Source organism: Nomascus leucogenys, chromosome 24 (genome assembly GCF_006542625.1).
Source record: "Nomascus leucogenys isolate Asia chromosome 24, Asia_NLE_v1, whole genome shotgun sequence".
Lineage (NCBI taxonomy): Eukaryota > Metazoa > Chordata > Mammalia > Primates > Hylobatidae > Nomascus > Nomascus leucogenys.
Window position 1 is genome coordinate 13,743,463 of NC_044404.1, and position 71,659 is coordinate 13,815,121.

Below are 71,659 nucleotides of genomic sequence, written 5' to 3' on the forward strand. Positions count from 1 at the left end.
ATTACAGGTGTGAGCCACTGCACCCGGCCAACAAAAGTACCTTCTTAATGACTTCGAAGACTAGGTTTAAATGGTAAATTATTAAATTCTTGGAAATCTGCTGCAGAATATGGCAATGTGGGGACAGCTGAGCTGATTGAAGCCTGCTCCCTTTCTCTTCCCACTCCCAGCTCCATCCTGCACCTTAGAGGTCTATGCACACCTGTGTGGACATCCCACCCTCACATCCAACCTCTATTCACCTCTATTCATCCTGTGTGGCCACTCAGCCTGCTCTAAAGCAGGGATGCTGGGAAGATGCCCACATCCAAGCTTGGAATCGTTTTTGCCAGAAATCGGGGGCCCCAAGTACCCAAAAAATGTTCTAGAAGGGGACATGTTCTGGGTGGCCACGGATTCCTTGCTCCCTGGGGAAGAGTATAGCTGGAGGAGGACTGGAGCAGGGCCCCCTAAAGCACTGGACCCAAGATAATGCCCCTCTTGCCCAGGTCCAAGGGCTGTACTAGTGGTACCTGCTGTCATCACAGCATTCATTACTGATGAATTCGATTGTGATGCTGGAATCCTCTAGTCATAAGGTCTTGAGAGCAAGAGAGTAAGACGTTTTGGTGGTTTTGACTCTTCACTGGGGGGGATCTGAGATGTTGGATTTGAGGCTTGGAATAAACTCATCTTGGGTGCATATGGCAACTGCAGGCTGCTTTTCCAGAAGCTCGGCATGCAGCCTCAAGAAATGTGTCCCTCCACGCTGTTCTTGCCAGGCCTGCACCTGCTGACCTAAGAAGGGAATGCAGGTGGCTAAGAGAGGCAGTGCACGCAGGGGTCAGAGCACCTGTGGCCAACTCCTGCTCCATCACTGACGGGCTGTGTCCCCCCGGCAAGTTACTCCCAGACCCAAACCAGCTCTCTCAATGGCAAAATGGAAGTGATGGAATCGTAAAGACTAGGTAATAATGGTACCTGCCTCATATAGTTTGAGTGGCTTACATGAGGAAATCCGCATAAGGGCTTGGTCCAGCATCTCATACAGAGAATGCCTCTAATACACATGAACTATGAGCAGAACCAAGAGCACAGGCTTTGGAGTCCAATAGCCACAAGTCTTTTTGGGCTCAGTTGCTTCCTGTAATCTACCTACTCTCTCTGAGCCTCAGCTTCCTCATCTACAAGACTGGGACGATAGTGGCTCTTATGTGGAGTTGTAAGGATGCCTACATGGACCTCAGGTTTGTGGGGTAGCTAGTGTGGCAAACCATTTGTTTGTTCTTTCAACCAATACCTATGCTGGCTGTGCCACTGCTACGTGCCGGGTATGGTTTTTTGTTTGTTTGTTTTTGTTTTGTTTTTGAGACAGAGTCTCGCTCTGTCGCCTGGGCTGGAGTGCAGTGGCATGATCTCGGCTCACTGCAACCTCCACCTCCTGGGTTCAAGCAATTCTCATGCCTCAGCCTCCTAAGTAGCTGGGATTACAGGCATGCGCCACCACACCCAGCTAAGTTTTGTATTTTTAGTAGAGACGGGGTTTCACCATGTTGGCCAGGATGGTCTCAATCTCCTGACCTCATGATCCGCCCGCCTTAGCCTCCCAAAGTGCTGGGATTACAGGCATGAGCCACTGCACCCGGCCGTGCTGGGCATGGTTCTAAATGCTGGGCACATGAGCTGCCCAACTCTCTGCCCTTGGGGAGCTCAAGTTCTAGTCCAGGAAGGTAAACAATAAACACGTAAACAAACACATAGATCAGATCATGGTATGAGCTGTGCAGAAAATAATATAGGGTGGTGTGATAAGGCTGACACTGAGGAAGTAATGCTTGAGTGAAGACCCAAATGACGCCTTTGGAGATGTGGGAGACCCTAAACTGGTATGTAGCATTGTCACTGTTAATAATGGCAATAACTTGAGACCCAGTCAATGGCAAGTCAGAGAGCTCTAAATCATTGCCTATTGTTTGTGCAATGTCATGTCTCAAAAGGCATTTCCCCAGTTAAGCTGTGGCTCCTGGTCAGTTTATTTTCTTGGGACTGACTGCAGATCCTCCCCACCCCCAGGTCCCCCATGATCTCAATGTTTTATAAAAATTTTATATCCAGGCAGTAAGGGACCATTTTAACTGGACATCTTTTAAAGCTCCTGTTCTTCCCAAGAATCACGTTCACTCCAAAACTCTTTGGTACAGCCAGCAGAAATGACTGCCCCTCCCCTGCTCACTAATTTATTCCGTGAATGAACCCTGGCCCCGGCGCCATGCAGGGCTTGTGCTTTTTTTTTTTTTTTTTTTTTGAGACAGAGTCTTGCTCTGTCGCTCAGGCTGGAGTGGTGCAGTGGCAGGATCTTGGCTCACTGCAAGCTCCACCTCCCAGATTCATGCTATGCTCCTGCCTCAGCCTCCCAAGTAGCTGGGACTACAGGCGCCGACCACCATACCCCGCTAATTTTTTTGTATTTTTAGTAGAGACGGGGTTTCACAGTGTTAGCCAGGATGGTCTCGATCTCTTGACCTCGTGATCTGCCCGCCTTGGCATCCCAAAGTGCTGGGATTACAGACGTGAGCCACTGTGCCCAGCCTCGCTCATGCCTTCTAAGGAAACTACTGAACCTGCTGACCAGCATGAATCACCTGAGGCAGACAGAAGGAATAAAGGAGACTCATAAAATGGGAATTCATCCACTAGAACCTATTAGAACAAGGGTCTAGTGCTATTTCCCCAGCTTAGGGTACCATGTCCCCAGGACTCTTGGAGGTACACATTATGACTTTGGTGGGGGCCAAAACCCAGTTGGGTTCATGCCTTTGAGTCTCAGGTAGTGGTGCTCCTGGGGTGGAGAGCAGGCCATGGCAGCAATTCCAACCCCACGTAGGTCTCAGCTGAATCTGTGGCCAGGCTGGGGAGGTGCTGACTTTAGATTGTGTGTTTTGCATCTCAAACTCCCAGGGGGAGCGGTATGTGCACCAAGGGTCAGAGGCCATAGATGGGGCTCTCACAGGAGCTGAGGTTGCCACAGAGTCCTGGAAGATGCCACTCCCTACTCCACTGGCCCAGGGTCTCTGTGAGAAGGTAGCCTTCCTGAGCCAGCGGTCTCCTCCACTGGAGACTGCAATGATGGGGAGCAGAAGGGTGACCCAGAGTCTCCTCTAGGCTGAAGGGGAGAAAAGGGTGGAGAAAGAGAGTGGGAGAGTAGGAAAGAAGGGACGAGGTTAGGAGGTGGGAGAAGGGGGAAGCAGGATTCAGCCCAAAAGCCACCCAATCAAAGGCCTTCTGCAATGTGATGATTAATTTTGTGTCAACCTGACTGGGCCATGGGGTGCCCAGATATTTGGTTAAACTATTTCCAGGTGTGTCTGTGTGTTTTTGGATGGGATTAACATTGGAACAGGTGGACTGAGTAAAGCAGATGGCCCTCCCCAATGTGTCAGGCCTCATCTAATCCAATAAGGGCCTGAATACAACAAAAAGGTGGAGGAAGGAAGAATCCACTGCTTTTCTGCCTGACTGCTGAGCTGAGTCTTCTCCTGCCCTTGGCCTGGGACTACACCATCAGCTCTCCTGGCTCCAGCTCACCAACTGCAGATCATGGGACATCTCAGCCTCCATCATCTCCTGAGCCAATTCCTTACAATAAATCTCTTTTTCTGTCTGTCTGCTTTTGGTTCAGTTTCTCTGGAGAACCTTAACACACCCCACTACCTCTGCTGGAGTGTCTTCTCCCAGTGACTCTCTGTCAAAGGACCTCATTTATTTCCTTCATGATACTTATCTCTACCTGCAATGGTAGTTTTGTTTCCCTGTTTGTTTTATGTTCTACCCATAAGAATATAACGCACAAGAGAGCAGGGAACCTGTGTTTCCTATCCAATGCATAACCACAGTGCCTGGACCAGTACCTGGCACTCAAGCACTCGATAGCTATTTATGAGGGCAAAGATGGAAGGGAGCAATGGAGGAAAGAACCAGGAATATATGATAGGAAACAATGGAGAAACGATTCTCAAAAATATCTCGAGAGTTGGTGTGAGGCCCTCATCCAAGTCTCAGCCCCCAGCCTCATCCAATGCTGCTAGCACAAGCTATCTTGTATTAACCCACTGGGGTGTTAAGACTTGTTTGTTTCATATTGTCTCTGAACCAAAGTGCTGCATTCCACATCCTGGAAAATACTTTTTTTGGTGCCTGTCATAGCCTGTGCACCAAAGCAATGTCACATACACCCTAAGGGCCACTGATGGAAGTTTTTCAGAGCCCAAGTCCCAGTGTTTTGTTTGTTTGTTTGTTTAAGCATTTGGTTGATCCAGTGCAACATGTTGATTGGAATCCTGGCCTCCGGGCAAGTTTACCAAAAGTTCTGGAGATCTAGAACTGTGCTGACATAGAGAGTAGCTGGGAAGGGACTCAGGAAGTGGGTGATGGAGGAGAACAACCTGTCTGTCCTTCAGAAGGAAAAATGATGCTGAGCAGAGAGACCATCACAACTGTACAAAGCAACAAATCCTTCCTCTACAAGTTGCTACCGCTTAGGATAAAGATCAGGGTTTGAGTTATGTCAAGTCAAAGTTTTCCCAACCAGCTTACCAAAATTAACAACAGATACCCTCTGACCAGTTCTTAGCTTCTTCATGGGTCCATTTCGACCACTATAACAGAATACCAGAGATTGAGTGGCTTACAAACAACAGATATTTATTTATTTCTCCCAGTTCTGGAGGCTGGAAGTCTGAGATCTGGGTGCCAGCATGGTTGGGTTCTGGTGAGGGCCTGCTTCTCGGTTCATGGGCGGCTGATTTCTTGCGGCATCCTCAAGTGTTGGAGGGGTGAAGGAGCTCTCTGGGGCCACCTTTCATGAGGGCACTAATCCCATCATTTGGGCCCCATCCTCATGACATGATCTAAACCTAATCACCTCCCAAAAGCCCCACCTTCAAATACAATCACATTGGAGATTAGGTTTCAACATATAAAATCTGGGGGAACATAAACATTTGAGTTTATTGCACACGAGTTTATTAGTTCTCAGTATAACACCCCAAGGTTGCTGAGGCCTATTATATAAGGATCAAGGTTCTCATTCTTGTGGTGAATGATCTGAATTTGAATATCCACTGTTTGAGCTGCTATTTCTTGGGAGGAAGGCAGATGTTCCATGATCTCCCAGTACAGGTCAGAAAAAGAATGGCATAAAATCATCTTTGCCATTGAAAGCTGCCAGTCTTCATATCTCCTGGGGGAGGCTTTTAGTCATCAGCTATGAAGCCTGACTTGGTCATCTTCTCCCCCAATACACACCTCAATCTGAGAGGCAGGTTATGCTCCAGGAATAATTCCCTCCATCCTTCCTGGGCTTCTGTGCTCTGCTGATTCTAAACTCTGAGACTGGTGGTCCCAGCAGGTGTACCCCGGGGCCAAGACATGGAACAGGCTCTGTTCGGTTCACGGACGGTGGCCAATGCTTTTCCATTTTCAGCATTTCCCTCTCTTCTTGGAGAAAGCTTCGGGTTCAGTGCTGGAGAGTAAGGAGCGGGAGGGAGGAGGTGGCTCAGTCATCCTCGTCCTCGTCTTCATCCTCCGCATCTTTGTTGGGTGCACACCTCTGGAAGCACTGCACCACGGTGGCCAGAAAGAAGCTAGAGATGATGGCCGCAATGGACACGGCCACGCCGGAGAAAATGATGATGAAGAGGTCTGTGAGTGACAGGCTGAACCTACACTCGCTGAAGCTGGCCTCCGACAGCTCACGCAGGGATACCCTCCTGCTCTCCATGGGCAGGGAGCACTGGATTTCATCGAGGCCTGAGAAAAGGCAGGCAGAGGAGAGAGAGATTTAGACTGCAGCTCAAGGTTGCCTAAAAGTTGACAAGGCAGGTGCTTACAAAGCCAGTAATGTGCAAGCATCCTCCCAAAAATAAAAGGGGGTAAAAGACTTATTTAAATGGAATTTAAACTGAAAAAAAAAAAAAAAAAAAAGCCTTAGAGTGATCACCATGGGAAAAAATTGGAATGTGCTGGTCTTCACTGACCTATTTTCAGGTTTTTCTTTTTTTTTTTTTGAGATTGAGTCTTGCTCTGTTGCCCGGGCTGGAGTGCAGTGGCGAGATCTTGGCTCACTGCAAGCTCCGCCTCCTGGGTTCATGCCATTCTGCCTCAGACTCCTGAGTAGCTGGGACTACAGGCAACTGCTACCACGCCCAGCTAATTTTTTGTATTTTTAGTAGAGATGGGGTTTCACCGTGTTGGCCAGGTGGTCTCGATTTCCTGATCTCATGATCCGCCCACCTCGGCCTCCCAAAGTGCTGGGATTACAGGTGTGAGCCACCGTGCCTGGCCTTTTTTTGTTTTTTCCTGTTTTTTGTTTTTGAGATGGAGTCTCTGTTGCCCAGGCCGGAGTGCAATGGCATGATCTCGGCTCACCTCAACCTCCACCTCCTGGGTTCAAGTGATTCTCCTGCCTCGGCCTCCCGAGTAGCTGGGATTACAGGCGTGCGCCACCACACCTGACTAATTTTAGTATTTTTAGTAGAGATGGGGTTTCACCACGTTGTCCAGGCTGGTCTTGAACTCCTGGACAGGTGATCCGCCCACCTTGGCCTCCGAAAGTGCTAGGATTACAGGCATGAGCCACCGTGCCCAGCCAGGCTTAGTACTCTTTTGATTTCGAATTACTCAGAGCGGGGATAGAAGGGCACCATTATCTGTTTCGGGTTTAGGAACTCTGTAGACCCTAATCCAGACCCAGCTAGTAGCAGGAGTGGAGGTTGGGGCAGATGCAGTGGGATGGGTCAGTGCCAACTAGTGGACGGACCCTCCACTTGGTAGTGCCATTTTCCAAGTTAGATACTATCTTCCTCTTCACTGTCCTCTGAGTGGAAGTGAAAGGAGGGTTAGCATTGTATTGTAGGAACCCCACAACCCCAAAAGGATTTTCCCTTGACAGGGGTGGAGAACATAAGGGTGTATCTGAAGGTGGCCTTCAAATAGTGCTTGGTACTTGGAAGCTTGGAGGAAGCTTCCATGTGCTTAGGAATCACCTAAAGACAGTTAAAATGCAGGTTCCAAGGCACCACCCATGGGGAATCTGATTCAGTAGGTCTGGGGTGGGGCCCTAAACTCTGCATGTTTAATAAGTACTTTTAATAACCAGGTGATTCTGATGCTGTGGATCCTGAGGCCCACTTCAAGAAGCATTATTTTCTAGTTGTCAGAGGAGGTTGGGAAGGGGTTTGAGAACCTCTAGGACACTCACTTCCACTAGGACCAGAGGAGCCCTTTTTTTAAAAATTTATGTATTTATTTATTTATTTTTATTTATTTATTTATTTATTTTTATTTTTTTTTTTGAGACGGAGTCTCGCTCTGTCGCCCAGGCTGGAGTGCAGTGGCACAATCACAGCTTACTACAACCTCCACCTCCTGGGTTCAAGTGATTCCTGTGCCTCAGCTTCCCGAGTAGCTGGGATCACAGGTGTGCACCACCATACCTAGCTAATTTTTATATTGTTAGTAGAGATGAAATTTCACCATGTTGGCCTGGCTAGTCTCAAACTCCTGGCCTCAAGTGATCTGCCCACCTCGGCCTCCTAAAGTGCTGGAATTACAGGTGTGAGCCGCCACGCCTGGCCTTAGAGGAGCCCTTTAAAACTGTGTTTTATATGTTAGGATTGTCTTCCCAATTTTACTTGAAGAGTGTTTGACTAATTTATGAAGACATTTCAAACCCTCCAGCCTAGAAAAAGACCACAAGTGAGTGTGTGCTGGGCGAGAGCTTTACAATTAATAACACATACATGCTACATGGGCCTTACCACAGGCCGGATACTGTTCTAAGCATTTGGCTATATTGATTCATTTAATCCTTACAACCACTCCATGGGGGTGGGTTCCATTATCATCCCCATTTTACAGATGGGGGAACAGGCTCAGAGTGGTCATGTAACTTGCCCAAAGCTGTACAGCTAGTATGTGGCTGAGCCTGGATTACAAGTCAAGCAAACTGTCTCCAGAGACTTGGCCTGTAGCCACTGTGTCTCCAAAAGGAAGAGGAAAGCGGAAGAAAGCCAAGAAGAGAAGCGCCAGGGATGCAGGTGATGCAGACACAGGAAACTGATGCTTTCTTCCCGTGGCTGCCATCACATGACAGTGACACAAGTTGCCAGTCAGCTGGTGGTATCCTAGCATAATGGGCTTATAACATTTTAGAGACACCTCCCGAGGATGGTTCCCTTATCACTAAACTACTGCTTTCGGGGAATCCCACCTGCCATCAAGTGCAGTAGAAGGCAGCTTTGAGAATTACAGACAGGTGGATTCTGTACCCTCCATCTGCTTATATGAATCAAAAGGGAGACTTGCCTGAGACGTGAGAAACTGGGCACCATGAGAGGTGGCTCTCCATATGCTCATTTATTCATTTAATAAGAACATATTGGTCGGGCGTGGAGGCTCACACCTGTAATCTCAGCACTTTAGGAGGCCGAGGTGGATGGATCACTTAAGGTCTGGAGTTCGGGACCAGCATGGCCAACATGGTGAAACCCTGTTTCTACTAAAAATACAAAATACAAAATTAGCCAGGCATGGTGGTGTGCTCCTGTAATTCCAGCTACTCGGGAGGCTGAGGCACAAGAATCACTTGAACCCAGGAGGCGAAGGCTGCAGTAAGCCGAGATAGCCCCACTGCACTCTAGCCTGGGCGACAGAGCGAGACTCCATCTCAAAAAAAAAAAGAATGTATTGAAGATGGGATTTCACCATGTTGCCCAGGCTTGAACTTGTACTTCTCTTGGGCCAACAACCGGGTTGGTGATATACAAGGCAACTAAGTCCTCTACCCTCAGAGAGTGTAAATTCTAGTGCAAGAAGATAGACATTCATTTATGCCACAGATATTTTTGAGTATTTGCCATATACGAGGCCCTGGGGATACAGCAGGAAACAAAACAAAGCCTTTGCCTTCATTCAGCTTACATTTTAGACAATAAATGAATAGTTCAAGACATATGTAAAATGTTTAGGATGAAACGTCAGGGTAGAATGATAAAGAAAGTCTGGGACAAAGAATTGTCTTTAGAAGGGGTGGTCAGGAGGTATTATTTCAGCTAAGGTCAAAAGGATGAGATGAAACTAGCCATGAGAAGAACATTCTAGGCAGAGACAAGAAGCTGGGAAAGAGGCCGGGTGTGGTGGCTCATGTCTATAATCCCAACACTTTGGGAGGCCAAGATGAGAGACTCACTTGAGCTCGGGAGTTCGAGACCAGCCTGAGCAACATAGCAAGACCCTGTCTCTACAGAAAATTTAAAAATTAGCCAGGTCTGGTGGTACACACCCGTAGTTCAAGCTACTCAGGAAGCTGAGGCAGGAGGATCATTTGAGCCTGGTAGACTGAGGCTATGATCACGCCACTGCACTCTAGCCCAGACAACAGTGAGACCCTGTGTCAAAAAAAAAAAGAAATGTTGGGAAAGAGCTCAGCATTCGGGGACCACAATGTAGCCAGGGGTAGCTGAGTGAACATAGGAGAATTTAGCATCAGCTTAGGTGAGAAACATACCATGTGTTGAGATAAAGCCCCTGATGGTTAAGGTCTCTGAATAAATATTATGAACGGAGCCCCCCCATCCCCATTACCAGCCCTCCTTGGACATGAACCAAAGAAATAGCTTATGTTGTACAGAGCTGCTAAAGCTGTTTGTTACCAAGCATAATCATCCTGACTGATACACAATACAAGCTATGTACAAATTCAAATGATGACCATGATTTTACAAACCTCAGTTATAAGAGAATGAATGGTATTAGAATGCATAAAGAGTTCAGATCTTTTGTTTCTGATCTGGAAGAGGAGAGAAAAATAAATAGAGTAGTAACTAACAGTCATGTTGCACTTACTCCGTGCAGATCTTGTTCTAATTGCTACACACGTTTTTACTCACAACAATCTTATGAGGTAAGTGCTGTTGTTATGCCCATTTCATGGATGAGAAAACTGAGAGCATTTGCATAGCTTGCCTTTGGCAATGCAGCTTCACAGTGATGAAGCCAGGATTTGAACCCAGCCACTTGGCTGTGGAAGCTTACTCTTATCCTTTGATTAACAAGGTGCCCTTTTCTCAGTGAGAAGAGCCAGAGAGAGAGAGAGAGATGCAAGGACGCCATTTTGACATGAAGCTCAACTGCCTTCAGCCTCCGCTTGCCTCTGGCTTTGTTCAACTCTCAGGAAAACCTTCACCTGCTCTCTTTTTTAGTGCTTCCAGGTTTCCCATTTCCAGCATTATGTGAAAGTTGAAATGATTTCTTCACACCTCGCTAATTAGCAGGCTTCTGTCCTGGAAAAAGCAGCCCTGCTAATTACACAGCAACCCTGCAACCACCATGGGGGGTTTTGTGTGCCTTTATTTCTCCATCTAAGAAACAGAAGATGGAGGAATAGTGTCTGAGCATCCTCCTTCCTTCTGTCCTGCCCCATCTTTTATGTAGTCTACAGCCAACCCATGGATGCTTCTGTCCCATGGGAACCATTGCCTAGCAACCAGACTCTGCGTTCCCTCCTCTCCCGGAATCAGTGTCTGCTTTATATACCCAAGGAATTAGCTGGACCAGAGCTCTGCAGACCTCCCCAGTTTATACTTGATTACTGTTTTTGACTCTTTCTTTTTCTTAAAGAGGCCAAACTTCTCCTGAGAATTTTAAATGCATTTGAATAAAACAGGAGAGCTTTATCTTTTAAAAAATAAAAATAAAAACAGGAGCACTTTAAAACAAAGTTATACTGGGCTTTTTTTTTTTTTTGCAGACACTGATGTCTTCAATGAAAAAATGGAAAAACATCAATCAACCTGCCTCCTAACAGCCCACCCCAGCCAAAAATGATATGAAAATAAATAAGATGGACACCAACAGACTGTGTGAAGCACAGACGGTTTCTAAAGCCAGCAGATTATTTGCAGCCTCCAAACTAGTGACAGATCATTATTTAGCTGGAGAAATTTTCTAGAAATCCTCATCTTCAGGAAGCGGTATCAGCTGGAAAACCACCACAACCCAACAACATAAGTCCACGGCGCCTGCCGTTTAAATCCAACCTTTGCAAGCCACCACTTCCCAAGTCAGTTCTGATTTCCACAATGTTCTTTGTGCCTTGAGACTCATCTTGGCATTTTTACAAAGTGACAATTTTAGAAAATGTCATCTCACATTTCTCTGTGGCTAGAAGAAATGGGCTTGTTTGAAAAACGGTGCACACAAGCCCACCAGGGGCAGGGACTTCGGAATGGCAGTGCTTAGTGGGGCTTTCATGATAAGATCCACTGACTTGATGAGCTTTCATAGCTCACAAAGGGCAGAGAAATAAGAAGAGTTGGACAAAGTCTGCCAGGCAGGCAGGGCCCAGCACAAGGCTGAGGGTATTGCTACAAAAGCTGTCTACAAAGGCTGTGAAGCCAACAGCACAACTCTGGACTTGGCAAAGGCAGACTCCAGGGTCCCCTCTTCTCTCCTAGGGGACCTTTGTTTAGACCAGGGTTTCTCAACTTGGCCGTTACTGACATTTGGGATAGGATCATTTTTTGACATAGGAGCTGTCCTGTGTCCTATAGGATGTTTAGCAGCATCCCTGGCCTCCACCTACCAGATGCCAGTAACACCCCCCACCCAGTGTGACAATCAAAACTGTCTCCAGTCCGGGCGCGGTGGCTCATGCCTGTAATCCCAGCACTTTGGGAGGCCGAGGCGGGTGGATTACCTGAGGTCAGGAGCTCGAGACCAGCCTGGCCAACATGGCGAAACCCCGTCTGCACTAAAAATACAAAAATTAGCTGGGCATGGTGGCGCATGCCTGTAATGCCAGCTACTTGGGAGGCTGAGGCAGGAGAATTGCTTGAACCCAGGAGGTAGAGGCTGCAGTGAGCTGAGATCAGGCCATTGCACTCCAGCCTGGGTAATAAGAGCGAAACTCCATCTAAAAAAAAAAAACTGTCTCCAGACATTGCTACGTGTCCCCTGGGTGGGGAGGACAAAGTCACCTCAATTGAGGATCACTGCTTTAGACTGAAATGCTCTACTAAGTATATAGCTATTATGTAGACTTTTAAATTTTTTTGTAAAGACAGGGTCTTGCTATGTTGCCCAGTGATATGGTTTGGCTGTGTCCTTACCCAAATGTCACCTTGAATTGTAATAATCCCTAACTGTTAAGGTGGAGATAATTGAATCACAGGGTTGGTAGGTTTCCCCCATACTGTTCTCCTGGTTGTGAATAAGTCTCAGTACCATGATGTTTTCATAAATGGGAGTTCCCCTCTACATGTGCTCTTGCCTGCCACTGTGTAATATGTGAGTTTGCTCCTCCTTCACCTTCCACCATGATTGTGAGGCCTCCCCAGCCATGTGGAACTGTGAGTCCATTAAACCTCTTTCCTTTATAAATTACCCAGTCTCAAGTATGTCTTTATTAGCAGCATGAGAACAGACTAATACACCCAGGCTGGTCTCCAACTGCTGTCCTCAAGCAATCCTCCCACCTCAGCATCACCAAGCTCTGAGATTAAAGGTGTGAGCTACCAGGCCCAGCCATTAGGTGGCTATTATGGACTAAACATTTAGATCCGTAAAATGCATATGTGGAGGCCCCAGCCCCCAGTGTGACGGTATTTGGAGGTGAGGCCTCTGGGAGGCAGTTAGGGTTAGATGAGATTAGGTAATTACGGTGTGGCCGTCCTGATGGGATTAGTGTTCTTCCTCCCCACCGCCCCCCCACAAGATGGAGTCCACTCTGGAGTGCAGTGGTGCAATCTCGACTCACCACAACTTCTGCTTCCCGGATTCAAGCGATTCTCCTGCCTCAGCCTCCCAAGTAGCTGGGATTACAGGCATGCACCACCATGCCCAGCTAATTTTTGTATTTTTAGTAGAGACGGGGTTTCACCATGTTGGCCAGACTGGTCTCAAACTCCTGACCTCAAGTGATCCACCCACCTTGGCCTCCCAAAGTGCTGGAACTACAGATGTGAGACATGGCATCTGCCCAGGGATTAGTGTTCTTATGTTTTTGTTTTTGTTTTTTTTTCAGACGGAGTCTCGCTCTGTCACCCAGGCTGGAGTGCAGTGGCATGATCTTGGCTCACTGCAAGCTCTGCCTCCCAGGTTCACGCCATTCTCCTTCCTCAGCCTCCAGAGTAGCTGAGACTACAGGCACCCGCCACCATGCCCGGCTAATTTTTTTTGCATTTTTTTAGTAGAGACAAGGTTTCACTGTGTTAGCCAGGATGGTCTCGATCTCCTGACCTTGTGATCTGCCCGCCTCAGCCTCCCAAAGTGCTGGGATTACAGGCATGAGCCACCGCGCCCCGCCAATGTGTTCTTATAAGAGACACCAGAGAGCTCTCCCAATGTGTCTCTGTCTCTCACTTTCTTTCTCTCTCTCTGCCATGTGAGGAGCCAGAAAGAAGGCAACTGTCTGCAAGCCAGGAAGAGAGCCCTCTCCAGAACCCAGCCCTGCTGGCACCCTGATCTCAGACTTCCACCCTCCAAAACTGTGAGGAAATAAATGCGTGCTTGTTAAACCACCAATCTATGGTGTTTTCTTATGGCAGCCTGAGAAGACTAAGATAGTATAACCTTCTAAGACGGGCCTATTTTTAGTCAATAAATAGACATTTCATTATTAAATGGCTTCCTTTAATTCATGCATTAAGCAAAACAGGTGAGGCTTTATGCTACATGCCATGCAGGATAGAAAAGGAAGGAAGGGAGGATGGAAGGAAGGCAGGGAGAGAGGAAGGAAGAGAGAGAAACAGAGAGGGGTGGCCCTGGCCTCATGGAGCTTAGGTCTTACAAGAGAGGCATTGGGACACAGGCACAAAAGAGGACACTTAAAGTACAAAGTGCAAAGCCTGGCCAGGCACGGTGGCTCACACCTGTAACCCCAGCACTTTGGGAGGCCGAGGCGGGTGGATCGCCTGAACACGGGAGTTCGAGACCACCCCGGGCAACATGGTGAAACCCTGTCTCTACTAAAAATAACAAAAAAACTAACCAGGTGTGGTGGTGCACGCCTCTAGTCCCAGCTACTTGGGAGGCTGAGACAGGAAAATCGGTTGAGCCCCAGAGGCAAAGGCTGCAGGGAGCCGAGATCACGCCACTGCACTCCAGCTTGTGCTGCCAAATAAGACTCTATCTTGAAAAAAAAAAAAAGAAAAAAGAAAAAAACAGTGCAAAGCCCCACAAGACAGGTCAAGGGCAAGCTCACAGAGGGGGCTTTGGGGGCTGGATCAGCAGGACAGTGGAAGATGGGCTGGCATGCGGCACATGGAGGTGACGATGGGATCCCTGCAATGTTCCTACTTGACCTTGGAATGTTCTCCTCTTCCCGACCCACCCCTTCAGCTGTCTAAGTTAAGAATAGCGAAGGAAAGCCAATACTTCACAGCACCTGGTGTGTGCCTGGCACACTTGAACCTTCACAAAACGTACTAGCCTTGTTTATTCCTCAGGCCAACCTGATCGGAAGGCCACTATAAGTACCCCCATCTTACAGCTGACCAAACTGAGGCACAGAGAGGGCAAGTGACTTGCCCAGGGCCAAGTAGCAGGGAAATGCCAGAGCTGGGCCTGACCCCAGCTGGTCTGGCTCTGGAGCTTGGCCACTGCATCGTGCCTCCCACTCTCCCAGGCATGAGACCTAGGACTGCACCAGCCTGGCCCAGCCCCTCCTAACAAGCTCCCTCGAGGCACAGTGTCTTTTTTTTTTTTATTTTAATTTTATTAATTTATTTATTTAATTTTGAGACAGAGTCTTGCTCTGTAGCCCAGGCTGGAGTGCAGTTGTGTGATCTCGGCTCACTGGAACCTCTGCTGCCCAGGCTCAAGCAATTCTCCTGCCTCAGCCTCCCGAGTAACTGGGATTACAGGCATGCACCACCACGCCCAGCTAATTTTTGTATGTTTAGTAGAGATGGGGTTTCACCTTGGCCAGGCTGGTCTCAAACTCCTGACCTCAGGTGATCCACCTGCCTCGGCCTCCCAAAGTGCTGGGATTACAGGCGTGAGCCACCACACCCAGCCCAGGCACAGTGTCTTCTAAAGAGATGGCCTGGAACTCTCCAGCCACCCTTCTGGTCCCACCATGAGCTGGAAAGGCTGGGAAGGTGAAGCCACCAGGCATCCAGGGAGCACAGCTTCTGGACACCCTTGTCAGAAGGGCTCCCTGGATGCCCTGAAATACAGAATGGAGAGATGCTGCCCACATTAGGGTTAGGACAGACCCCAGGCTGGACCACTCCACCACATGGTCCCTGTGTGACCCTGGGCCAGGCCCAGCCACCCTGAGTGCCACCTCGAGATGACACTGTGAACATGAAACAAGGGAATATCTGAAAAGCTCTCACCACAGTACCTGGCCATGCACATGCTCGAGAACCCTGTGGTTAGCATTGTTCAGATTTTTGAAGTTTCAGACTGAGCCTGTGTCTGACTCCAGATATATGAGGAGGGTGCCCATATTAGGGTGCTCCAGAGAAACAGAACCAACAGAGAGGAGAGGAGTGGGGAGGGGAGGAGCAGGGAGGGGAGGGAAGGGGAGGGGAAGGGAAGGGAGAGGGAGCGAGCACGCGTGTGTGTGTAGAGAGATTTATTATAAGTACCTCTAGTCATTCCTCTGCTCAACACCCCTCAGTGGCTCCCCATCTCTCTTAAAATGAAATCCACAGTCCGTATCACCCCTGCTAAACCCCTCCACTCCACCTTGCTTGCTGTTCCTCAAACATCCCCGCGCAGGCCACTGTCAGGGCCTCTGCACCTGCCTGCTCTGCCTGGCTCGCTCCTTCCCTTTCGTCAGGTGACTAGACAGTCACCTTCTCAAAGAGGCCTCCCTGCCTCCATTCAAAGCAGCCACGCTCCCCACCCCATCATCCTCCATCTCCCCCTTCCCTCTTTATTTTTCTCTGCACAGGTATTTATTTTCTGCCCCCCTGCTCCTCCCCCACCCCCATGTCGGCTATGTGAGGTCCATCGTTTTGTTTTGTTACCTGCTGTATTCCTAGTACTAGAACCTGTAAACAATATTTTTGAATCAACATATGAATAAAGACAGGATCAGGGAACGTGGCTTAGACGTGTGGCCACAAAGGGGTTCTGAAACCAGCTCCCCCATCAGACAGATGGATCCCCAGTGGCTGATGGTGCTGGACTGGCACAGGCCCCTGCCTTCTAGGACAAAAGTTCTTTCCCCCAGATTCACCAGCAGGTAACATGCAACTCTCTGGAGTAGAGAGAAGCTGTGTATATTTTCATGCTTTCCTCTCTTGAGAGGTGGAAATTCTCATTGATCTTTGGAAACAGAGTGGAGATGCATCAGCCAACCTCTCTTGCAGCCTCACCATATGCCAGATATTCTTCTAAGCACTCTGCATTGCCTGCTCTCCTTTAATCTACAAAACAAACTCTGCAGCTGGTACTGGGATGATCCTGGTTCGCAGATAAGCAAACTGAACAGTTATGTTACCTGCTTGAGGTTATCCAGCTAAGAATGGAAGAGCCAGGATCTAGAATCAGGTGGTCTCACCCTAGTGCCTATGCAGTTAGACAATACCCTTCCCTGTTGCCTTAAGAATGCTTGCACAGGCCAGGCACGGTGGCTCACGCCTGTAATCCCAGCACTTTGGGAGGCTGAGGCAGGGGGATCACCTGAGGTCAGGAGTTCAAGACCACACTGACCAACATGGAGAAACCCCGTCTCTACCAAAAATACAAAATTAGGCGTGATGGCGCCTGCCTGTAATCCCACCTACTCAGGAGGCTGAGGCAGGAGAATCGCTTGAACCCAGGAGGTGGAGGTTGTGATGAGCCAAGATCGCGCCATTGTACTCCAGCCTGGGCAACAAGAGCGAAACCCCATCTTAAAAAAAAAGAAAAAAATACGGCTGGGCACAGTGGCTCACACCTGTAATCCCAGCACTTTGGGAGGCCGAGGCGGGTAGATCATGAGGTCAGGAGATCGAGACCATCCTGGCTAACACGGTGAAACCCTGTCTCTATTAAAATACAAAAAATTAGCCGGGCGTGATGGTGGGCAACTGTAGTCCCATCTACTCAGGAGGCTGAGGAAGGAGAATGGCGTGAACTCAGGAGGCGGAGTTTGCAGTGAGCCAAGATTGTGCCGCTGTACTCCAGCCTGGGCGAGAGCGAGACTCCATCTCAAAAAAAAAAAAAAAAATGAAGAAGAAGAAGAATGCTCGCACAAGTTATTGCCAGGACACTAAGACCCAGAGGGTCCTACAATTATGCCAAAGCTGCACAATGTCTTGTCAATCTGGTTTGGGGCTCATGCTACCCCCATTGGTGGCCTGAGCCTGGAGTACTCAGGGCAAAGAGCACTAAAAGGTCATTCTAGGGGGGTTGCATGCTGTGTTTGTTTTTTGGGCTGCTGTTACAAATCACCACAAACCGAGGGGCTTAAAACAAATTTATTCTCTCATAGTTTTGGAGGCCAGAATTCTGAAATTAAGGTGTCAGCCAGGCTGGGCTCCCTCCGAAGGTTCTGGGGAGAATCCTTCCTGGCCTCCTCCAGCTTCTGATGGTTCTTTTTTTTTTTTTTTTTTTTTGAGACGGAGTCTCACTCTGTCACCCAGCTGGCTGGAGTGCAGTGGTGTGGTCTTGGCTCACTGCAAGCTCTGCCTCCCGGGTTCAAATGATTCTCCTTCCTCAGCCTCCCGAATAGCTGGGATTACAGGCGCCCACCACCACGCCTGGCTAATTTTTGTATTTTTAGTACAGATGGGGTTTCGCCATGTTGGCCAGGCTGGTCTCGAACTCTTCTGGTGGTTCTTCACATCCTTTGGCTTATGGCTGCCTCCCTCCAGCCTCTCCCCCTGTCTCCATACGGCCTCTGCTCTGTGTCTCCATCTTGCAAGTCTCCCTCTGCCTTTCCCTTACAAGGACCTCTGCCATTGGATTTAGGACAGTCCTACCCTCAGTCCAGGATGATCTCATCTCCAGATCCTTCATTTAATTACATTTGCAAAGACCCTTTTTCCAAATAAGGTCACATTCATAGGCGCCAAGGCTTAGGACTTGGACACGCCTTTTCGGGGGATGCAATTCAACCCACTATAGGAATCACATATTTCATAGCCACCTGTTGCCCTCTGGCTTCTCCCCCTTCATCTCTCCTGAGGCAATTCCCCAGCTTCCTTTTGGGGGCAATCATCTCTCACCCATCAAGTATGTCTTGGTACATCTTTTTTTTTTTTTTTTTTTTTTGAGACAGGGTCTCACCCTATCACCCAGCTGGCTGGAGTGCAGTGGCACGGTCTTGGCTCACTGCAACCTCCACCTCCCGGGTTCAACTGATCTTCTCACCTCGGCCTCTCAAGTAACTGGGGCTACAGGTGTGCACCACCAGGCCCAGCTAATTTTTTTTATTTTTAGTAGAGACAAGATTTCACCATGTTGCCCAGGCTGGTCTCGAACTCCCAGACTCAAGCGATCCACCTGCCTCAACCTCCTAAAGTGCTGGGATTACAGGCGTGAGCCACTGCACCTAGCCTAACTTTCTTAAAATGTGTGGCCCTCTCCTAGCATAGAGGTCGGTACCCAACCCACACTGAGCCAGAGTCTGTCTGTCCCAGGACTGAGTCTTGGGTGGGCTGACAAAATACACAACTGGAACCCATTCAGTCCAGCCAGCAGCCCCACCCTGCAGAAACTGTCCATTGGTTCTGCGTTCTCCACCTGCAGAGCTGCCCCATTCTCTTCTAAGCCTGCTTCTCCAGGCTTCTCTTCAATTCTGTGAACTATCTGACATCCCTGCAACATATTCCTGCCCTGCCTGCGTTAGTCAGAGTTGGCTTCCGTTGTTTACGCTCAAGATACCCAACAGATGGATTCTAGGACAATGGAATTCAAGAATGAATTGGGCTCCTGTCCTAACTGTCAGCCTTTGTCCCATAGCCACAAATCATTTAACTGGGTCCTGTTGTTCTATAAAACCACATGCTTGGTGGCACAAGGGCTTTGGGAGGCAGTAGGAGTCATGCAGCTCACCTCCCCACAATAGGCAGGCTCAACTGGTGAGAAGTTGACTTCCCACCTTTCGTCTTGTGATGGGTCTACCTCCAACCCACTGAAACCAAAGTGGGCTCCATCTCATTCTGGCCTAGGAAGAACAGGGCCCACAGCGCCCTCCCCTTATAACCACAACTTCCTTGTCTTCCAGGGCACATTCAGAAGAGACAGGCATCTCCCTTGTGCAGGGCGGCTTGGTGGCCTGCCCATCACCACCTGTCTGGGCTCCCTCCCCTTGAGTGATGACTTCTCCCTAGCAGCTGACACCTGAGCTGGAGAAGGTGAAGAGCTGCCATTCTCCAGAAATAGACAGTGACACAGCGGATGTTAGATTGAGATTAATCTCTTGCACCGGACCGGCCCCTTGCCAACAAACAGGCCTGCAGCCAGAGGATCCCTCAGGGCCTTTCCCCTGATCTGGCCTCCTGGGAACTGCGTAACTCAGATTAACAACAGGCTCTGGTAAGTGCTTTTTGTCATGAAAAATATTTTTTTGTTTTCTTATCTCCACTCATTAGGCAAAGCTCACATATATACTGAGACAATAAAAATAATCAAAGAGAAGGGAGAATTAAAAAAAAAACAGTTAACACTTGGCTTATACCTTTCTAGATTGTGTGTGTGTGTGTGTGTGTGTGTGTACATAAATCTACCAAGCAGAAATATACTCCATCACTCTGTTGGATAACCATACTGGGAACATCTTTCCATTCAACAAATATAAGATATCATTTTTAATGGCTGCAAGGCATTTTATTGTGTAGATGAGCCATGATTTACTTACCCAACCCCAGGATCTTTCCAGTTTTCTCTCCTAGAACTAATGCTGCTATGAACAGCCTTGCACACATTTTTTTTTTTTTTTTTTCTGAGATGGAGTCCTGCTCTGTCACCCAGGCTGGAGTACAGTGGTGGTGGGATCTCAGCTCACTGCAACCTCTGCCTCCCGGGTTCAAGCAATTCTCCTGCCTCAGCCTCCTGAGCAGCTAGAATTACAGGCACTTCCCACCATGCCTGGCTAATTTTTGTATTTTTAGTAGAGACGGGGTTTCACCATGTTGGCCAGACTGGTCTTGAACTTCTGACCTCGTGATCCGCCCACCTCGGCCTCCCAAAGTGCTGGGATTACAGGCGTGAGCCACCGCGCCTGGCCAAACACATTTTTAATTATTCCCCTAAGATACATTCCCACAAGTTGAAGGTTGTGGGTGAGTCCTTGAACTTGCGCCAACACTGGATTTTGTCACTCTTTCATCTTTATCAATCTGATAAGCCATGAAAGGGTATATTGTTGATTTAGTTTGCATTTATCTGATTATTAGGAGAGCTGAACGTTGTATTACGTGCTCACTGGAAACTTGGATGTGTCCTTCTGTGAACTGCCTGCCCAGGAGCTATGACATGAGCTTTGCAAGTCTTCCCAAGGTGAAAGGCCGTCATGCGAAGGGGGGATTGGAGAGAAGTATGATGGATCCAGCCCACCCAACCCCATCCATTTCCACAACCTTCAACTTGTGGGAATGTGTCTTAGAGAAATCATGAAGAATGTGGGCAAGGCTGTTCACAGCAGCATTGCTTCTAGGAGAGAAAACTGGAAACCTTCCGGGGCTGAGTAAGTAAATCGTGGCTCATCTACACAATAAAATACCCTGCAGCCATTACTGCAGATACAACTTCCAGGGAAGGCAGATTCTTCCTTCCATGGCCTAGAGGAAGGACAAACATAGAAGGTTCTCCAGGGACCACTGGACATTGGTCCCTCTGCTCCTGGCAAGAGCTTAGTACTCCCCATCACTCTCTTCTGCCTTCCCCTCCCTGGCTAAGAGAGCCCAGCCTATGCTGGTAGAACACCTTCCCCTGCCCTCCTTGCCAGCCTCCAGGAACTCCAATCCCAAAGGCCCAGGAAATAACAGCAGCTTTTTGGCCTTTCACACCCACAGCCAGCCTTGGTTTCACAGCATCATAAAAGATCTGAAGTCACCTTTGATATCTCTCACTTCCTCTCCCTCCCCGCCCCTCTCCTTTATTTTACAGATGAGAGGCCCAGAGAACTTGGGCAATTTGTCTAAGGTCACTTGGAATCTGGACTGGAACCCAGGTCTCCTGACTCCCTGTGTAGTGCTCCTCCCAGGCACCAGGTCCTTAATTCACCCTGAGCATCTGGGGAAGCTGCACGTGCTACAGTCGCTGCTGCAGCCACTTCAAGCCGCAGAGAAATGTTATTCATAAGGAGGCAGCCCGAGAGGGGACTGCAGGGCTTGCTTCTCTCCCGGGGACAGAGGTGCCAGGAACACCAGCTCTAATTTCTGATAGTGCTGACCTGTGGACTCCACCACCACTTTCATTAAATATCGACAGTTGCATAGGGGGAAAATTCCCAATTAAACTCCTGTCTCGTCTCCACCACAGACACTTCGTCTGATTGAGTAATAAGCTGATTTTGCTAAGAGGAAGCTGCACCTGCAGCTTCGGGTCAAGGGCTCACCCTGGCTTGTCCTGGCTCCACAGAGTGTGCCCTGTAGAAGGGGCAGTGCAGTAACGGGGACCCTGCACCAGGGGTGTGACCTGTGTCCGAATCCCACGCACTAGCCTGAGTGCCACCCCTCATCTTAAAACACTGACATAAGTCGCACACATAAGCAAGGAAAACCGACTGACTGTTCACGTGATTTTTGTAATCTGTCCTTCCCTGGTAAGAAATGAGCAGATCTGTCGTCCAGGCTGGAGTGCAGTGGCGTGACTTTGGCTCACTGTAACCACCGCCTCTCAGGTTCAAGCAATTCTCCTGCCTCAGCCTCCCGAGTAGCTGGAATTACAGGCAAATACAAAAAATGCCTGGCTAATTTTTGTATTTTTAGTAGAGATGGGGTTTCACCATGTTGGCCAGGCCGGTCTTGAACTGCTGACCTCAAGTGATCCGCCTGCCTCAGCCTCCCACAGTGCTGAGATTACAGGCGTGAGCCGCTGTGCCCAGCCTTATAGAAAATTATACTCTTGGGAAAAAAGCATGAGTTTCCACTATCCCCACTGATGTCACCATCACCCCTGTCATCTCAATCATCACTGCCACTGCTGCTCCCACCACCCCCCCCATGTCCACCTCCACCCCCACTCGCTCCATCATCCAAAATAAACACTTCCTATGAGTTGAGCCCCAGGCCGAGTACTAGGGATACTAGCCTGTGTCTGGTGACTATGGATGATTTGGTTAGAGAGAACCTTCTGGTTAGGCAGTGTGAGGAAATCCAGGAATGGTCCGTGAGTCTGGTACCTCCCATAGCCTGTCATGGTGCTCAGAGCTACACACAGCCTCTGGATGGTCAGGCACCCACTGTGGCTCCCTCCCAGGCCTGCCCTTCTAAAGCACCCACTGTCCCGAATTCATCTATAATGGTGTGCTCACCGGCGCGCTGGAAGAAGAGACATGCTGTGTCTCAGGATACTCAGGGGTGTGTGTGTCCCCTCCCATGACACTGTCAAGCAGGCATCCTATTGGGAAGTAATATTTCTAGAAACTCCTGCTATTTATCAGGAACTATGATGAGTACTTCCCGGTTACCATTTAACGTAACCCTCTTGCCCAACAACCCTTCAGGGCAATGGTTTTCCGCTGGGGGTAATCTTGCCCATCACGGATATTTGTCGATGTCTGGAGACATTTTTGGTTGTCACACTGGGTAGAGCGCCAGTAGCATCTGGAAGGTGGAAGACAAAGATGCCGTGGAACGTTCCACACTGCACAAGACAGCACCCACAACACAGAAGTAGCCAGCCTCACTCACGCAGCAGCCGTGCTGAGCATCAGATGCCCTGGCTTGGGGTATTTTTAAAATCCAGTTCAAAATTTTTTATTTTTTATTTTTTAGACAGGGTCTTACTCTGTCACCCAGGCTGGAGTGCAGTGGCATGATCTCAGCTCACTGCAGCCTCAACCTCTTGGGCTCAGGCGATCCTCCCACCTCAGCCTCCCAAGTGACAGGGATGACAGTCATGTGTGACCCCACTCCTGGCTAATTTTTTGTATTTATTTGTAGAGATAGGGTTTAGCCATGTTGCCCAGGCTGGCCAAAAATATTTTTAATTATGGTAAAATTTATAACACAACAATGTGAAGGTAGCTTCATGCTAGAGAAACAAACTGTCCACTTGAAAATGGCTAAGATGATATATTTAAATCTTAGCCATTTTCTTTTTCTCTTTTTTTTTTTGAGATGGAGTCTCCCTCTGTCGCTTAGGCTGGAGTGCCGTGGCGACATCTTGGCTCACTGCAACCTCTGCCTCCCAGGTTCAAGTGATTCTCCTGCCTCAGCCTCCAGAGTAGCTGGGATTACAGGCATGTGCCACCACACCCAGCTAATTTTTGTATTTTTAGCAGAGACAGGTTTTCATCATGCTGGCCAGGCTGGTCTCGAATTCCTGACCTCAGGAGGCCTGCCTCGGCCTCCTAAAGTGCTGGGATTACAGGCGCGAGCCCCAGCGCCCAGCCAAATCTTAGCCATTTTCAGATGGAAAGTTTCTCTAGCATTGTTACAGTCACATTGTTGTGCAACCATCACCACCATCCACCTCCAGAACTCCTTCCATCTTCCCAAACTGAAACTCTGTCCGCATTAAATACTAAGTCCCCATTCCCCCTCCTCCCAGGCACAGGCAAATATTATTCTTTCTCTTCTATGAGTTTAACTACTCTAGGTACTGCATACAAGTGAAATCATACAGTATTTGTCCTTTGTGATTAATTTCACTTAGAACAATGTCCTCAAGATTCATCCGTCTTGTAGTCCACGTCAGAATTCCCTTGCTTTTTAAGGCTGCATAATAATCCATTTCATGGATAGACAACATGTTGCTGTTACATTTATTTGGAGGAAAAATATAATGCAAAAAATAGAGAAAATTTTCATTCTTAAAAAAAGGACTTTTGGCCAGGTGCGGTGGCTCACACTTGTAATCCCAGCACTTCCGGAGGCCAAAGTGGGTGGATCACCTAAGGTCAGGAGCTCGAGACCAGCCTGGCCAACATGGCAAAACCCCCATGTCTACTAAAAATATAAAAATTAGCCGGGCGTGGTGGCGGGTGCCTGTAATCCCAGCTGCTCAGGAGGCTGAGGTACAAGAATCACTTGAATCTGGGAGGTGGAGGTTGCAGTGAGCCGAGATCGCACCAGTGCACTTCTAGCCTGGGAAACAGAGTGAGACTCCATCTCAAAAAAGAAGGAAAAAAAAGGACTTTTTAAAAACATACCATTACCCAGCCCTGAAACTCTATGAATTCTTCTCTTACTCATCCAGGACCTGTTTAACTGGCACCTCTGTAGACCCAGCAGATCTCAAAGTGCAGACAAACCAATATAATGTAGCGTTCACAATTCTATTATAAAAGATGTGATGCATCTCTGCTCTGCCACTCCCCTGTCTCCCCTGACCCAGGCCTAACCTCTGATCACATGAGGCCTGTCTCTCTTGGGAGTTCCCTGGGGGCCACGCTATCCCTGGGATGGGGACTCCCCCTCTGTCTCTGTGCTGTGTGCGACAGTTATGCCAGGGATATCTTCCTGTGAGTGCAGGCATCTCACCCTCAGCTCACAAAGTGCTCTCTATGCTTCAAATAGCTTCAAACAATTTACCAATAAAAGCAATTCTGATTTTCCTGGCAAGTCAGAAATCAAGTTGCTTTTTTTTGTATTTATAATTTTTCCAGCAGCAGGGGCCAGGAAAGACCCAGGTTCCCAGCACCAGATATCTGCACCTGGTGGTCTTCAGTGGGGCTCAGTGCTGCAGCAACTGCTGTCGCCAGGGCCAGAGTTGTGGTACGGGGAAGTGACCTTGGGGTGGGGCCTTTGGGGTGGGCAAGGGGAGGTTTCACGAGAAATGAGCCTACACAGGTGGAGAAGACCTCGCCATTATCTGACCTTCTACTGTCACAGTTGGGGACACAGAAGTGAGGTTACTTTCCTGGAGGAGATCCAGACTGACCCCCTAAGTCATCCACATGCTAATCCTCAGAATCTGTGAATATGCTGCCTTGTAAGGCAGAAGGGGCTTTGCCGATGTGATTAGATTAAGGTTCTTGGGATGGGGGAATTATCCTGGATTTGCAGGCAGTCCTGATATAATCACAAGGGTCCTTATAAAAGGGAGGCAGGCGGGTCAGAGTGGGAGAAAGAGATACGCGGATGTTGAGAGGTCATGGGGAGGTGCCTGAGAGCTGGGGAGTGCCAGCAGCCTCTAACCTGGAAAAGCAAAAGGACACAGATGTCGTGATTTTAGCCTATAAGACACATTTTGGGCTGGGCTTGGTGGCTCACACCTGTAATCCCGGCACTTTGGGAAGCTGAGGTGGGTGGACCACAAGGTCAGGAGTTCGAGACCAGCCTGCCCAATATGGTGAAACCCCATCTCTACTAAAAATACCAAAATTAGCTGGGCATGCTGGCGCGCACCTGTAATCCCAGCTACTTAGGAAGCTGAGGTAGCAGAATCACTTGAACCCAGGAGACGGAAGTTGCGGTGAGCCAAGATCGCACCACTGCACTCCAGCCTGGGCAACAGAGGGAGACTCTATCTCAAGAAAGAAAGAAGAAGCATTTTGGACATCTGACCTCCAGAACTGGAAGGTAACAGATTTGTGTCATTTTAAGCCCCTACAACATGGTAGTTTGTTCCAGCAGTGATAAGAAACTCACACATACCCCTAGGTTACACAGTGAGTCAGCGGCACAGCCGAGCCCGGGAGCCAGGTGTCCGCACCCTCAGTTCCACCCGCATTCAGCAGTTCCTCATTGAGACACATCTGTAGCTCAGTGTGAGCCTCAGGAACTGAGTCCTTTGAGTGTTAACACTGATTGACTGCAGTGACACTAACAGTGGCGTTGATGTGCTCTGTGTGCCAGGCACTTTGCTAGACTTTTTTTTTTTTTTTTTTTTTCATTTCTTCCTTGCTATATAATGTGCTAGGCTTTTTGCAGGGATTCTCTCTCTGGCCCTCATGATAGACTTGTGAATATTTTTGTCCATGTTTTATACATAAGAAAACTGAAGCACATAGCAGTGAAGCAGTTTGCCCAGGCTCACACAGCTGGTAAATAAAGGCACTGAATTTAAACCTTGGTGGATCGAAATCAAAAGCCTGTGTTCTTAGCCACTGTGATGTATCTATCCCCCTCTAAGGAGTGTCATGCAATATGAGGGGAGCAGTGCTGAACCAGGAACTGGGGGTCTTGGCTCTTGCCTCGGCTTCTCACCAGTTCGCTGTGTGGCTTTCTGCAAGTCACTTGGTCTCTCTGAGCTGTGGTTTCCTACCTGAAAATGAAGAAAGGCAGGTTACATGACCCTACAGTTTAAGCGATTTGTCTTCCGGAATGTTGGCTCCAGGAGGGCAGAGCCATGGTCAGCCTCGCTATGTACTAGGCAGCTGGACTTGAATTTGCTTTCAGCAGGTGTTTGGTCTGCTCTGGTTTCTGCTAATATGTTCAGGTCACCTTTGGTTTAGCTCCTACGAGGCCAGGTTCTGAAGTGGGGAAGCTAAGTTTGGCTCTCAGCCTAAAGCAGGAGCCATGGACACAAGCGGGTGGGGATAGAAGTTTCTGATATGAGATTTGAGACCACAGAAGGGTCAGGGACAAAGATCCTGGAGCCAGTCTCTCTGGAGCACAGAGCAGAAGCATGACAAATATTCACGAAGGAAAGAATGAGGATGAGCTGGTGACACACACAGTGGGACAACCCCAGCGTGTCTGGGAGCCCAGGCTGCACGGGCCCACAGGAAGAGCTGTAAAAGGTCAGTGTTCTGGCTCAAGGGGAGCTGAACATAAACTAGATGTACATGATACGTATTTAGAAGCCAATTCTGGTTGCTGGTGGGTGATCCAGTTTCTGACAAGGATCCAGTGTGAGCAGAATGAGACCTGAGAACGTGCAAGAGGCTGGGAGCTTTGCATGTCCTCTGCTGCAGGCTTAAGGGCTCTGTCTATTTAGGTTCAGAAAGGAACGTGGTGGGGAGGGGGAGGGAGGAAGAGGAGTGACTGCTCTGGGTATCAAAGCAGGTGCAGTCACTGATTTATAAGCACCTTGGACCCTTTTTCAAGACCTACTCCTTCGGCCAGCAGAACCAGGATAGGAACCCCAGAAAGAATCACAGGACTCAAGCACCCTGGGCAGAAATCCCACCCAATACCTGATGCTCCTTGCAGCACCACTAAGAAGTGGTCATTTGGACTCTGCTTGAACGCCCCTAGTGATGGCAACCTCATTACCTCCCAGAGGCAGCCCATTTTCAGAGCCCTAATGCGGTTAGACAGTTCTCATTATGGTACATCGAATTCTGTTTCCTTGTAGTTCCCAATCATGGGCCCATCTTCGGAGGTCAGAACAAGTCTCCTGTGTTCAGTGACAGTCCCTCAGGTGCCTGCAGGCAGGCATTGTGTTCTTCCAAGTCTCTACTTTTGAGAGTTGTACATCAATTTTCTTATAACAGCACAGTCTTACTCTCCGAACACAAAGAGTGTCTGGCATTTTCTAATGAACAGGAAACCCAGGTAACGGCTTACAAATTTTGATTAGAAGGGATCTGGGGGCCTCAACCTTCCTCCTCTCTGAACACCCCCATCCAAGCATCGCCATGTCTGAGATTCTATACAAATTCATGCCTCAATGATCAGCAGTGCTGATCAGATATATATATATTATGGAGAGAGAGATAGAGTCTCGTTCTGTCACCCAGGCTGGGGTGCAGCGGCAACATCCTAACTCACTGTAGCCTCAAACAATCCTGGCCTCAAGTGATCCTCTTGCCTCAGCTTCCCAAGTAGCTGAGACTACAGGTGTGTGCCACCAAACCTAGCTATTTGTTTTTTATTTTTATTTTTTGTAGAGACGGGGTTTCACTATGTTTCCAAGGCTGGTCTTGAACTCCTGGGCTCAAGCAATCTTCCCACCTCAGCCTCCCAAGTGCTGGGATTACAGGCATGAGCCTGTAATCAGCCCCCTTGCTCAGCCCCCTTCTGTCTTTACTGCATTTATCTCTGGTTAAGCCTCAAGTTGCTAACAATCCAACAAGAACCAGTTTACCATACTGGCTTCTCTCAGCAAGGGGACAGTTCTGGAGGCCTCGTCCTCTCCATTTCTACTCCCTTTGCCTTGGCCCAGCATCTACGCACCGAGTCATTCATCCCTTCAACACATATGTATGGAGCACCTATTACCTGCAAGTGCAGTCCTAGCACTGTGGCTATAACACTGAACAGAACAGACAAGGCCCTGCTCTTGTGGCTACAACTGAGTGAAACAAACAGACAATGGGTAAATGAGTAAAATGTATGATATGACCCATAGGGACTGGTGCAAGAGGAAGAAGAGGAGCAGGGGGACAGGGAAGGAGAGCCACAGGTGGTGGGGTACAGGGTTCAATGGGGCTGAGGCCCAGGGAGAAGGTGGCACTTGAGAAAGGGTCTGAGAGCAGGGAGGGGCCAAGTCATGCTGACACCCAGAGGGAGGTCATCCTGGCAGAAGAAGTAGCAGGTGCAAAGGCCCTGAGGTAAGAAGGTACCTGATGAGCTCAAGGAATGACAAGGAATCTGGGATGCCCAGGCCAGCGTGAATGAAGGGAGAAGAGCAAGAAATTCGGTCAGAAAGGAACTAGGAGGAGGACAGATCACAGGCGGCCTTGTGAGCCTCTGGAAGGACTTTTACTTCTGCTCTTCATGATACAGGAGCCCCTTGAGAGCTCTGAGCTGAGGAAGAACATGACTTGATACCTGACAAGCAGGGAGGGGTCACTGCTCCAGAAAAAGCTCTCATAGGAGAAGAAGGTAGGAGTCAAATTTGTTTTTAACAAGTGTTTAATCCACCCTGGTTTCCACTAATATGGTCAAGTCACCTTTGATTTACCTCCCTCCAAGTCAAGGTTCTGACTCAGAAAGACTCACTAAGTTTGGTTCTCAGCCTGAAGCAAGTGTGGGAGCTTGTGGCTAAGAGACTCTAGTTTCTGATGTGAGCTTCGAGGGGCCACAAAATGGTCAGCAACAAAGATCCTGGAGTCACACCTCAGCTCTGCCACTTCTTGGCTGGTGACCAACTTACATGAACCTGTTTGCACCTCGGCTTCCTCTCTGGGGGAATCAGTCCACATAAACTGGAGCGATTCTGAAGACTTCATATGGAAAAAAAAGGAAAGATAGCTCATGATTAATTTTTCCATTGATTACACGTTGAAATGACATTTTAGGCCAAGCACGGTGGCTCATGCCTGTAATCCCAGCACTTTAGAAGGCTGAGGCGGGCGGATCACCTGAGACCAGCCTGACCAACACCAAGAAACCCTGTCTCTACCAAAACTACAAAATTAGCTGGGTGTGGTGGTATACGCCTGTAATCCCAGCTACTCAGCAGACTGAGGCAGGAGAATTGCTTGAACCCTGGAGACGGAGGTTGCTGTAAGCCAAGATTGCACCATTGCACTCCAGCCTGGGCAACAAGAGTGAAAAACTACATTACAAAAAAAAAAAAAGAAGACATTTTGGATATGCTGGATTAAATAAAATGTCCAAGTTCATTTCATCTGCTCATTTTTCTGTTTTAAATATGGCTGCTGGAACATCTGAAATTATCTCTGCAGCTTGCATTCTATTTCTATCAGGCTGCGCAGCCCAAGAGTTTTCAGCTCAGCGCCTGGAATCAAGCAGATAATTGACAAAATGAAGCCAGGGGAGGAGCCTGCTCTGGGGCAGGAAGCAGAGCGGACCCCCAACCAAAAAAAAAAAACAAGAGCCCAGTTTGTGTTTTAGTGCTTATTTCCCCACATGAAAACCAAGGAAAGCAATGTATTTGGATATTATAAAATCTGAGGGCTGAGAGGCCAGGCGCAGTGGCTTACACTAGTAATCTCAGCACTTTGGGAGGCTGAGGCAGGCGGATCACAAGATCAGGAGTTCAAGACCAGCGTGACCAACATGGTGAAACCATGTCTCTACTAAAAATACAAAAATTAGCCAGGCGTGGTGGCGCACGCCTATAGTCTCAGCTACTTGGGAGGCTGAGACAGGAGAATCCCTTGAACCTGGGAGGCGGAGGTTGCAGTGAGCCAAAGTTGTGCCACTGCACTCCAGCCTGGGTGACAAAGTAAGACTCTGTCTCAAAAAACAAACAAACAAAACTTGAGGGCTGGACCCAATCTAGAGGCTGTAACCCACTCCCTGCCTCTGGCAAGTGAGCTGTTAGCATTATCCCCTGCAGGTGTTTCCTGGGGTGGCTGCAACACAATACCACCAACTGGGTGGCTTATACAACAGAAATGCTTGTCTCTGAATTCTGCAGGCTGAACATCTGAGATCAAGGCATCGGCAGCGCTGGTTCCCTCCAGGGGCTGTAGGAAGAATCTGTTCCAGGCCTCCCCACTGGCTCCGGTGGTTTGCTGGGAATCTCTGGCTTTCCTTAGTTTGTAGGTATAGCACTTCTACCTCTGCCTTCATCTTTACATGGCCTTCTCCCGGTGTGCGTGTCTGTCTCTATGTCTGTCCAAATTCCCCCTTTCTATAAGGACACCAGTCATACTGAGTCCAGGCTAACATCTACAACGATGATCCCATTGCATTTTGTTTCTTTGTTTGTTTTTGTTTTTTTGAGACAGAGTCTTACTCTGTCGCCCAGGCTGGAGTGCAGTGGCGTGATCTCGGCTCACTATGCAACTTCCGCCTCCCAGGTTCAAGCAATTCTCCTGCCTCCATCTCCCGAGTAGCTGGGATTACAGGTGCCTGCCACCACACCCAGCTAATTTTTGTACTTTTAGTAGAGACGGGGTTTCACCACGTTGGCCAGGCTGGACTCAAACACCTGACCTCAAGTGATCCACCCACCCCGGCCTCCCAAAGTGTTGGGATTATAGACATGAGCCACTGTGCCTGGCTGCATGATCCTATTTCTAAACAAGGTCACATTCTGAAGTATTTAGAGTTAAGACTTCCATGTATGAACTTGGGGGTGACTGGGAGACACAGTTCAACCCATAGCATCCTTTTCCATTGCTCCTTGCTCAATTCCTTGCAGGAATTTGCTTCCTTTGTCAGGATCCCGGCATGGCCCACTCAAACAGAGTTATTTGAAGTGAGTCTAACAAAGGGGGCTGGTTACAAAGGTGTGTACTGGATTTAGAAAGTCAACAGGGATAGTGCGGTACGCCAGGGCTCAGGCCAGTGGTAGGGGTGGTCTCACGGCCCCAGTCTGAAAAGATAAGGGGAGCAGGCAGTTACATGAGGCAGAGAGGCATCAGGACTGGAGCTGTGTGCAGCCTTCCAGACCACAGCGTGACTCACAGGAGGTTGCTCGCAGTAGGTATGCACGCTTTCCATATGTGTATTGTGAAAGGAAAATAAATCTCACCCAAATCACTAAGCCAAAGGGAAAAGTCAAGCTGGGAACTGTATAGGGCGAACCTGCCTCCCATTCTATTCCTAAATAAGATAGCTACAAAGATTGGCAGGGCACGGTGGCTCATGCCCGTAATCCCAGCACTTTGGGAGGCCGAGACAGGCGGATCACCTGAGGGCAGGAGTTGGAGATCAGCCTGGCCAGCATGGAGAAACCCCATCTCTACTAAAACTACAAAAATTAGCTGGGCACGGTAGCACGCACCTATAATCCCGGCTACTTGGGAGGCTGAGGCAGGAGAATCACTTGAACCCAGGAGGCAGAGATTGCAGTGAGCCAAGATCATGCCACTACACTCCAGCCTGGGCGACAGAGTGAGACTCTGTCTCGGGGGAAAAAAAAAAAAAAAAAGCTACAAGATTTAAAAAGAAAAGAAAAAATCTACATACCTCCTCCCTCACAATTTGCCCACAAGGAAATTCTCTGTGGACAAAGGGCAGACAGAACTCAAAGTCATCTCTCTGCTCATATGAGACAAATGCCCATCTGATTGCTTCCTTTGCCCTACTGTTTCACTAAGCCAGACTGTGGCATAAGTGACTATTCCTGTAAATTGTACATTCAGCAAAAGGCTAATCAGAAACTTAAAAGAATGAAACTGTTTGTCTCTTATTTACCTATGACCTGGAGGCCCCCTCCCCAATTCAAGTTGTCTCACCTTTCCGGACCGAACCAAGGTACATCTAACATATATTGACTGATGTCTCATGTCTTCCTAAAATGTATAAAACCAAGCTGTGCCCCGACCACCTTAGGCCCATGTCGTCAGGACCTCCTGAGGCTGTGTCATACACGCATCCTGAACCTTGCTAAAATATGCTTTCTAAATTGATCGAGACCTGTCTCAGATACCTTTTGGTTTACAGTGTTATACTAAAATAAAAGGTTATAAAGTGAATGCCAGAAAGCATATGAAAGAGAAATTTTAAATGATACGACATTCTGGAAAAGGCAAAGCTAGAGGCAGCGAAAAGATCAGTGGTCACCAGGGGTTGAGGAGGGAGGGGAGAGGAATGAGTGAGTGGGGCACGGAGATTTTCAGGGGCAGTAAAACTATTCTGCATGATTCTATGATTGTGAAGGATTACATGACATAATCCCTTTGTCAAAACCCATGGAATACACAACACAGAGTGAACCCTCATGTAAACTTGCTGTGGGCCTTAGTGAATAATCACGGTGACATTGGTTCATCATATTGGTTTATGTAATATATGGTACAGATGTGGCATACTAATATAGATATATATACGCATATGTATTAGTACATACTAAATAGTATGTGGCATACTAATATATATGAATATATACAGCATATAGAGTATATATACTATATATGTACTTATGGCACAGATGTGACATACTAATGCAAGATGTTAAAATGGGGGAAACTGTGCAGGCTGGGGGGTAAAGGGAAATCTTTACTGTCTGCTTAATTTTCCATAAACCTCAAATTGCTCTTAACAAAGTCTATTAATTATTTTATTTAAGTATTTATTTTGAGACGGAATCTCACTCTGTTGCCCAGGCTGGGGTGCAGTAGAGCAATCTCAGCTCACTCCAACTTCCAACTTCTGGGTTCAAGCAATTCTCCTGCCTCAGCCTCCCCAGCAGCTGGGATTACAGGTGCACGCCACCATGCCTAACTAATTTTTGTGGAGTTTTTTGGGTTTTTTTGTTTGTTTTTTTGAGATGGAGTCTCACTCTGTTGCCCAGGCTGGAGTGCAGTGGCGCGATCTTGACTCACTGCAACTTCCACCTCCCAGGTTCAAGCAATTCTCCTGCCTCAGCCTCCCTAGCAGCTGGGATTACAGGTGTGCGCCACCATGCCCAGCTCATTTTTGGTTTTGTTTGTTCGTTTGTTTGTTTTTTGAGACAGAGTCTCACTCTGTCGCCCAGGCTGGAGTGCAGTGGCGTGATCTGCACCACTCCTGGGTTCACACCATCCTCCTGCCTCAGCCTCCCGAGCAGTTGGGACTACAGGCACTTGCCACCACAACTGGCTAATTTTTTTGGGGGGGGGGGAGACGGAGTCTTCCTCTGTCACCCAGGCTGGAATGCAGTGGCACGATCCTGGCTCACTGCAAGCCCCACCTCCCGGGTTCATGCCATTCTGCTACCTCAGCCTCCCCAGCAGCTGGGACTACAGGTGCACGCTGCCACGCCTGGCTAATTTTTTTTTTTTTTTTTTTTTTTTTTTTTGTATTTTTAGTAGAGACGGGGTTTCACCATGTTAGCCAGGCTGGTCTCAGTCTCCTGACCTCAGGTAATCTGCCCGCCTCGGCCTCCCAAAGGGCTGGGATTACAGGTGTGAGCCACAGCACCCGGCCAAAGTCTATTAATTATTTAATAAAATAAAATAAATAAAATAAAACCACCTTTTCACCCAGAGAAAATCACTATTGGCACTAGGCTGTCAATCCTTCTGGTCACTTTTCTAGGGAACTCGCTTCTTTCCCCTGACCTCGGGGCCCCCATACCTGCCCTCGCTTGCTTCCCAAGCCTTGCTGCTCCCAGGCACTGGCTGGGAGGGTTCCTCACCCCCTCACCACCTCCTCCCTCTGACTCCTGCACACACAAATGAACGCTGGAGCCGGGGTTTCCCATCAGCAAGCAGTTCTTGTGGCCTGGACCGTCACCCTCTCTCCTTGTCTGGCTGCCCTGTTGCTATTCTGTGGTTTGCCATGTGACTTGGAAGGGGAGATGAGGAATGGTCTATAAACCGCTGTCATTTTACTGGGCTAACACCAGCCCTCCTCATTTGCAAACACTCCATTCTCTTCTAAAGATCTTTCACATCTGTGTTTTCTTGATCCTCTCGACAAACCTCAGGATGACAGGCAAGGGAACAAAAACACAGGGAAGTTAGGTGACCTGTCAAGTCAAGGAGGTCCTGACCTTCGGCTCTAAGCAACTTGCCCCCCTCGAGGCGACCACCTTCAACTTTCACTTCTGATGTAGACGATCATTTCTGATGTAGATGATCTAAAGGCACACCTCATCTCATTGGGGTCTTATGAAAAACCAATGCTATTCTTTCCAATAACTCAAGGAGGGAGTTTTTTTTTTTTTTCAAATGAAGACAGGAACATACTCTTGCACCTCCTGATTTGAAAGGGAGCTCCTGGGGTGGTGGGACATTTGCCACAGGGACCCACCCAGGGGACCTTTGCTGGGAGCTTCAGACTCTTTCATCCTGTGCCCTGGAGGAGGCTGACACAAGAGGTCCCAGCATCAGCTTACATCAGAATGAAAAGGGGCCCTCTTGGTCACCTAGAGCAGGGATCTACCACTGGCGGCCAGTGGGAGGAACATGTTTTGGAGTTCAGCCAGCACTCTAAATTGTTTATTTATTAATTATATTTTTATTTATTTGTTTATTTATTTATTTATTTGTTTTGAGACAGTCTCGCTCTGTCACCCAGGCTGGAGTGCAGTGTGGCGCGATCTCGGCTCACTGCAAGCTCCGCCTCCCGGGTTCACGCCATTCTCCTGCCTCAGCCTCCTGAGTAGCTGGGACTACAGGTGCCCACCACCACGCCCAGCTATTTTTTTTTTTTTTTTTTTGTATTTTTAGTAGAGACGGGGTTTCACCATGTTAGCCAGGCTGGTCTCGATCTCCTGACCTCAGGTGATCTGCCCACCTCGGCCTCCCAAAGTGCTGGGATTACAGGCATGAGCCACTGCACCCTGCCCACTCTAAATTGTTTATATACCTATATTCTCTGCTGACTCCAACTGGCTGCTTCTGCTAACCTCACCCAGCTGACCCCGGGGGCATCTGGGGTCTCACTCCTTCACTCCTCATCTGGGAAAATCCACTCTCTGAGAGATGAGAAGGCTGAAGCCGAGAGAAGCATGTGACTCGGAGGACCCACGGGGAGCTAATGTTGGAGCCAGGATTGGGACCACGATCCTTGGCTGTTCAGTTTCTGTTGGCCTTTGAGAAGCTGCCCCTTTATCTTCAATGGCCCATAGCTCCCTCAAGGTCCTGACTCCCTGACCTTGACATTTACCACATATCCAGCTGGGAGGATGGAGAAGATGGGATGCCAGAGGACTCTTGATTGGCAGCCTCCGACACGCAAGAGCCAGCCAAGAGCCACTGGGAGGATGCACTTTCACAGATACTGCTGTCTGCATGGGTTGTCACACATTTGGGATTTGACAGGCAATTCCTTAGTTCATTGGGTTTTGTAAGCCTGTATATGTATGTGGTCTGTTTGGCCACATTTCTGTGCTTTAAACAAAGACAAAATAATAACAGCTTCTATACGTGGTGATGGAGGAAATTGCTCAAAAGCTTCTTTATATGACTCTCACTTGAGGTCAAAGGAGAGATGCTATCACCTACATTTGACCAGGGGACACTGAGGACCAGGAACATCAGGGGACTTATCTGCCATCGGACAGCTCATTGGAAGCACAGACAGTCATGGACGCTGGGGGTGGCCTGCCCAGCCCTGCCCCAGACCCATGGTAACCACGGTACAGATAGGAAAACAGAGAAAGCCCATCAATACACGGAGAGAAAAACAAGAAATCAGAATGAGGCTGGGCACAGTGGCTCATGCCTGTAATCCCAGCACTCTGGGAGGCTAAGGTGGGTGGTTAACTTGAGGCCAGGAGTTCGAGACCAGCCTGGCCAATGTGGCAAAACCCTGTCTCTACTAAAAATACAAAAAAATAGCTGGGTGTGGTAGTGTACACAGCTGTAATCCCAGCTACTCAGGAGGCTGAGGCATGAGAATAGCTTGAACCCGAGAGGCAGAGGTTACAGTGAGCTGAGATTGCGCCACTGCACTCCAGCCTCGGTGACATAGTGAGACTGTGTTGAAGGGAGGAGGGGAGGGGAGGGGGAAAGAAAGAGAGAGAGAAAGAAAGAAAGAGAAAAGAAGAAAGGAGAAACAAAGAAGAAAGAAAAAGAAAGAAAGAAAGAAAGAGAAAGAAAGAAAGAAAAGAAAAAGAAGAAAAGAGAAAGAAAAGAGAAACAAAGAAAAAACAGTATGAGAAGCAGAGACAAGCATATGAGCGAGGAAAAGGGGTGCTGTTTCCTGTGCCCCAGTTCTGCTCCCACAACTTGCTGGGGCTTGACTGTTCAGGACAAAGCATTCCTGGCCACACCTGCATCCTTAAGAGTAACCCTCCTATTTGCTTACTCCAGATGACATTGGTTTCTGTTTCTGTGAACTGATAAGCAAAGCTGTCCAATTCAGCTGGAGTTAAACTGAGACCTGTGGCCTCAGCATCCTGAACTCTGTCCATCAGCCACTCCCGCTGTGCTTAGCAGAGGAGGGAAGAACATTCCAGCCGCCTCTCCAGGGCCCTCTCCTCTCCCAGCACCACTCCCACAGATGGGGGCAGAGTAGCCGCTCCCTCCCTCCTGCATAGCAGGAGCTGCGGCTCAGGGGGCTACTGGGGATTTGACCAAGATCAAAACAACCCAACCTAGGAAAGAAACCCTGAGAACGTGCATTCTGGGCCCTGCCTTGGCTGAAGGCAATCCGGATATGCTTTGCTGACCCGAAGTCACCAAGGGGTATTTGCTGAAAACGAAAACAAAGGCCAGTGATTTGGGCCCATCCCTGGATGACCCTTAGGAGTGTGCATTCCTTGGCTCACTCACTCCCACAGCCCCACTGACACCCTCCTGGTCTCCTACGCAGGATGCGGCTGACAGCAGCAGGCATGCTGGCCTCTTGCAGCCTGCATTTCTAGTGGGACAAAATGTGTGAATTTGATAATGTCAACCTCAGTGAGTGTTATGACGTAACTACAACAAGAAGATGTGACCAAGAGTGATGAAGTAGGGGTGGGATGGTCAGGGAAGGCCTCTCGGAGGAGGTGATGCTTGATGGAAGACCTGGTGATGAGGAAGATCAGGGTGGGGGGAGGTGTCCTTCCAGGCAGAGAGAGCAGCAAGTTCAGGGGCTCCGGCTGGATACTGGCACTTGGGCGTGTTCCGGGGACACAAAAAGGCTGGTGTGGCACAGGTGGGGAAGGGGCAGGGAGGGAGGAGAAACGATAGGGAGGAGCCCGTCTGGGCTGTGGGAGGGAGCTCGGTTGATTCAAAATGCAACGGAAGCCACTGGAAGGTTTCCAAATACGCCCTGTGTTGTATGAGCCTCTGGGGATTCAAGGAAGAACAAGCCACACGTTGCATCCTCAAAAAGGGTCAGACATGTGACCTGTAATGTCAGGCAGTGGTCACAGGATAAGCACAGCATCCCAGGAGATCACACAGGATGGGCTCCCAATCCAGCCTCAGGAGCTCAGAGAAGAGGTGGAGCATGGAAGATTAAGTGGGAACCAGAAGGGTAAAGAAGTCAAGGCAGGGAATGGGGAGGAAGAAAGAACCCCAGGACAGGTAACAGCACAGGCACAGACCTGCGGCATCACAGCCCATGATGTTTCCCAGGACCGAAAGGGATGCACTTGGCTGTGATCTCACTGTGGCCATGCTCGGGATACGAGTTGACTCAGAACCACCAATGCTCCTGACCCAGGGACTCAGCACAACTCCCAGCACATGGAGGTCCTGATGCATTTCTTTTTCTTTTTTTTTTTTTTTTTTTTTTTTTTTGAGACAGAGTCTCGCTCAGTCGCCCAGGCTGGAGTGCAGTGGCATGATCTCAGCTCACTGCAACCTCCGCCTCCCAGGTTCAAGTGATTCTCCTGCCTCAGCCTCCCAAGTAGCTGGGATTACAGGTGCGTGCCACCGTGCCCAGCTAGTTTTTAGTATTTTTAGTAGAGATGGGGTTTCACCATCTTGGCCAGGCTGGTCTTGAACCCCTGACTTCAGGCGATTCGCCTGCCTGGGCCTCCCAAAGTGCTGGGATTACAGGCCTGAGCCACCACGCCTGGCCCTGATGCATTTTTACAGCCCACACCAGCCCGAAGGTTGATAAGGCTGGCCAAGCACCTCATCCCTGCAAACCATGTTCCAGACCACAAGATGCTAGGACAGCAGGAACTGTGCAGCCACTTGGCTTAAAGGGCTTAACCCTTTGGGTAACTGAGCCGGCTGGAACTTGCCTGCCGTACCTACTGGTGATATGGTCCTCTCCAAACCAAATCCCCTCCTGGGTTCCCCTGGGGCTATCTGTCCACTGTCTTATGTTGTTCAGCAAAAAGGTTTCCCTTTGAGTTCACTGGTAGAGTAACTGGATGAGTTGAACATTTTCAGAAAGATCTGGTTTTGGGGGCCAGAGTAGGATGACCCAGTGGGGGCTCTCCAGGGAGCAACCAAGGCAGACCCCTCGGTGAGGTTACCTTAGGTCAAGCTTGCAGTTGGCTTGGCACCAGAAAGCCAGACCACAGTGCCCATAAGAGCTGGCACCTGGCTCCTGGACACTGGTAATGGTGAGAAAGGTGACACCCCAGTGACTCAATTCCAAGAGACAAGTTAAGCGTGCAGTGGACTGTGGCACACAGGACATGCACCGACTCATCAACGGCAGGACAGAGGTCACTTGCATGAAAACTGAGACTTCAGTAAGCCTCTGCCCAGGAACACAGCTCTCTCCGGTATAAACACACACAAAATGTTCACTCGCCCGGTGAGCAAATAACGCAAATTAAAGCAATAAGCAGATGTTGTTGTCTTGTCCATCAAATTGAAATACCTTTTTTTAAAAATGAGAATAGAAAACATCGGGGGCCAGGCGTGGTAGCTCACGCCTGTAATCCCAGCACTTTGCCAGGCCGAGGTGAGTGGATCACCTGAGGTCAGGAGTTTGAGACAAGCCTGGCCAACATGGTGAAACCCCATCCCTACCAAAAATACAAAAATTAGCTGGGTGTGGTGGCGGGCGCCTGTAATCCCAGCTACTTGGGAGGCTGAGGCAGGAGAATCACTTGAACCAGGGAGGTGGAGGTTGCAGTGAGTCGAGATCACACCACTGCACTCCAGCCTGGGTGACAGAGCGAAACTCCATCTCAAAACAAAGAAACAAAATAATGGGAAAGGTGTGGCTACACCTGTACTCTCTGCTAATGGTGCCACACAGCTGGCACCATTAATGCATTCAGGGGTTAAAAAAAAAAGCATAGACTTGGCTGGGCTCGGTGGCTCACGCCTGTAATACCAGCACTTTGGGAGGCCAAGGCGGGCAGATCACTTGAAGTCAGGAGTTCGAGATCAGCTTTGTCAATGTGGTAAAACCCTGTCTCTACTAAAAATACAAAAATTAGCCAGGCATGGTGGTGGGCGCCTGTAATCCCAGCTACTGGGGAGGCTGAGGCAGTAGAATAGCTTGAACCTGGGAGGCGGAGGTTGCAGTGAGCTGAGATCATGCCACTGCACTCCAGCCTGGGTGGCAGAGCGAGACTCTGTCTCAAAAAATAAAAAAGCATAGACTTTCACCCTGTGTTTCCACCCCAAATAAAATAACCAGAGGCTTCCACAGACTTTCCATGTGTAAGGATATTCAGCTCAGCACTGCCCACATACAAAAAATACAAGGAAACAACCCACACTTCTAACAACAGAGGATGGGTCCCATTAATAAATCTATAAAATGACCTATTCTTAAGGCCATTTCAAGTTAAATCCTCCGACAACTGTAACGACAGGAAATGCTCCCAATTCAGTAATAGAAAAAAATCATTTTGCGAATGTATAGTATAATATCAATCTGTTCAAATATACATATATGTAAGAATACAACTAGAATAAAATATAGCAAAACTTTAATAGCAATGGGATTCTGGATACCTTTTATTTTCTTCATGATACTTTCGGCATTTCCCCAGTCTAATAACAGGAGCCTGCTATTTTTATCATCAGGAACATAAAGCTGCTTTTATTTTCTCAAAGAAGAAAAAGAAATAAGAGTCACCTGGGAGAAAGGACCAGTGTGACCTTCAGGCAAGCGCCGGGTTTGTCCCTTAGGCTGAAATACCATTTATGTTGTCAGTACGACAAGAACTCCTCGTTCCTCTGACCATACCAGGCCCTCACAGTGTCTGACATCAGAAAACGGAAGTAGAGCTTCGGGGAAATGGGGAACGGCTCCCCCAGCAAGCCCCAAATCAGATCTGGTAAGCTGATGGGGTTAAACGATGTGACCTGCCTACCATGATGCCCTTCCTAGACAGGATGGTGCCTTCAGGGTCTGCCCCATGGGGGCCCCAAGCCCCTGAATGCTCAGATGCTCCAGATGTTCTTTAGTGGATCTTTTCTGGGAAGCTGTCTCCACCCAGGAGACAGGGTTCACAGACCCAAGGCATGACATGTGGTTCTGTTTAATTCCGCCCCAGTCCATCCTTCCTCCCAGCCTTGCCCTCCCCATACCTCCACACGTCAAGGCTGCAGAGCGAGAGAATCAGCTCGAATCTCTTTCCTAGTGCTGTAGGCTGTGACCTTCAGGCCACACGTGGCTGCGGCTAGAAAGGGAGGTGCAAGAGGGTGCCTGGGTGAATGCAGCCTCCCATCTTGACACCTGCAAGTGCCCCTTCTGTGATACACTCCCAGGCACGCTGTGGGCTGTGTCAGATGCTCTGTGCCCCTCCAAAGCCAAGCCCAGAGTCCAGTGACCCCTACGAAGCCTCATGCCCACTGGCCTCGGTTTCTCAAACCCAGCGGCATTTTCTCCCTATGGCCCAGGACCAGGGCTAGGGACAGCATGTGTAAAGTCCTTCCACACTGTGACAGCATCTCAGGCCCATGAGCCCAGAGCCCCAGGGCACCCAAGAGCTCTGCCCTCCCTAATGCACAGAGACTACGGCCCCCTGAATTCCAGCAGAGGGGTCTTTGGAGGTCACGTGCCTCCCCAGGCCTCGACTTCCTAACTTTTAAAACCAGGTCAATCTCCCCTTCCCTAATACTGTAGAAGTTTAGACTTAGAAGGAGCCTTACGGTCCTCCTACCTACACTCTGTTTATAAGAGAAGAATCGAAGGCACAGAGGACAGGCAACTTATACACAGTTCCACAGTGAGTGAGTTACTGCACCACAGAGCCAGCGAAAAGCCCCAGCTCTCTCATGCACAGGAATCCCCTGGAGGTGTGGAGCTTGCTAAAATGCAGATCCCCAGGCCTCAGCCCCCTACCCCCAGGCGCTCATTCAGTCATAGATGTGGGGGCCTGTGAATCTGCACTTCACACAAGCTCCCCTGGTGATTCTCATGCAGGTGGTTCTCAGGTGACGCTTTGAGAAACACCACGGTGCTCCCCACTTTTGTGTCTTTATCTCCTGCCCACTTCGCTGGGCTGCTGTGCAGAGAAGATGATGGATGACATGAAAGGCTTTGAAGATCACTGCCGGGTGCAGACAGTGTCCTTGCACTGCTTCCTGGTCTCCTCTGAGCCCTCCCTACTCTCCCGCTCTGCCCTGGCTTCCAGATCTGGAGCCCTTTCTAATACTTAAAAAGAGATCAGCCGGGTGTGATGGTTCACGCCTGTAATCCCAGCACTTTGGGAGGCCGAGGCGGGTGGATCACCTGAGGTCAGGAGTTCAAGACCAGCCTGACCAACATGGAGAACTATAATCCCAGCTACTCGGGAGGCTGAGGCAGGAGAATCACTTGAACCTGGGAGGTGGAGGTTGCGGTGAGCCGAGATCGCACTGCTGCACTCCAGCCTGGGCAACAACAGTAAAACTCCAACTCAAAAAAAAAAAAAAAAAAAGAGAGATCATCACTGTTTTTTTGGCGATACATTGTCCTAAACTGCCTGGAACCCCACTGTCTCACAGGAGAACCACCAGACCAGGCCACTATCACCCAGAAGGATCAGTGATGTCGGGGCGGGGCATGCTGGGGATATTCTCATTCTCCCTCTTTTTTTTTTTTTTTTTTGTCTCACTCTGCCACCCAGGCTAGAGTGCAGTGGCGCAATCTTGACTCACTGCAACCTCCACCTCCTGGGTTCAAGCAATTCTCCTGCCTCAGCCTCCTGAGTAGCTGGGATTATACGTGCCCGCCACCATTCCCAGCTAACTTTTTTTGTATTTTTTAGTAGAGACGGGGGCCTCACCATGTAGGCCAGGCTGGTTTCGAACTCCTGACCTCAAGTGATCTGCCCGCCTAGGCCTCCCAAAGTGCTGGGATTACAGGCATGAGCCACCACGCCTGGCCTCATTCTCGTTTTCTATGCCTATCTGAAAGAACTGGGTGTGGGTTCAACACTCCTGTGTTCAAGCTCATCTCAGCCATTATGTAACCTGTACAAACCTCTTCAATTCTTTGCACCTCTTTTGTTTCTTATTGGGTAAGCTGTAGGTAAAAGTATCTGCCAGGCACTGCTGTTGTATTAAAAGACACAGCTCTTATAAACTACAAGGTGGCTTGTACCCATAAGGTAGAGTGGTAGGGTTGCCAGATAAAATACAGGATCCCCAATTAAGGTTAAATTTCAGAAAAACAATAAATAATGTTTTGGATACATCCCAAATATTGCGTGGGACCTACTTATACTAAAATATGATTTGTCATGTATCTGAAATTCAATATTAATTGGGCATCTTGGGTGTTTTGGTTTGTCGTATAGTTGTATTTTGGTTTTTGCTGATTGGCTGCGGGGTATTCTGGCATCCCTTGGCCCTCCTCCCACCAGCAAGGCAGTTCCTCCTCAGTCCTCAGACTCAGATTCCCCCAGCCCCTAGACCACGGAAGAGCCTGGACAGAGGGTACCACTGGCCCTTGACAGCCTTTCCTTCCTCCCCTCTGCTGCATGCTCTGGGGCTGAGTGCTCCCCATCAGCCCTGTGGCCACAGGGGGAGGCTCACCTGGCAGACAGCACAATGTCTGCAACTGTCACAGCTAGACAAGGTCACAGGGAGAACGCTTTGGGCTCTGTCTTGCTTCTCTGGGGGACAAGGGGGCAGGGAGGCAAGGGAAAGCAAGGATAGGATCCTCTTTGCTCCTTCCTTCAATTTCCTCCTCTGGAAGATGCAGAAGGCCTGCCTAGAAAGCCCTGGAGCTTTACCCTAATGGAGCCTGCTTTTCTCCGGCAGGAAGTGGGTGGTCCTCACGGAGGAGGTACTGGGAGCTAGGAGATCCTGGTGCACCCCTAGCACTGGGTTTAACCCTCTGTGTGATCTAAGGCAAGTTACATCACTTCTCTAGTCAAAACAGGATAATAACAGCACCAATTAAAACACTTATATAGTACATACTGTGAGCCAGGCACTGTTCTCGGTCCTTTATAAATAATGCCCTTTTAATCCTCCTAACAAGCCTAGAAGGTGGATACTGTATCAGCCCCATTTTACAGATGAGGAATTGGGTACAAAAAGATCACACAATCAGTAAGAAGTAGAGGCAGGATTTGAAGGCAAGCAGCTTGGCGCCCGTCTGGGCTCTGAGCTGTCTCTGCGAAAAGTAGAAAAAGCACAAATGCAGGAGGAGGAGGGAGGGGGCGGTGAACACCTATTGAGCACCTACCACACGCTAAGCAAGATAGTGTCCTTTACAGAGATGATCTCATTTCAATCTCACAGCAAGCATGGCAGAGGACACCATTACCACATTCTGAATCCAGATGCAGAGAAACTGAGGCTTGGAGAGGTCAGGGACTTGCCTAGGATTATAAACCTGAGTCCAAACCTGAATGCGGGTCTCATTTCAAGGTATCTGCTGGAACCTCCACCACCCACCCTGCATCTGGCTTACAGTTTAGGAGACACTCTCGGGCCACACAGCATGGACAGTGGCAGTGAGACCAGAGCTGCTCGTGGCACTGCACCCTGCAAGGTGCCCTGGAGCTGTGTCCATCCTCTCCCTACTGGCTGAGCCAAAGCCATACCCCCAACCCCTGTTCCCAGGGCTCTGGACACGGCTCCTCGCTCTGAACCTGTCCATTCTTCCTGCAGTCTTTCCTATCTGAGTCCAGTTTCTTCCCTACATCACAGACAGCAGGAGAAGGAACATTTCACTTCCATTGCTCATTACTTTCACCCACATCACCTTGTTTGGATCTCGACAACCACCGGGTGGGATGGACTACGCAGCATTACCCATGTCTTGATTTCACTCAAAGGGAAGGTGAAGCTTAAAAAACTGGAGTGACCCACCCAGAGTCCCCCTGATTTTAGGCCAGGACTTAAATCCATGTCTTCAGATTCCAAATCCAGGGCTCTTTGGAGATCTCAGAGGTCAACGCAAGAATTCTAGAGATGAGGAAACTGAGGCCCAAATGGGACAAGTGGCCTGTTCAAGGTCACAGTCACCATGGCAGAAGTGAGACAAACCCACAGCTCCTGACTTCATAAAACCTTGCCTTCACCTGGAAGACAACCGGAGCCAATAAACCAACCCAACCAACAACAGGGGTGAATGGTGCCAACCCCACTGAAAAGGAAAGGCGGGAAAAAAAAAAAGGAGAGGCGGAAGCAAGCAGAACCGAGGTGTACCCCATCCCACCATGAGCTCTTCATCTGGTCACTCCTGTCTCCAGGACCGAGTCTGCTGGTGGGGAGGGTCTGGGGAGCCAGACAAGTGGATGAGGACAAAGTTTAAAGGTGGGGACTCTGCACCCTGCAGGCCAGATCATTTTAGGAATTTCAGCCAGCCTGGGCTGAAAGTGATGGCTCAGGGGCCTGCATTTGCTGAAGAGTGAGCACCCCGAAGCATGGGGTGTGTTTGATGACAGTTGGGAGTGAAGATATGAATGCAGGATTTCAGCACACAGGTGAACAGCATCCTTGATTTCTCCGTAAATGGAAAAAAAAAAAAAGATATTCTGAAGCTAAATCTGCATATATGTCACCTTTGATGATGTGCGCCTTGCAGCTGTGGTCCCAGTTCTGCTGAAATCTTGGGAGCAAGGTGAGAGGCAGAGTTCAGCTCCGAGAGGTCACTGCGGGCACTGGTGCTCACAGGGTCACAAGTGGAAGGCTGGAATCCACTTGGGGGAAGGACACCCACCTGCCACCTGCCACCTGCCTCCTCACTCTGGGTGCTCATCCCTGTGGATGCTGGAGTCCCCTCCTTCTCAGCTCCACCCCTGCTCCCTTCCTGCGGGCCTGAATGGAGCCCCTTAACTCCCTCCGCCCTGGTGTTCCCTTCTGCCAAGTGGGTTTGTATGCCCACGCCGCCATTGGAAGGGTGCACCAGGAAAGCAAAGGGGGCACCAGCCCACTACATTTTGGTTCAGCTTTTTCACATCTGGCTGAAAAGCCACAGAGAATTACAAATCATTACTGCATCATTGGCTCTTAATGGGCTGCCATTATTCCTCATCAGAAATCTTCCTCACCCATATTAGACAGAAGAGCAAACTGGAGCTGAGAAGCTGAGAGGCCGGGTTAGGCTCGGGAGGCTGCTGGAGAGCCCTTGGAATTGGCTGACTCCCCGAGCACGGTACTGGGAATCCGGCCGATTCCCATAGAGTAGGCTGCGTTCCGCTTACCAGGGACCCATAAGTAGTCCACACCCGCCAGTCCTAGGACCCAAAGCCCAGGGAGATGATCCTGGGCATCCCGAGAACGGGAAGGTCCCTAACTTGGGAAAGTGAGTTACTGGAGAAACAGGGGAAGACGTACAGCCTCAGGGTTCAGAAACTCCAAAGAATTCCAGATGTATCCTTCTCCACCCACTTCCCCAGCAGAGACCCAGGAAAAGTTCAGGATCCCCCAAGCCTCCTCTTCCAAACTCAACCCATGGCTCCTCGCACGCAGACTGGGGTCTGGGGTGGCGTCTCCCTGCCCCCCTGCCTCCCTCCCTCCCTCAGCCTAGCCGGCTCCGCTCACCTTTGGGCAGTTTAGATGCGTTCTCCTGGATCCAGGAGAAGAGGTGGGCGAAGTCACAGTCGCAGAGCCAGGGGTTCCCGTCCAGACGCAGGGAGCGCAGCGCGGGCAGCGCGGCCAGGGCGGCCACGCTGAGACTGCGCAGGTTGTTGTCGTTGAGCTCCAGCACCTGCAGCGACTCCAGGGTCTCGAAGGCGGCCTCGTGCACGCCCGCCAGGTTGTTGTTAGCCAGGCTAAGCTTCACCAGCCTCCCGGCCGAGCGGAAGGCGCCGGCGCCCAGCTGGGTCAGGTTGTTGTAGCTGAGATCGAGGAACACGAGCTTGGCCGAGCCGCTGAACGTGCCCTCCTCCAGCGAGCGCAGCGAGTTGTTCCTGAAGTCCAGGTAGACCAGGTCGCCGTAGAAGATGAAGAAGTCCTCGGGAATCCGCTGGATGCGGTTGCCGGCCACCAGCAGCTTGCGCACGTCCAGGGGGAAGGGGTCTGGCACGCTGGGCAGCCCGCGGTCGCGGCAGTCCACGGTGTGCGGGTCCGTGCAGGCGCAGCCCGCGGGGCACGCGTGCCCGGGCGCGAGCAGCAGCAGGAGGCTGCAGAGCCCGAGCGCCGCGGCGGCGCAGGCTGGGGCGCGGGGGCGCATGGCCGGGGGGCCCGCGCCGGCCGCGGCGACAAGGAGGCGGCTCTCGGAGCGAGCCCTGGCGCGGGGCTGGCGTGGTGAGGCACTGGCTTCCGGGCGCGGGGAGCCAGAGGGCTGCCCGGGCGGGGAGGGCGTGCGCCTGGGCGTGCGGGGGCGATGGAGAGCAGCGCGGACGGACTAGGGAGCCGGGACAGCAGGGATGGAGAGGGGAGGGGCGGGAGGGAGGGGCGAGGGACTCACCAAAGGGTTTACCCGGACAGGAAATTAACCCGCTAGAAAAATCCCTTGGGAGAGGCAGGAGCGGCAGGGGTGGCCGAGTGGCCGTCGCCAAAACGCGGCGCCACCCTGGCAGCTGATTTCCGAGATCTGGAAGTAAGACGCCGCGCGCACCGGGCGGGCTGCACTCGACGTCTAAGTTCAGTTACCAAGCCCAGGAGCGGTTTCCCTAAGGCGTGTCCCGGGCGTGCGCCCTGCCCCCTCGCGCCCTCCTGGTGCCAAAGCACGCTCCCTGCACGCCACCCTATGTCGCCAAAGGGAGTGGGACCTGGGTCACTCTGACTCTGCTCCGGGGGCAATCCCCGCAGGTTCTCGGGTGCCGCGCCAGGCGCTGCTGGTCTGAATTTGGGCAGAGTTCCAAGGAGAGAGAGATAGTGACTGGTCTTCCTTCTTCCCTCCCCCACCTGCACTTGAACCATCTTAGGCCGGAGGGTCAGTGAGGCAGGTGGCTGCCAGGTCCCCTGCTGTGGCCCGAAAGAAGGCCAGGGCCAGTCAGCACTTTCCATGCTGGCCCCGAACTTCTGGATGGAACTGGCATCCACGCAAGGATCAGCTGCCGGTCTGACAGGTCCAGCCGCTGAGGCTCGGAGGCCTGGAGTCACCAGGCCTGGCTTCCAAGCTGTGTGGCCTCAGACCAGTACCTCTGCCTCTCTGGACCTGGTAGCTCCATTTGTGAAATGGAAAAAGGTAATATATATCTCACCAGCTTTGGGGGAGGACCAAGAAGTCAAAAACAAAGTTCAAAAATTATCTTTTCCTCTCTCCCCCTCAAAACCCCACCTTGGATAGCCTAGGGAGGCAGTCAGGAACGTGCCAAGGCTGAGATGAAAGGACAGTGAGGAATTGCTGACGTCAGCCTCTGACACTGGCAGGAAAATTCCCTCTTCACCACCCCGATGCCAAACTCCTTTCTTTCTGTCCCACCTCATTCTAGAAACTTCTGTATGGGGAGGGGTCCCCACAGAGCTACCAAGAGATTGTACCGCTGTTGGTTATTTTGGTCCAAATGCCCTAGAATTGATAGACTCCCACTAGACCAAAATAACCCAGGGAACAGCTGTTAGGCAGCAGGCCCCCAGAGACCCTGCCCTGGCCCCCGGCCGTGCTGGGGATTGGTGGAGCCTCGGATTCTGAAGCCATAAAGCTAAGCCCTCGGCCTTCTTCCAAAGGTACAGGCCGACTTGATGCCTCTGAGCCATGGGATGAAAAAACTGATCCCCTGGGATGGAGCCAAGGGCTCAACAGATGAGCATATTTGCAGGAACCCTGGGGAAGAGGCGGGGGGAGACCCAGCGGGAAGCTTTGAGGCACCTGGAGTCGTGCAGCTCTTCCCCTACTTACATTCCAGACCACTAAGCCAGACCTCCCTGAGTTCTCCATCTCTGTCTCCACTCTCCCAGAGTGCCCAATTTGCCGTTGCCATCCCCAACTTCAAGGACTCAGCTTCCCCACCCCAGTCTCATGCTCTTGAAGAGGCAGGTGCCCGGGGGAGTGGTCTGAATGCTCCCAGAGTGGATGAAAATGCTTCTGCCTACATAAATGATGCATAAATTATTGAAGAGTCACACAAAGTGCAGGCAGGTGGCAGAATAAACACATCTCCCACCCTTGCAACTCTGCAAAAGCAGCCTGAACCAAACTGTTGCACCCTGCCAATCTCAGGCTTGATTCTGGCTGCTCCCTCCTGTACTGAGAGGAACCTATTACTGGTTTGAGCCCTTAGCATCATGGTTTCATGACACCCGCATTTGGCTGGGCTGCCATCTTGCACGTGCATGCCCATGTGTCTGTATGTCTGAGTGTGTACACAAGCCCTCCCTGCCAAGTGGTCTGGTTGGCTGGAGCACTGGCCTATATGAATCAAGACCCTGGGTCTGGTCCTGGCCCCACCACTAGCCACAGAATCTTTCACAAGCCACTTGATCTCTCTGGGGACTTCTTAGCCCGGGTCCCCAGATACTATGAAGAGGAGGTCTTTTCAAAATTTAAAAAAGTCTGGTGAAAATTAGGCCTTTATCTTTGAGGCGGTCTCCCGGATTAAATACTGCAATTCTTGCCAGGGAACTTAATGGTAGCACTAGTCCTTTTGTGCAGAACCGGCATTCATAGGTGACTTTAAGAAAAACAGAGATGAATTTCTACTTAATAAATGCAAGTAGTTAGTTGACAAGGGCTTGCAAAACAGGGGAATGCATGGTACTAAAATATTAAGAGGGGCTCTTGGTAACAAACCTGTTGAGAAATACCATTCCTAGCCTTGATTTCCTCATCCTGAAACTAAGGAAAAAATACCTTTCTTCTTCCTTTCCACAGACAACATGAGGGCCGCATGGGGAAGTATTTGTATGGGAACATGATTTGAAAGGTCTTTGGAGAAATATTGCAAACAAAAGTGGCCAGAAATCTTGCTATGGCAGGAACAACTTGTTTCCTCGAGTGTCCCCCAAAGTTCCTTGGATCCAAATGTAAGCATTCTTTCCATTAATATCAGCAGAACTAGACATGGTTGGGCTCTGTGGGGAGCAGGGAGGTATCTCAGATTCCAGAGCTCCCATCCCTTGGGGGAAATACAAGCTTTGCCACCTCTAAATTTTTGCCCCAACAAATAAAACAGAGCCGTGACCTCAGCAAGGTCACAATGTGAGTCAGTGATAGGCGCTGGAAATAGAACACAGGCATTCTGAGTCCCCACCTGCGCCATTCACCAATTCACCCACTCACCCACTCCCCAGGAAGGGAATCTCTTACCCTTGAGGGCAAACATTGCAGGTAACAAACATTGCCGGTAATAGGGAGGAATATTGAGAGATTCCACTTGTCAGCTCTGTTTCTGTATGTATTCTCAGAGTCAGCACACTTTGTAATTCCTATTCAAAAGGCTCAAAGCAGGAGCGTGGCAAATACCCAAGGTATCCCTATGATTTAAAAACCTGATGTCATGCCTTCCCCAACCCCCACCCCCAGCGGAATCCTCACTCCTCTCTGTGTTCTCCGAGCTACAGAGCACTTCATGTCTCACTCTCCATCCCTGTCCAATTCCCCATGAGGTTGGGCCTTGGGAAGCTATGTGCAAGGCGGTCCCCAGGAAACCCACCACGCGATGCCTGGTTGCTGTAAGCAAGAAAAATTCAATAATAAGAATATCCCCCTTTGTTCACCAGACTGACCTCTAAATTAGCCAAAATCCTATGCCTCAAGTTGTAAACAAGATGCTGCCAGTATTTTATGTGCAGAAGTTGAATTTAGGCGCAAATGCTAGGTTTGAATAAGAGTATGACTGGTGTTTGGTGATGTCATTTGCGTTACTGGCGTATTTCACCTCTGATCAGCACCTGGCTGGCCTGGCCAGGGAGCGTGAGGACATCTCATGGGCCCCAGGAAAGGAGACACGCTCTAGCCTTTTACTTGGGGCAGCCTGCCTCGATGGAACAGGCTCCCTGCTCCACAGACACAGCTGTGTCTTCGTCACCAGCCCATTAGCTGGCTGCAACTGCAACTCTGATGTTCCCGTCCCATGGCCGCTACCCTTTTTAGCTACCACCGCTAGGGGGCACCACCTGCTGCCCGCACTGCTCAAAACTGAGCGCTTCTCTCAATGCAGTTTACTCTCTGGAGCAAGGCTGGACCCACGTTTTAGAAGAAAAACTCCCGCCTCTAGTTTCGCCTCTGGAAGCAGGAAATGAATATTTCACCAGCCTAAATGGGAGCCAGGGTGGTGGTAGCCGTTGGGAATGTGGGTTTGAAGTTAAACAGATCTTGGGCAAGTTGTTTAACTTTTCTAAGCCTCAGTTTTCCCATCTAGGAAATGGGATAATACTAATGTCTACTTCACTGAGTTGTTATGAGGATGAAATGAGGTGGCTGTTGAGGGCTTAGCAGTGAAACTGACACGTAGTGGAAACACAATAAATGGTAACTGCATGATGGTCTATTTCTCTCTCTTTCCACATGGAGCAAATAAAGGTTTCGTGTAGACGGATATTCTTCAGATAAAGAGCTTACGTGTTTGTTTCTCTGGAATATATTAACTAGCGATGCCCTAACATTCTAGGGTCAGTTGTAGTAACTCTCCCTGCCCTGAACCACTCCCTACTCCAAGTGTAGCCCATCTGAGACAGACACAGACACACACACCCCCGAGCCCTCTCCAGCTCTGGTTGACTTTGTGATCACAGTTATGGGGGAGCGGCTTCCCTCCCTCTGGCCCACTGGCTTGGTTGGTCTGAGCGTGGGCAGGCTAATGAGACCGAGGACACAGGGTCAGTCTCTCAGCCTGGCACAAGGAGACATCTGCTCTCTGCTCACAGCCGGGGCTCCTAATGCTGGCCAGCCATCCAGCAAGTGTGCGACCTTGGGTAGGGTTGGAGGAGGGTGGAGAGAGTTTCACCCTGTCTGTCTCAGGAGGAGAAAAACGAGAATCCAAAGCGCCATCCTCCCATAGGTACGAGTTGCAAGCCCTGGGAAGCCTGGGAGTCATCCCCAGTTCCTCGTTATGTGACCCTCTCTGGATCCACTGGCAAGCCCCCTTGCCTCTACCTCTCTGCATCTGCACCACTACCTCCTGAACCCAAACCGGCATTAACCTTTTACAGCAGCCGCTGGCTGGCCAGCTGGCTCCCACTCTTGCCCATCCCCCACCCACACAATATTTAAGGAAGCCAAAGTGACCCTTTGAAAATACACATCCGATGAAGTCACCTCCCTGCTTAGACACCCCCAGTGACTTCCTGTGAGTGGCAGGCAGCCTTCTAAGATGACCCCCAGTGATCCCCACCTCCAGGTATTCCTTGAGTGGAGGTGGGACCCATGACTTGCTTCTAACAAATAGAATACGGCAGAGGCAGTGAAGGTCAGTTCTGTGTTCAGGTTCTGTCTTGCTAGCAGACTATGTCATCTCCCTGAACAATTTGTCTCCTGCACAATTTGATGAGGACAGCTATTCTGTTGGAGAGACCCTCATGGTGAGGAACAGGGTTGGGGGTGCTCAGATCAACAGCCCCCTGAGGAGCTGAATCCTGCCAACAACCATGGGAGCTTGAAGTGGGGCTTTCCCCAGTTGAACCCAGAGAGACTACAGCCCAGCCAACACCTTGACTGCAACCTGTGACACTCCCTGAAGGAGAAGACCCAGAGAAAGCCTGCCCAGACGCCTGACCTGCAGAAACTGTGAGCTTTGAAATGTGTTTTGTTTAAAACTGCTAGAAGGGGGTAATTTGTTACACAGCAATAGCTAACTCATACACTAAGGAACTTGGAACAAGAGCCCACCAGATCCTGCATGGCCTGGCTCCGTGTTCCTTCCCCCACTCCCCTAATTTGGGACCCCTCTTTTCTTGGTTCACCACACTCTAGTCTTTTCATACATCTAATTCCTCATGTTTGTTTCCACCACCAGACCTTTGCCCTTTGCTGTGCCCTCCACTGGAAGTACTTCCTTCCCAGCTCCTGGCATGGTTGGTGCCATTTGGTCTCTTGGGCTTTCTCAGCCCGAATGTCACCTCCCCAAACTGGCATTCACTGACCTCCTTTCTCCAGTCACTCTCTCTTGTCTCCCCAAGCTGCTTCCCTTCTTTTCCTGGCTTCAACATGTTTATTACCCCCTGGCATTTCCCAGATTGCCAGTTTGTTTACTTATTCACGCTACCTTCCGCCACTAAAATGGAACCTCTATAAGGGCCAATCTTTTCATTCTTTCTTTCTTATTTATTTATTTATTTATTTATTTATTTATTTATTTAGAGATAGGTTCTTACTCTGTCACCCAGGCTGAAGTCCAGTGGGGCAATCATGGCTCACTGCAGTCCCAACCTCCCAGGCTCAAGGGATCCTCCCAGCTCAGCCTCCCAAGTAGCTGGCACTACAGGCACATGCTACCACACCTGGCTAATTTTTTTTTTTTTTTTTTTTACTTTTTGCAGTGATGGCGGATCTCACTATGTTGCCCAGGCTGGTCTCAAACTCCTGGGCTCAAGTTATTCTCCTTCCTCCGTCTCCCAAAGTACTGAGATTACAGACGTGAGCCACTGTGCCAGGTCAGGCTCAATGCTTTATTCCAGTTCCTAGAATCAGCCCCAGAACACTCAAGAATTGATTAATTAACTAATTGTCACCTGTAAATGATGCCTGTCAACTAGGCCACCAGTTTCTCAGCAGTATCTCACCTAGAGAAGCTCATTCACCGTTTCTGGTAGAGCAAGGAACTTCATCCCTCCAAAGCCAGCCTTAGCTCTCTTTCCCAGCAAGGAATGAGATTTACATGGGGAGCACAAAGCACTCCAACTGTACCCCTGAAGTAGCCTGGGAGTTTGGGGCTCCCCCAAACACATATCTAGTTCCTCTTCATCAAAAGCCTATGGCACCCCATAAATGATGTCATCACGTCCACCTTTGCGCCCTTATTCATACCCTCTTCTTGGCTTGCCTCTCACCATGTTCCCAGTTTGCTTAAGTAAATTTGGCCTCCTCCAGGAAGTCCTTCTAGAATTACCCTGAACAATTCCCTGGTTCCCTTTATTCTCCATTCCAGGAGAATAAGTGCTATGCTAGGTATGGAGCATAAAGAGGGCACAGGTATAGCCTCATGCTCAAGGAGCTCAGGGCTCAAGAGACAGCCACAAGAAGAAATAACCACTGTTTCATTAGAGTTGGGACTTGTGTGTTGGTCTCTAAAACTCGAATTCATATAGTGTTATTAAGTATACCGAAATAGAAGCTGTGCATTTGGGTAGAGTCAGAGCTAAAAACCTTGGCCCTTGAGCCAGTTAGCCCATATTCAGATCCTGGCTCCATCCCTTCTAAGCTGCTATTCTTCTGCAAGTGAAGTCACCGCCATAAGCCTTGGTGGTTTCATCTGTAAAATGGGGACCCGCCGTATCTACCTCATAGGGTTATTGTGAAGATTCAATGAGATAATATACAAATTAACATTTGGCACAGCACCTGTGGGATTCTCAATACATAGCAGCATCTGAAGATGGAAACATTCTCATCCATTTGGACACCACCAGCAAAAAACTTCTCTTGCCTGCTTGATATTCTAAAGGAAGGCATTGAACTGGGTCCCGGGGAGACCAAGACAGCCTCACAACCTTCTTGAAGAGACAAGCCACCCGCAGCAAGGACTTGTCCTGTATGGTAACTGCCAAACAAGTACTGTGGGTTAATAAATGTCACAGGCATTTGGAGGAGTCAGGGATGTCTGGGCCGGGATGATTGGAGAAAGCCACATCTTGACACAGTGGACCGTATTTTCCAAATCAGCTCCAGAGCATACGGCCATGTGGCTACACGCTTCTCTACCCCGGCGCACAGGGTTCCCTGCCAGTCCACTTGGCAGGCCCCTGCTCACTCTCAAAAATGCCATGCATTCCCCCGTAAGGCCTCGGCCTTCCCAGGTACAGCCAAATTCTTTTCTCCCTTGTATCTTTCCTCCTTTGTGTTACGGTCCCTTGCATGCAGTGTGGTATTTATTGATAACATGTTTCTTTCCTTTCCCGGATTATTACTCGGCTCTAGTGTGAGAAAGAACAGGTCCTCCCGAGCAAAGACCGTGTCTTCTCCGTGTTTATATCCTGGAACCCAGCATAGGACCCCACACAGGGCAGGTGCTCAAGGTATCTCTGCCAAATGAATGAAGGAGCGCGTGCGTGACAAGCAAATGCTTCTACCGTGTGGAATGATCGGTAGACAAAGCATTTGAGTTAGGATTGCCTTAGAAGGCTCTAAAGGTGCAGGTCTCTGCGATGCTGCTGCTGCCCTATCTGTTTAAACCCGCAAATACCGCAGAAGGTGGCCTCAGGATTTCCCCTCCTTGCTCATGATCTCCCCTCCTGATAATAATGAAGGTGACCTGTGCACTCTCACACCCATATGCAACACTGCAAAGACCCCGTACACCCATGCTCTCCAGTGAGCCTCAGAGCAGCTGTGTCGGGGGCCCACGTCTTTGTGCCCATTTTACAAAAACCTCTGGTGGGTGGCTGATTACTCACCCTTTCACAGCTGAGTAGCCTTAAGGATACTTGACATTTCAAACCCAAAGACAAGTTTCCTGTGCTCCTTTTGCAGCCCTTGTGGCCTACAGCGCAGGGTTATCTAATGATGGGAGGTCATTAGTGGCTGGTGATCGCGTGGACTGACTGATTAGAGGTAGGGCCTCAGAGCCTGGAATTTTACATTTTATTTTGGATCAATAAAATAAAAATTTGACAGCTGAAACACTGCTCAGCAAACATACCTGACTGCTGGTATGACTGGCCTCCTCTGCCCTCACCCGGCCCATCCTGCAGACGTGAGCACACACTCATGTGCACGCACCTCCCTCCTTCCAGGTAAGTCCTTCTGAGACAGCAGAATAGAAAATGGCATAACCCAAAGGTAGAATGGTATAAAGCCACCAGAATTCTTTCTAGTACATGCAGAGGCACACACAAGGCTGTTTTCTATAAATTTGTGTGCAATTTGCATACATTTGCATATGCTCCCAAAGCTATCTCATTGAGTTCTTGAAACAAGTAACAGGTAATGCCACTCCACCTACGCCAGCCAATGGCAGAAGTAGAGACACATTTGCCATCCAGGCAGCCGTGGCTTCTTCTACCCTGTAAGTTATTCTAAATTAGCATAAAATCATTGTTAAGTATTAATATTACTGAAGACCCCAAAGGCTGGAGAAAACATGACATGGATGCAATCATAATAATAGTGCTGCCGGGCGAGGGGCTCACGTCTGTAATCCCAGCACTTTGGGAGGCTGAGGCGGGCGGATTGTGAGGTCAGGAGATCGAGACCATCCTGGCTAACACAGTGAAACCCCGTCTCTACTAAAAATACAAAAAAAAAAAAAAAATTAGCTGGGCGTGGTGGCATGCGCCTGTGGTCCCAGATACTCGGGAGGCTGAGGCAGGAGAATCTCTTGAACCCAGGAGGCAGAGGTTGCAGTGAGCCAACATCGCGTCACTTCACTCCAGCCTGGGTGACAGAGCGAGACTCCATCTCAAAATAATAATAATAATAATAATAACAGTGGTAATAATAATCTCTAATACTGAGCACATATATGTCAGGCATTTCTCTATGAGCTTTGAATATATTATCTTAATCTCCTCAATAATCCAAAAGGTAGGTCCAATTATTACCATTTTACTGATGAGGAAGCTGAGATCCACAAGGTTGAGGCCATATGGCTTGTCAGTGATTCAAACACAGGCATTCTGACTCCATTCATTTATGGGCCAATATTAGTTTAAGCACCTACTATGAGCCAGATATTATTCTAGGCACTAGGAACACTGCAGTGAAGGAAAAAGACCAAGTCTCAGTTGTCACAAAGCATTAGTATGTGTGAGTTAGGGTAAGGTTGGGTGGGAATAAAGAGACCCCAAAATTTATTAGAGAACAAAGAAGTGAATTTCTTTTCTTTTTCCCTTTTTTTTTTTTTGAGACAAAGTCTCACTCCATGGCCCAGGCTGGAATGCAATGGCACCATCTCAGCTCACTACAACCTCCGCCTTCCAGGCTCAAGCGATTCTCCTGCCTCAGTCTCCCGAGTACCTGGGATTACAGGTGAGCACCACCACGCCTGGCTACTTTTTGTATTTTTTGTAGAGACAGGCTTCCGCCATGTTGGTCAAGCTGGTCTTGAACTCCTGACCTCAAGTGATCTGCCCACCTCAGCCTCCTAAAGTGCTGTGATAACAGGCATGAGCCCCAGCATCCAGCCTGAATTTCCTTCTTGAGTAGTAATTCAAGGCGTATGTCCCAGACTGATGGACAATCTTGCCCTAGCCACATGGTCATGTGGAAAACCCTGGTCCCTTGCACGTCATTGCTCTTCTAAGCACCTAGGACACTGTCTTCACCAGCTTAGGTGAGGCTGGGCTGCCGCCACATCCTTGTGTAACCACGGGAAGGTGGAAGGGAATTCAGAGAGGCCGCACCTACTATGTTCAAACCTGGGCCTGGGAGGGGCAGCCTTTGTTTCTGTTTCCTTTCTGTAGGTGAGAACCTAGGCCTGTGGACCCATCCTACTTCAAAAGGGGTTAAGGAATGGGGTTTAGTCAAGAGCCAAGGAAAAAGGGAGAATGGATTTGGGTGGGCAACCAGCAGCCTTTGCCATGAAATGACATTCACGAGGCAAATACATTTGTTGGATGATGTCAAAGAGCAATAAAGGCAACGAAGATAAAGCAGAGGAAGGGCTGGAGAAGGATGGGGTCACATTTTTAGACACAGTCATCAGCTCTTAATCACTGTCCTTAACTGACCCCCAATTCCACCCATGCTCACAGTGACAATGACGAAGGCTTAGAAGAACCTCAAGCACTTCCTGAACCAAATAAGGTCAACTTATGTCCAGCCGGGTAGCCAGGTACCCTGGCGAAGCAAGAGTTTACTGGACTAGACTTGACCTTTGTAGAGTCTCACATGCCTTTTGTCAAGGAATTTTTATTTATTAGTCATTTTATTTTCATTAAAAAGACTTTTAGGGTAGCTAAGGAAGGTATAGTCATCTCCCTTTGATGAAAGGAGAACTTGAGGCTTGAAAATGTTCAGTTAAAAAACAAACAATTAGTCCAGGTGCAGTGGCTCACACCTGTAATCCCAGCACTTTGGGAGGCCAAGGCGGGTGGATCACGAGGTCAGGAGTTCAAGACCAGCCTGGCCAATATGGTGAAACCCTGTCTCTACTAAAAATACAAAAATTAGCTGGGTGATGGCGCACTCCTGTAGTCCCAGCTACTCAGGAGGCTGAGCCAGCAGAATCACCTGAACCCGGGAGGTGGAGGTTGCAGTGAGCCGAGATCGTGCCACTGCACTCCAGCCTGGGCTACAGAGTGAGACTCCACCTCAAAAACAAAAACAAAACAAAACTATTGAGCTCCTATATTTGTATCCCAAGGCTCCAGTGCCTTGTGATACAAAGGCAAATGGGAAGTAGTTCCCTAGACAACTTGACGTGTAGTGTGGTATGCAGACATAGAAGCAAATAATTTTTCAAAATATACAATGATAAAAGTAAGTACAAAATACAGCAGTACAGAGGAGGAAGGGAATAATAATTCTACTTGGGTAGAAAGGATCAAGAGAAGATATTACAATAGAGGTGATGGCTGACCAGGGTTTTGAAGGATGAATAGGAGTTCTCTAAGCAGATGGGGAATCTGTTCTAGGTAAGGGAAATATGTTCCAGAGAGAGAAAACCGCATACATAAAGGCATAAAGGCATAGAGGTCTAACAGTGTGAAATGCTTCATGAATTTGGCTATGAACATTTGAGAAAGGCTCACTAAACCTCTACAATGGGTGCTAGAAAATAACCAAGGTCTTCCAATTCCTAGTCCGTACTAGTTTTTGACCTTTTTTTGCAGCATCTGATGGCTATGCACAAGCATTTTACACTTAACCTTTGCCAAAGGGCCAAGAAGCAGTATGTACAAGCATTTTAAAAGCTGTGATCACAAAACTGCAATTTCCACTCGTTCATCCAACGATGCCTATGAAGTGCTTTCTAAATGGATTCCAACATATGGACTCACCCATTGGGGATACAATGGCACACCTGGGTAAACCTGATACCCAAGATGAGAGATAGGGCAGAAGAGGAGCTGCAGAGGGGCTGGAGAGGGTCTGGGTTGCACTGGGAAAAGCTAGTATATTTTGCAGGGTCGGGAATCTGGACTTTGTTCTGAGCTCTTGAAAGGCTTTAATTTGGGAAAAGACATAACCGGGTATGCGTTTTGTTGTTGTTGTTTTTTTTTTGAGACGGAGTCTCTCTCTGTCACCCAGGCTGGAGTGCAGTGGCGAGATCTCGGCTCACTGCAAGCTCCACCTCTGGGTTCACGCCATTCTCCTGCCTCAGCCTCCCAAGTAGCTGGGATTACAGACGCCCGCCACCACGCCTGGCTAATTTTTTTGTATTTTTAGTAGAGACGCAGTTTCACAGTGTTAGCCAGGATGGTCTCAATCTCCTGACCTCGCGATCCGCCCAAATTGCTGGGATTACAGGCGTGAGCCAGTGCGCCTGGCCCAGGCGTGCATTTTAGGGAGATGACACTGGACGCAGTATAGGGGTTGAACTGGAAGGAGAGCCAGTTTTGGAAGATGCTTTCAGAAATTCAAGGTAGGGATAACCTCACCCTGTCCTCCTAGTAATCTGCCCAAGAGAAAAGAAAACATAAGCTCACCCATGACACCCAGGCTAATGCTCCCAGCAGCACAATTCATAATAGCCAGAAACTGGAAACAGCCCAAACAGTCTTCAGCTGATGAATGGATAAAACAAAATGTGGCATATCCATTCAGTGGAATACTGTGCAGCAATAAAAAAGAGCAAACTACTAATGCATGTCACAACATGGATGGATCTCAAAAACGTGGTGTTAAGAAGCCCAGACAAGGAAGACCACATACTGTATGATTCCATGTCTGTGAAATGCTCAGAAAAGGCAAATATGCAAAGACAGACAGCAGACCTGTCTGGCGCATGGAGTGGGGATTAACTGTACTCGAGCAGAAGAAAACTTTCCGGGGTGATAAAAACGTTCCAAAACTGAGGCTGGGCACAGTGGTTCATGCCTGTAATCCCAGCACTTTGGGAGGCCAAAGTGGGCAGATCACTTGAGGTCAGGAGTTCGAGACCATCCTGGCCAACATGGTGAAACCCCGTCTCTACCAAAAATACAAAAATTAGCTAGACATGGTTGTGCGTGCCTGTAGCCCCACTACTCAGGAGGCTGAGGCAGGAGAATCGCTTGAACCCAGGAGGCGGAGGTTCTGAGCTGAGATTGCACTACTGCAACCTCCGCCTCCTGGGTTCAAGTGATTCTCCTGCCTTAGCCTCCCAAGTAGCTGGGACTACAGGCACACGCCACTACACCCAGATAATTTTTTGTATTTTTAGTAAAGATGGGGTTTCACCATGTTGGCCAGGATGGTCTTGATCCCTTGACCTCGTGATCCACCTGCTTCAGCCTCCCAAAGTGCTGGGATTATAGGCGTGAGCCACCACACTCAGCCAGAAATTCTGTTGGTTTATGTTATTTTATGGCCGGGTGTGGTGGCTCACACCTATGAGTGATCCCCGTACTTTGGGAGGCCAAGGCAGGAGAATCAGTTGAGCCCAGGAGTTTGAGATCAGCCTGGACAATATGGTGAACCCTGTCTCTACTAAAAATACAAAAATTAGCCAGGTCTGGTGTTGCACTCCTTTAGTCCTAGCTACTCGGGAGGCTGAGGTGGGAGGATCACTTGAGCCTGGGGAGGTCAAGGCTACAATGAGCTGCGATCATTCCACTGTATTCCAGCCTGGGTGACAGAGTGAGACCGTGTCTCAAAAATTAAAAAAAAGGGCGGGGGGGCGCTGGGCACAGTGGATCACACCTGTAATTGCAGCACTTTGGGAGGCCAAGGTGGGCAGATCACGAGGTCAGGAGATCGAGACCATCCTGGCTAACATGGTGAAACCCTGTCTCTACTAAAAATACAAAAAAATTAACCAGGCCTGGTGGCGGGCGCCTGTAGTCCCAGTACTTGGGAGGCTGAGGCAGGAGAATGGCATGAACCTGGGAGGCGGAGCTTGCAGTGAGCCAAGATCGCGCCACTGCACTCCAGCCTGGGTGACAGAGCGAGACTCCGTCTCAAAGAAAAAAAAAAAATGAAATAGTTTTAGAAGACTATTTGTGATAGAAAAAGTCATACAATTAAGTGAAAATCAATGGTTTACAAAACCTTGCATGGGGTGTAGTTCTAATTTTGTTTTATAGACACACACAGAGACAAAATAGAATCAATATTAACCAAGCATATCTCTAAGTGGAATCTGATAATCCAGAAAAAGATATTCAAACCAAAGAAAAGACTTCTCCTGACTCACCTTCACTCTTAAAGTGAGTCCAAACACTGATCGAAGATTTCAGTGTCCAGATGTGACCTCATGAGGACGGGGTCTTTCCACCTTCATCTCCGGCCGCCCTGTCTCCTGCTTACCAACGTGCTCGTCATTCTTCCCTCTGTGCCTTCACCGTGCTATGATTCTAACCCCCTCTTGCCTGCCTGGGTTAGAACAGGACAGGAAAGAACAGAAAAGGTGTGTGGGGTGAGACTTCAGAGCGTGTGGAGAGTGAGAGAGCTGGAGCCTGGGAACAGCTGTGCAGAATTAAGCAAATTGGAGAGAAGAGAACCAGAGAGAGACAGGAGAGAGAAACTGAATGTGCCTAACCCAGCCTCTTTTCACTTCTCCTGTGGAGGCTTGTTCTCCTCCCACCTGGGGATTTGCAGAGGCGGCTCCACCTTAGGAGGACCTGTGGCCCGCAGAAACGCACGCTTCAGAAAAAACCTCCATGCACCTGTGTTCCCATAGTGCTTGGTACTGACCTCTAATGCACCTCCAGCCTTACTGAGCTACAGAGATTTGTTTATTTGTCTCTTGCACAAAATCATGAGCCCTGTCAGGGCACAGACTGCAGAGACTGTGACTCGCTCTTCTCATCAGACCCTGTCCCAGCACCTGGCCCATTACAGGTGCTCAGAAAAGACCAGACCTGTTGTTGCTGTTGTTATTGTTGTAGACAGAGTCTCGCTTTGTCGCCAGGCTGGAGTGCAGTGGCGTAATCTCAGCTCACTGCAACCTCCGCCTCCCGGTTTCAGGTGATTCTCCTACCTCAGCCTCCGAGTAGCTAGGATTACAGGCGCAGGCCACCATGCCGGGCTAATTTTCATATTTTTAGTAGGGACGGGGTATCATTATGTTGGCCAGGCTGGTCTCAAACTCCTGACCTCAGGTGATCCACCCACCTCGGCCTCCCAAAGTGCTGGGATTATAGGAATGAACCACCATGCCCGGCCTGTTGTTTTAATATTTTGGATAATCCAATTACAAGCCAGGAATACATGCAAAGAATCTCTATGGTGTCAAATTCAAAGAAATGCCATCGCCATCTTGCAACCTAAAGTAGCTAAAATATAAATTCAATCTTTGCTGGCACTTCTTGAATAACATTAAGGAGTCTCTGAGTAATAAGCCTCAGCAACTCTTCAAAAATCTCTGCTCTCTCTCTCGCCTTCTCTCTCTTTCTCTCTGGTTCTCTTCTCTCCAATTTGCTTAAATCTGCACAGCTGTTTCAAAGCTCCAAGTCTCACTCTCCACGCTGTCTGGTCTAAGCCCACTCACCTTTTCTGTCCTTTCCTGTCCTGTTTTCTGATTTTCTTTACTCATTGTCCCAATTTGGTATCTCAAAAGCCCAGAAACCAGGCTAGAAAAAGCAGAAGTCAGGCCGGGCATAGTGGCTCACGCCTGTAATCCCAGCACTTTGGGAGGCCGAAGCGGGCGGATCACCTGAGGTTGGGAGTTCAAGACCAGCCTGACCAACATGGAGAAACCCCGTCTCTACTAAAAATACAAAATTAGCTGAGCATGGTGGCGCATGCCTGTAATCCCAGCTACTTGGGAGGCTGAGGCAGGAGAATCACTTGAACCCGGGAGGTGGAGGTTGTTGGGGTGAGCCGAGATCACGCCACTGCACTCCAGCCTGGGCAACAAGAGCAAAACTCCATCTCAAAGAAAAAAAAAAAAAAAAAACGAAAAAGGCAGAAGCCTCCAAAGGAGGTGAAGGAGAAGGCAAAGCCACAATCGCTGCTCAGCCCTGGGGCTGCTGGCATCAAAGGGGACTTGTTTCTTTCTAGTTCCTGTTTATGAGATTGCACATCGTGCCTGTGCTGAGTTAGACACAAAATACATGGCTGGTTTAGAAACAGGCTGTGCAACCCGCTCCCCCACAACCCTCCCACCAAGGCCATGCCAGCCAAAACCTCCAAAGAGCTGTTTTTGTTGAGGGGTGATGTTTCCCGCTGGTGAGGAGCCACTTGCTGGCCCCATCCTCTGGGAAGGGCAGCTGGAGAATGTGCTACCCCCCCCCTCCCCCTCCCCCCCCCCCCCCCACGCTGGCCCCACTCTGCCTATACCTGGGCAGGCACAGCTGTCTGTTTCCATTTTACAGAATGTGCACTCGCTTTCAGATTTGAATGACATCTTTTTCATGGTCAGCTTTCTTCGTAATAAAAAGAATGTGGCTGGGCGTGGTGGCTCATGCCTGTAATCCCAGCACTTTGGGAGGCCGAGGAGGGCAGTTCACGAGGTCGGGAGATCGAGACCATCCTGGCTAACACGGCGAAACCCCGTCTCTACTAAAAATACAAAAAAATTAGCCAGGCGTGGTGGCAGGCACCTGTAGTCCCAGCTACTCAGGAGGCTAGGGCAGGAGAATGGCATGAACCTGGGAGGCAGAGCTTGCAGTGAGCCGAGATCGCACCACTGCACTCCAGCCTGGGCAACAGAGCGAGACTTCATCTCAAAAAAAACGGTCCTCTGTCCACTAACAGTTCTGTTATTTCTCCATTGATCTGAGCCCTGGTGGGGATGAGGGATGGTATTAATCAGGTCTCCCCAGCATCTCCCTGCTCGTGCCTCCCTCCCTCTACCTGTCTACCAGTTACCAGGAAGCCTGATGTATGCAGCCTACGCTTTCTTACTTTCTTTTCTAGCTATGCAGTTGTTACTAATAGCTGTAACCGTTCCTCCCTGAAGCGACTCTCTTCATCTCCGGGCATCGTGATTATTAGAAACTTGTAAGTGCAGGCCGGGTGCAGTGGCTCACGCCTGTAATCCCAGCACTTTGGGAGGCCGAGGCGGGTGGATCACTAGGTCAGGAGATCGAGACCATCCTGGCTAACACAGTGAAACCCCGTCTCTACTAAAAAATACAAAAAAAAATAGCCAGGCTTGGTGGCGGGCACCTGTAGTCCCAGCTACTTGGGAGGCTGAGGCAGGAGAATGGCATGAACCCAGGAGGCGGAGCTTGCAGTGAGCCGAGATCGTGCCACTGCACTCCAGCCTGGGCAACAGAGCAAGACTCCATCTCAAAAAGAAAAAAAAAAAAAAAGTTATAAGTGCAACTCCCTCCCCCTTTTATCAGTTGAGCCTTGCTTGTCTTCTGGCTGGAATTCAAATCTGACTCCTCCTGAAGTTATATGAAGAGAGATGAAACAGCCTCTCCCTCCAAGCCCTGGTTTCCTCACCCCATGTAGAATATTCCAACAGCACCCTTTTCTCAACTTTGCTGCAAGGCTTAAATTGGATAATCTGCGGACCTCCTGGGAAATTCTAAAATGCTTTACAAATATAAGGCCCGTTTTCTCCTGTGCCTCTGAAGGCTATGACACATTCATCCTTTGCTCAGATATACAAGAGCAGAAGAGTTCAACACACCTGATTTCTTTATTTTTTAAAAAAAACTTTTTTCTTTTTTTTAGAGATGGGGGTTTTGCTATGTTGACCAGGCTGGTCCCGAACTCCTGGCCTCAAGCAAGGCTCCCATCTCAGCCTCCCAAAGTGCTAGGAATACAGGCATGAGTCACTGCACCCAGCCTGACACACGTGATTTCTACTGAGAAGTTCTCTTCCTGGGGTGGCTTGAAAAATCGGATGAGCTCTGTGGAGGCACTTTGTACTGATGCTTTTATAGAAATCCTTCCATTTTACTTAGCATGATGTTTTTAAGGTCGATCCATGTTGTTGCATGTATTGATACTTCATTCATTTTTAAAGCTGAATAATATTCCTTTTTATGAATATAGCACACTTGATGATGTGCTTCTCTTGACAAGCATACAAGGAAACTGTAGATTATTTGTGTGCTAATTAGTTTTGCTCCGAATTTGCTGTAACACACGCTAACCAAGACGCAAGGGTTGTTTTGTTTGTTCATTTAAACATTAAACAACTTAGTTCCCTGACTCATCTCTGGGAGGCAAGGAGATTTGAAGAATACATGGTGGCTCATGCCTGTAATCCTAGCACTTTGGGAGGTGGAGACGGGCAGATCATGAGGTCAGGAGTTTGAGACCAACCTGGTGAAACCCTGTCTTTACTAAAAATACAAAAATTAGCCAGGTATGGTGGCGCATGCTTGTAATCCCAGCTACTCCGGAGGCTGAGGCAGGAGAATCGCTTAAACCCGGGAGGCAGAGGTTGCAGTGAGCCGAGATGGTGTCACTGCACTGCAGCCTGAGCCACAGAGCAAGACTCCATCTTGAAAAAAAAAAAACAAAAAGTACACTGCAGACTGCTCCTCTGGGTGGAGAGAATAAATTTGTTTCTACTGGCAGATGGAGATAAATGGAACCTACTTTTTCCACCCAGTGCCAGTCCCCCTTACTCTCTATGCTGCCAACATTTTGTTTCTGGGTCTTGAAAATAATTTATGATAGTTCTTTTTTTCTTTCTTTTTTTCTTTCTCGAGACAGAGTTTGGCTCCTGTTGTCCAGGTTGGAGTGCAATGATGTGATCTTGGCTCACTGAAACCTCCACCTCCCAGGTTCAAGTGATTCTCCTGCCTCAGCCTCCTGAGTAGCTGGGATTACAGGCATGCACCTTCATGCCCAGCTAATTTTTGTATTTTTAGTAGAGGCAGGGTTTCACCATATTGGCCAGGCTGGTCTCAAACTCCTGACCTCAGGTGATCTGCCCACCTCGGCCTCCCAAAATGCTGAGATTACAGATGTGAGCCACCTTGTCTGGCCAGTTTATGATAATTCTAATGGGGTTGTTGCATTTGGGGAAAACTTTGAAAAACATTACCCATTTTTTAAGTTGGACCCCATCATGCCTGGAAATGTAACCAGCCATGCACTGGTAAATGTTTCCTGATTCTTCTGGAAAAAAAAATGTATATTATATATATACATAAATAAGTATCAGTTTTGCTGACATAGAGGATGTATACAATAATTTACAAGTAATAATAAATTATATAATATTCTTTATTCCATAAAGAAAAAATCCTGTATAGCCAACTGACTCGCACAGAATATTATTGCTAATTTTTTGCTGAACTCTTGATCTGTAGTCAGCCTATGGTTGCTATTAAACCGGGTCGTGCCAAAATTGGACTACAAATCACTGCTTGATCGCTATCTTATTCAGCAAGGAAGATGCTTACATCATTGGCTACGAAGGACAGTTCCAGCATGAACGTTGATTAGTCCCTTCATGTGCATTCATGAGTGAAATAAAACAACAAAGATATACGTTAGAACCTCATTAATGATACAATTTCTTTGCTAAATTAGATAGGTTTTCAAATACTAGAATATTTCCTCAATTGTTTTGCTATTCACAATGTAACAGCTACAGACACAACACACTTTTCAGTTTAACCTACATTATTAATATTTTCTCCATCCGTTTCTTTTCTTTTTCTTTCTCTTTTTTTTTTTTTTTTTTTTTTTTTGAGACAGAGTCTCACTCTTTGGCCCAGGCTGAAGTGCGGCAGTGCGATCTTGGCTCACTGCAACCTCTGCCTCCCAGGCTCAAGTGATTCTTATGCCTCAGCCTCCTTAGTAGCTGGGATTACAGGCATGTGTCACCACACCTCACTAATTTTTGTATTTTTAGTAGAAACAGGGTTTCACCATGTTGGCCAGGCTAGTCTCAAACTCCTGACCTCAAGTGATCTGCACACCTCAGCCTCCCAAAGTGCTGGGATTACAGGCATGAGCCACTGGGCCTGGCCATATTTTCCCCATCCCTTTCTTAACTGCACATGGTTTTTTAAAAACAGTGTATTAAGTCCTGATATGTAGTAGTTTCCAATTGCTGTGGTGTCAATACTCCCACCACTGCTGGTTTCAAGCCGCCAAGATGCTGTCACCGAACATGGAGTTGGGAATAGATGTGGATTTTTATTTTGCTCTTACAGTCCTATTCTATTCTATTCTATTCTATTCTATTCTATTCTATTCTATTCTATTCTATTCATAGAATTTCTACCATACAGATACACAGATATCAATAATCACAAAAGCACAGACAATAGTAAAAGTAGTAAAATGATTAGGACAAGATGGGTTTTGAGTATATATTACCTTTTCTATTTTTTTCCATTCTAATCATTCCTTTTTTTTTTTTTTTGAGATGAAGTCTTTCTCTATCACCCAGGCTAGAGTGTATTGGTGTGATCTCAGCTCACTGCAACCTCTGCCTCCAGGGTTCAAGTGATTCTCGTGCCTCAGCCTCCCGAGTAGGTGGGATTACAGGTGCACGCCACCACGCCCAGCTAATTTTTTTGTTTTTAGTAGAGACAGGGTTTCGCCATGTTGGCCAGGCTGGTCTCAGACTCCTGACCTCAGGTGATCCACCTGCCTTAGCCTCCCAAAGTGCTGGGATTACAGGTGTGAGCACCATGCCTGGCCCCATTCTAATCATTTTCTTGTGTACAATTCAGTATTATTAAGTATATTCACAGTGTTGTGAAACCATCACCACTATTTAGTTCCAGAACTTTTTCATCGTCCCAAACAGAAACTGCCTACTCAGTAAGCAATTATTCCCAATCCCTTTTCCTCTGGCAACCACTAATCTGATTTCTGTCTCTATCAATTTGCTTATTGCAGATACTTTGTATAAATAGAATTATACAATATGTGGCCTTTTGTGTCTGTCTTTTTTCACTGAGCCTAATGTTTCCAAAGTTCATCCATATTGTAGTATGTATCAGTGCTTCATTTCTTTTGTTTTAGAGACAGGGTCTTTCTCTGTTGCCCAGGCTGGAGTGCCATGGTATGATAGTGGCTCACTGCAGCCTCAACAACCTCCAGGCCTCAAGCAATCTTCCCTCCTCAGCATGGGTAGCTGAGACTACTAACACCATGCCCAACTTATTTTTTTCTTTAATTTTCTGTAGAAAATCTTGCTATGTTGTCCAGGCTGGTCTTGAACTCCAAGCTGGTCTTAAACTCAAGCGATCCTCCTGCCTTGGCCTCCCAAAGTGCTGGGATTATAGTCCTGAGCCACAGTATCTGACCCCAGTACTTCATTTCTTTTTATAGCTGAATAACATTCCATTGAATGGATAAGCCACATTTTGTTTATCCACCTGCTGCTGGCCGTCTATTTCCACCTTTTGGCTATTGTAAACAGTGCTGCTATGAACATCCATGATTACTTTCCTTTTAATATAATTCACTTAGTTGTAAGTTTGTATAATTTAATTTTTAATAATAGCTGTGTTTATCAACCGCCTTGCAAAATTCCTGGACATCTAATGATTGGCTCGTAGGAGGGGCAGGCGTTGGCCCCAGCACACCCATGGTTGTCACTATCTGTACAGCTCTGGGCAGATGACAAAGCCCGGAATTATGAGTCAGCAGGTCGGTATTCTGGGGCCAGTGCAGCCTCTAACTCACTTGTCATTTTGAGCACATCACTCACCGCTCTTGTCTTCGGTCTCGTTTCTAAAATAAGGCTGTTGGGCTAGATGATGCCTAAGGTTCCTCCCTAGGGAATCTTCTGTCTAATAAGTGGCCGGGCTAGGTCAACAGATGAAATAAGCCCACAGTAACTTACCACCCAGCAGGTCAGAGAATGGTACACTCACTGTTCCTCTGAAGTTGATGGTTGTTGGTTCCATCCCCAAGACATGTTTCAATTGTCTTCTCACTACGCTTTCTGTCTTCTCTTCCCAACAGCTTTCCTGTCCCTCCCCGCTCCCCCAACTCTTTGGCTATAAATGCTCACTTTTCCTTGTACTGGGAATTAAGCCAATCTTTCTCCGCTACTGCAAAACCCCATCACAGCAATCCCTATACGTGTGTTGATAGTCTGGAATAAAGCCTGCCTCACCGCTTTAACAATTGTCATGAATGATTTTCTGTAACAGACCCCATCCTATCTCCAGGTAATGGGTTCAGATGTGAACACATGTCCTAGCAGTTTACAGGTGGGGCCTTTGATGAACAAGGTAGAGCAGGCCTTGGAGGGGATTGAGTGGCAGAAGGGAAATAAGTGGGGCATGGCAAGCCTCAAATCACTCAAGAAAAAGAATAGATTAAGCAAAATGAGCAAATTATATGTGCGAAGAACCACGTCAGTCTGTAAGCATTTATTGAGCACCTCCTGTGTGCACACAGAGCCCTTAATCAGCCCTGGACCAAGTACTTGGGAGGAAAGGAAGGTAATGGAAGGTACAATTCTCTTTTGTTGTTCTCGTTGTTGTTTTGAGACGGAGTCTCGCTCTGTCGTCCAGGCTGGAGTGCAGTGGCACTACCTCGGCTCACTGCAACTTCCGCCTCTTGGGTTCAAGTGATTCTCCTGCCTCAGGCGTGTGCCACCACACCTGGCTAATTTTCGTATTTTAGTAGAGATGGGGTTTTCGCCATGTTGGCCAGGGTGGTCTCGAATTGCTGACCTCAGGTAATCTGCCCACCTTGGCCTCCCAAAAGTGCTGGGATTATAGGCATGAGCCACCGTGCCTGGCCGGAAGGTACAATTCTGAGGACCCCACGGCTCAGTCCCACAAGACTGTCCCCACTCCAGAGGCCAGTTCCATGAGTATGAGTTCTTGGTTCCAACAGTCCTTCAACTCTAATCTGGACATGGTTGGCTCATTAGGGAAATGCTGTTAATCATCTCTGGGTTTAAAGGGAAGCACTTAGGCAGAGCCACTCAAATCAGATTGGAGACACTGAATTTGGAAACTGTCCAGCGTCTAACAGGAGGCCAGCCGTCTGATTCTTTAGGGAGCGAATGACCTCAGCAGAGGGTGGATTTTTATCGCTGGAAAGGATGAGAGGAGGTGAAGGGGAATGCCTCATTGGAAGTGACACCTAATCACCAATTTCCCATCCTGTCTCCAGGCCCTGCAAAATAGATTCCTTCTGGGTATCTGGTCTACCCTTCACCTGCAAATGCAAGACATACATACAAAGAGGGTGAATCTGGGCTGTTTCCTCAGCTTAATCACGAGCTCCTGTAAAGGCAGAAAATGACCCTCGCATTGTGATGCTCCATTTCCCCCTCCTGCTTAGTTATTCGGGAGCTGTTGATGGGTGACACTTGCCTCGGAATTGCGGTGACTTTCAATACCCCTAAGTGTAGAATTTAAGGAGGAAAGCCTCTGCACAGAATGATAATGCATATTGGGGTGGAGGGCGGGGGATTGCTGCCTGGAAAACAGGAATATATCTTAGATGAGAAAGCACCTCGCTGAGACTCTCAGAAAAGAACACGGGAGGTGATAGTTTTTGCTAAAACACACCCATTGTCCGATTATGAAGGAATGGATGAGCAGAAAGGGAAGGAGGCGACTTCTCATCTCATCTGGGATATACAGGGCCTCGCTTCATGGATGAGATATATGTTTCTGGAAAGGTAACTGCAAATTGGAATTTTTATAGCCTGAATCACCTTTTCCATTACTTTCCCTGCAAAAATGAGTCCTCAGAATATTCTTAGGCTCTAGGATGTAATAAAACCACAGCTAAGGCTATAGCAAATTTTTTCACGTTATCACTTTTTAGCAGAAACTGACCATTTTCTTATATTAAAAAAATCACATTCCAAAAAACATGACATAAAATAACTAGGGTTATTTCTCCATGTGGTACAATCATTTCAGTGTCAACAACCATTTACTGGAGAGCCTGTAAGTTTGGGGGCACCTGGCTAAGCATTTTCACACAGTATCTCATTTAGCTGCCTCCCCAATTCTTTTTTTTTTTTTTTTTTGAGACGGAGTCTCGCTCTGTCGCCTAGGCTGGAGTGCAGTGGCGCAATCTCGGCTCACTGCAAGCTCCGCCTCCCGGGTTCACACCATTCTCCTGCCTCAGCCTCTCCGAGTAGCTGGGACTACAGGCGCCCGCCACCACGCCCGGCTAATTTTTTTTGTATTTTTAGTAGAGACGGCGTTTCACCGTGGTCTCGATCTCCTGACCTCGTGATCCGCCCGCCTCGGCCTCCCAAAGTGCTGGGATTACAAGCGTGAGCCACCGCGCCCGGCCAGCTGCCTCCCCAATTCTGTGAGCTAGATATTATCTCCTTTTTGGGAGATGTAATAATAAAGTTTTAGAAAATTGAGGAAGGAATCCACGTTCATGAAGCAGCAGTGGCAGAACTGGAATTCAAACTCAGATTTGAGCAGGTGTGGGCTTGGATACTTCACCTCTACCACAGCTGCCTAATTTAAGGCGCTAAAATAAGAAACTCAAGCAACAATAACCCCAACAGTAACAACCTCAGCTGCGATATGAGATAGGACGCGGCCCCAGTTTCTCACAGGTTGCTTTCTCAAGGATCCTTTAAGAGGGTGAGGAAACCAGCTTTTGCCGTTCAGACCTGAGGTCCAAACTCTTTCTGAAATCTATTGGCTGACATAACAGCTTGGGCAAGGCTGAATGGGTGATAAGACAAGCATCCAATCACTCAAAGCCAATCTGGAAGGGACCAGGAGGAGTGCACATTTCTAGGACCCATGTGAGGAGTGAAAGAGGTCAAATGCTAAAATTCCTGAAGGCCTGAGGGGTCTAGGAAGCCCAAGCTGGCAGATCCAGCAATTGACTCCCACATTTGCTTTTCTTTTCTTTTCCTTTTTTTTCTTTCTTTCTTTTTTTTTTTTTTTTTTTTTGAGATGGAGTTTTGCTCTTGTGGTAGCCCAGGCTGGAGTGCAATGGCATGATATTGGCTCACCGCAACCTCCATCTCCTGGGTTCAAGCAATTCTCCTGCTTTAGCCTCCTAAGTAGCTGGGATTACAGGCA

General features: G+C 48.8%; 1 protein-coding gene across 1 annotated transcript; it reads right to left on the reverse strand.

The window, feature by feature from the left end:
• Positions 1–4,659: 4,659 nt before the first annotated feature.
• Positions 4,660–47,359, reverse strand: LRRC38 (leucine rich repeat containing 38). Its single transcript, XM_003274263.4, has 2 exons — positions 46,169–47,359; positions 4,660–5,787 (listed from the first exon to the last, which is right to left on the reverse strand). The coding sequence occupies exons 1-2, from the start codon at positions 46,797–46,799 to the stop codon at positions 5,534–5,536; spliced, it is 885 nt and encodes a 294-aa protein (XP_003274311.1). The 5' UTR covers positions 46,800–47,359; the 3' UTR covers positions 4,660–5,533.
• Positions 47,360–71,659: the final 24,300 nt, after the last annotated feature.

Excerpts from the sequence above, each read along its gene's own strand:
- LRRC38 (XM_003274263.4), bottom strand. The coding sequence starts at position 46,799 with ATGCGCCCCCGCGCCCCAGCCTGCGCCGCCGCGGCGCTCGGGCTCTGC. Across the intron at positions 5,788-46,168 it reads CGCATCTAAACTGCCCAAAG|GCCTCGATGAAATCCAGTGC; the intron begins GTGAGCGGAGCC and ends GCCTTTTCTCAG.